Genomic DNA, 72,089 nt, shown 5'->3' with positions numbered 1-72,089 from the left:
TGACATTGAACAATAACTTTGAAGTCATGATGCAGCTTTATAGAACTTTGGTTTGGTTGCATTTGAAGCATTGCGTGCAGTTCTGCGAAGTGGAAGCTTTTGAAAGGCCATTTACCAGAATGATGCATGTATTAGGGGGTAGGAAAATAACTGCAGATGCTGGTACAAATCGAAGGTATCACAAAATGCTGCAGTAACTCAGCAGGTCAGGCAGCATCTCTGGAGAGAAGGAATGGGTGATGTTTCAGGTCGAGACCCTTCTTCAGACTGACAGTCTGAAGAAGGGTCTCGACCCAAAACATCACCCATTCCTTCTCTCCAGAGATGCTGCCTGACCTGCTGAGTTACTCCAGCATCTTGTGATACCATGTATTAGTGGGTTATAGCTACCGGTAAAGGTTGGAAACACTTGGATTATTTTCTCCAGAATGCCATAAATTGAGGGTAGATTTGATGGAAATATATAAACTATGAGAAGCATAGATAGAGTAGGCATTCAGAATTTTTTTCCCTCAATGGAAATATCAAAGACATAGCGTTAAGGTCAGAGGGGCAAAGTTTAAAGGAATGTGCGGAGCAAGTATTTTACATCGAGGGTTGTGAATGCCTAGAAGGTGCAGCTGGGAGTGGTAGTGGAGGAAGATTCAATGGTGCCATTGGATTTTGGGGTCGGCAGGGATATGCAGGAAATGGATATCCACTCCCTGGATATCCAGGGATATCTTATGTGCAGGCAGATAAGAATTGGTCTTGGTATCATGTTCGGCTCAGACATCATGGGCCTGTTCATGTGCTGTACTGTTCCAGGTTCTATGTTTTAAACACTATCTTGCAATCCAGTGGAACATGCAGCTTTTGTAATGTAGATCAGCTGTTTTCTGGCTGAGAAACATAACTGTTTCAGTGTTATATGTTCATCTATCAAATAAATAATTTAAACAATGCTTTGTGGAAGTTAACGAATTTAAAGACACCAGAGTCAGATTGTTCACTGTGGGCTTACAATGGTTTAATTCATGCTCATTTTGCTGATAACTTCAGTTGGTCATGAAGTGCGTGTGAAGGAAATCCGATGCATCCAGGACCAGGGATTTACAGGGAGAGAGGCCCAGGAATGCTCAGGAAGGATTCGGGATCTGCTATGATCAATGTTCAGAGGGTGCTGAGGACAAGAGTTGTAAACTCTGTCAGGAGGAATTACAATGATAGTCTGGGGATATTTAGGAAGGAACTGCAGATGCTGGTTTAAACCGAAGATAGACACAAAAAGCTGGAGCAACTCAGCAGGTCAGGCAGCATCTCTGGAGAAAAGGAATAGGTGATGTTTCGGGTCAAGTCTGAAGAAGGGTCTCGACCCGAAACGTCACCTATGCCTTTTCTCCAGAGATGCTGCTTGACCCGATGAGTTACTCCAGTTTTTTGTGTCTATCTTAGTCAGGGGATAGGTTTGCCTGGGTGATGGAGACGGGGGTGGAGCGCTATGGTGGCTTCATAGTAGGGGATGCAGTCAGCAATGGGAGGTGGTAACCTGTAGATGGTGCTGTTGGGGGTGGAGCGGGTTTGGGGGGCATCAACATTCAGGGGTAGGGGCGGTTATGGATCAGGTTTACAGATTGGTGGGCGGATATTTCTATTGAACTCAATGGTGAGTCAAGAAAACTGTAACGCACCCAGCCCAATGAATAAGTACTATTCTTTGAGAATACATTGTTTATTTAGAACATTAACAATACCTGATTAAAAATACATGAAGTTAGAGTGGGACCCAGGGTGACGAGTGATCGGATTCTGATCCTGTTGTCAATACCTTTGGCACTGCACTATCATCTCTTCAGTGATTCATCATTACTGACTTCCACTCTCTCTCTCATGCTTTTCCTTGTGTTTTTTATTCTTCTTCTTTCTTCTGTATTTCCTTAACTTTTTACACTTCTATTGAAAGATCATTGACCTGGAATGTTAATTGTGTCTTATGACACAATTAACACCAGAGGACATAGGTTTAAGGTGAAGGGGAAAAGATTTAATAGGAATCAGGGGTACCTTTTTCACACAAAGGGTGGTGGGTGTATGGAACAAGCTGCCAGAGGAGGTAGATGAGGCTGGGACTATCCCATCGTTTAAGAGACAGTTAGACAGGTACATGGATCGGACAGGTTTGGAGGGATATGGACCAAACACGGGCAGGTGGGACTAGTGGAGCTGGGACATGTTGGCCGGTGTCCAAGTTGGGCTGAAAGGCCTGTTTCCACACGGTAGCACTCTATGACTCTATGACTCCATGGACACATCAGAGATGGGCATGTGGGATCTTGGCCAAGCTCACAGTAATCAAAATCGTAATACTTAATGCATAGTGCTGAATTATACATCCTTGCTTTAAAGGTGTGGGTAAGTTGGGCTGAAAGGCCTGTTTCCACACGGTAGCATTCTATGACTCCATGACTCTGTGACACAATTAACCTGTCAATGACCTACCGTGCTTTCTGCTTTCCTTTTCGATTTTATGCATCTGCAGCATTTTGCTTCTGAATTATCTTTAAGAACTACTTCCTCCTTTGATATGTTACTGGAAAATGCTAGCCCAGAAAGCTGGCATTGTGCTTACTGTGTTCCATGAAGTTCAACTATTGCCTTTCGCGTCACTGTGATCCCAGACAAAATTCTCTCTCATCTTTGACTAGCATGTAAATAAATACAGTACAATAGAAAACTCAGCTTGATTATGTAACATCCAATGTACAGCTTAATCACATATACATAATTAAAACTTCTAGTTCCTGAGAGATGTGTAGTAGGAACAGATGGGGCTGTGAAGAGATTTTGAAATCCTTCATCTACTGCAATGTGCAACAATTCTATTCCACAATAGAACTCCTTAACTGTTTTCCTTTTAGCACTACTACTGATAAGAAGGAGCTTTGGTTTCACACAATGCGAGTAGTATTTCTCAAAGCAATTTCTTTTTGGTTTATCGTGGCTTGCATTTTTATATCTTCCCTTTCACATTTTATCTCCTGGTGTTCAGGAAGAGACTGCTGCAATGCAGCAAAAGGAACGAGTCATGTATTCCTGGTCATTAAATGAGCAAAGCTTGATTCCCAAGCTGAATGAAATCTTGGTAATAATTGGGAACCTCGGAAACGTCAATACAATATAATACAATACAATACAATACAATACAATACAATACAATATATCTTTATTGTCATTGTACAGGGGTACAATGAGATTGGGAATGCGCCTCCCATACGATGCAATAAATTAATTAGCTAGTCAGTATTAATTTAAACAACCCAATAAAACAAATTGGAACAGTTTTAAAACAGAATAAAGTGCAAGTAGATCTGTGCCGGTTCACTGTGCGATGTGACCATCCGGCTCAGCAGGACCGGTTCATAGCAGCTATGGCCCTGGGGATGAAGCTGTTCCTGAGTCTGGAGGTGCGGGCGTAGAAGGCCTTGTATTGTCTGCCCGATGGTAGAAGTTCGAACAGACTGTTGCAGGGGTGTGAAGAGTCTTTGTGGATGCTGGTGGCTTTTCTGAGGCATCGTGTGTTGTAGATGCCCTCCAAGGCTGGTAGCTGTGTTCCGATGGTCCTCTGAGCTCTATGGACTACCCACTGAAGAGCTTTCCTCTCTGCCTCTGTGCAGCTGAGATACCACACAGGGATGCCATGTGTTAGGATGCTCTCTATGGTGCAGCGGTAGAATGTCATCAGCAGCTGTTGGGGTAGACCAGACTTTTTCAGTGTTCTTAGGTAGAACAGTCGTTGCTGCGCCTTCTTGACCAGCGCAGCAATGTTATTCAGTATGAGTTGAATTGACACAATAGAGGCGATTTTTAACAAATAGCTGACTGAGGTTCCATCCCTTGGTCATAAACACATTCTTTGTCATGTTAGGAAGAGATTTGCTGTGCCCACATATGCAAAATACAATTTCATGATTCGTTAGTAATATAAATATATCGCAAGACGCTCTCCTCCTTTTAGATTTAGATTTAGATTTTTAGATTTAGAGATACAGCGCGGAAACAGGCCCTTCGGCCCACCGAGTCCGCGCCGCCCAGCGATCCCCGCACATTAACACTATCCTACACACACTAGGGACAATTTTTACATTTTACCCAGTCAATTAACCTACATACCTGTACGCCTTTGGAGTGTGGGAGGAAACCGAAGATCTCGGAGAAAACCCACGCAGGTCACGGGGAGAACGTACAAACTCCGTACAGACGGCGCCCGTTGTCAGGATCGAACCTGAGTCTCCGGCGCTGCATTCGCTGCAAGGCAGCAACTCTACCGCTGCGCCACGTATCATAATTAACTTAACCCTAAACCTCTTCCTGCTCCTCTCATCCCATCTGTCCCACCATTTCCAGTTCCCCCACAGACACCCCCTTCCCAATCAAATCTGGAGTGTAAGTGCCAGCTAATTAGCCCCACTCCCCTGCTCATCAGCCTTCCTATCCCCGTGCTGGTCAATGGTCTTTTAATGAGGAAGACAAAATAAAAATTAATAACGGGACAGTTGAAAAGTTTTCTAACTGAAGCATGTAGTTGCTGAAATGAAAGACATAAAGAAATCAAAGTAAAGGAAGGGGTGGCATGGTGGCGCAGCGGTCGGTAGAGTTGGTGCCTCACAGCGCTTGCAGCCCTGGAGATCCGGGTTCAATCCCAACTACTGGTGCTGTCTGTATGTTCTCCATGTGTGGGTTTTCTCTGAGATCTTCGGTTTCCTCCCACACTCCAAAGACATACAGGTATGTAGGTAAATTTGCTTGGAAAATGTAAGAATTGTCCCTAGTGTGTGTAGGATAGTGTTAATATGCAGGGACCGCTGGTCGGCACAGACCTGGTGGGCCGAAGGGCCTGTTTCCGTGCTGTATCTCTAAACTAAACTAAACATAAAGCAATCAAAGTAAAAGAAGGACATGCCAATAAATCAGCAGGTGCCATATCTAGACTGTTCCCAGTTCCCACCTACCAACCACCTACGGCCTCTGGCACATGTCCTTTGTCGTGACTGTGGGTAATTGGCATCAAATTCTCCAAATATGCAGGGGGGAGTCTGTCACACATCTACGCCATCTGCTGCAAGAACACTTCTCTCTAGGTATTCCAGTCAAGGTCAGCCACATACCTATTATAGAAGGTAGACACAAAAAGCTGGAGTAACTCAACGGGTCAGGCAGCATCTCAGGAGAGAAGAAATGGGTGTCGTTTCGGGTCGAGACCCTTCTTCAGTCTGATGAAGGGTCTCGACCCGAAATGTCACCCATTCCTTCTCTCCCGAGATGCTGCCTGACCCGCTGTGTTACTCCAGCTTTTTGTGTCTAACTTCGATTTAAACCAGCATCTGCAGGGTTTTTTTCCTACACATCTTACCTATTATAGAAGATTTGTTGCCAGTAAATTAGCCGTCTGCACACCATGCCTTGTAAAGTTCTCTGCCATCAAGCATGTCTTTATTTTTCACCCCGACCCCTTTTCTGCTTTCCACATGGACCATTCTCTCCACAACTCCCTCGTTCTCTTATCCCAACCCGCTCATCCTTCCCTGTCCAGTGGCCTTCCACACTGTATCTCTAAACTAGTAGAGGGTCAGCGAGACACTGAGCCATGTAAGGAAGCAAAGATGATGAAACTCTTGGTGAAATTTGAGTTTATTCAGCAACTTGAAGGAAAGATAAAGAGGTGGAATGATGCAAAGGTTTTATTCTGTAATAGTTGCTTGGTATAACTAATTGGATTGCCCAGCCATTTGATTGAGCAGTGAAGAGTCAACCAGATGATTGTGGCTCCAGGGACATGTATAGATCAGATGAACAAATTGTTTTCCCTAAATAACATTACTGAGCCAGTTGCTCTTTAATGACAGTCTTGTCATTTAATGGACACCATGTGAGCTTTTTATTCCAGATTTATTTAGCACACAGAATTGAGGTTTTCCTGCAGTGGAGTTAGGATTTCACTCATGCCTGGATCACTTTTCTCAATCATCAGTAAAGTGATGTAAAATGGTGTTGACATTCCTATCAAGGAGCATTTAATCTCCAGTAATCTGTTTCCCAATGCCCAGTTGGGGTGTTTCTTACCTTTTTAACTTCACATCTTATTAGAGACTTGATGCATACTGGAACCAAATCCATTGATGTTGTTTACTTCATCTGTTCCAACAGCACATTCCAAACCCCTATCTCCTCTACCAACAGGAAGTACCAGAGCAGCAGGTTAATGGGAGCACCACCACCTGCAGCTTCCCCTCCATGGGAGCACCATGACGTATAGGTTGCACTCCAAATCAGACACAATCCTGACCTGCAAATACATCACCATTCCTTCGCTGCAACTGGGTCTAAACCTTTAGCGAACACCTTACACAACAGTATTGTGGCAGCACTCAGCAGAAGAATCCAGTAGTTCAAGAAGCTGTCTTATCATTACCTTTTCAAGGGCAATTAAGGATGGGCTATAAATGTCAACACTGACATCCTAAAACATGATTCTTCATACAAAGTAACAACCAGTATGCTTTGATATTTAGAGTTGGCAATACTTCTTGGCTCACTTAGGGATGTCTGGCTCTGATGCATGAATTTAAAAGATTTTGTGGGAAGTTTTTCAATTATTCTGTTGATAATTACTTTGTTTTAAAAAAATTTTTAGCTTGATTTGGTCTTTATTTTGGCCTCCAATTACAAACTTAAAATTTCAATGGAGATTTCTGGGCAGTTCACTCTAATCTTGGCAGGTGTTTACTAGAACTAACAGAGAAATAATGATCAGCCATCTTTCATCGCACATGTAATCACTCCTGTAATAACATCAACACATGGAGCTTCCAACAATGATCATCGGATAGGCATCAAAGGAAGAGCCCTGCAAATTGTCTGCACTTCTTTCTCACTCTCCCAGTTCCACTGAAGGGTCAATGACCTAAACTATTTCTCTCTCCACTGACGCTGCCTCACCTGCAGAGTATTTCCACCAAGACCACATAATGCTGGAGTAACACAGCGGGTCAAGCAGCATCCCTGGAGAACATGGATAGGTGACGTTTTGGGCTATGACTCTCTTTAGTTTAGTTTAGTTCAGAGATATAGTGCAGACCGAGCCCGCTCCAAACAGCATTCCCTGCACATCAACACTATCCACACACACTAAGGACAATTTACAATTTTACTAAGCTAACTAACCTATAAACCTGTATGTCTTTGGAGTGTGAGAGGAAATTGGAGCTCCTGGGAAAACCCCACGCAGGTCACGGGAGGAACATACAAATCCCATACACACATTACCCATAGTCATGATCGAAGCCGGGTCTCTGGTGCTATAAGGCAGTAACTCCACCCCTGCGCCACCAAGTACTTCCTCGAGTATTTCCACCAGTTTCTTTTTTACTACTGATTCCCAGCATCTGAAGTTATTTTGCTTTTTGACTTCTTTTTAATAAAGAGATTGTAATTCTTGATTAAACTCAGAAGACCTGTTAATGAATCTATAAACAACAGATTGTCTGAAGTGAGTTTTTGAAAACACACCAGAGATAGCTCAGCTTGATCAGCATGAGTGGCAATTCATTTTAAAGTGTTTTTATTCAGGTTATTTGCCCTTGAGATCGAAGTAGAATTTATCAAATAATATTCATAGCAGCATTATGTACACACTGGAGTTAGTTACAATTTCCCACCAGGTGGAGCCATCAGCAATGGCAGCCTCGCCAACGGTCTGTCTGTCTTTTCGTCTTTTTGGTTATTTTAGTGTGTTTTAAAAGTATGTTTTAATGTTCTCTGGTTTGTTTTATGTGGGGGGTGGGGGAGGGGGTCGGGAGCAACTTTTTTTTAATCTCTTGCCTTGCCGGAGATGCAATTGCTTTCCGGATCGTATCTCCGGTCGCTCTGCGGCCTAACATCATGGAGCTGGCGGCCTTGCTAGAGACTGACTTTGAGCCCCACCCCGGGCCATGGACTTACCATCAGAGCCTACAATCCCTTGCCTGGGATCGACATTCCAACCGCGGCCTGCGGATTTCACCATTGAGGAGCTCTCATGGTCACCAGTCACGGTGGCACAGCGGTAGAGTTGCTGCCTTACAGCGAATGCAGCGCCGGAGACCTGGGTTCGATCCCGACCACGGGTGCTGTCTGAATGGAGTTGTACGTTCTCCCCGTGACCTGCGTGGGTTTTCTCCAAGATCTTCGGTTTCCTCCCACATTCCAAAGACTTACAGGTATGTAGGTTAATTGGCTTGGTAAATGTAACAATTGTCCCAAGTGTGTGTAGGAGGGTGTTAATGTGTGGGGATCGCTGGTCGGCACATCGGTGGGCCGAACGGCCTGTTTCCGCGCTGTATCTCTAAACTAAACTAAAGTCTCGGATAGAGACTGATGTTGGGAAGCTCCAAAGTCACAGAAGGTTCAACTAGCCCCGACCCAGGGTCCGATCGCCCAGCGCGGGGAGCTGAGATCCCCCCCGATGCGGGAGCTTAATTGTCCCGATGTGAAGGGCCTGACCGCCGGCTGCGGGAGCCAAGATCATCCCGTCAACCGAAGGCTCGAGGCCCCCGACCGTGGGAGAACAATGAAGGGTTGAAATTTTTGTTGCCTTCCATCACAGTGAGGAATGTGGAGGAGTCACTGTGGTGGATGTTCATGCTAAAATGTACTTGGGTGTCTTGTTGCTTTTTAATGGTATGACTGTATGGCAAATCAAATTCCTCGTATGTTGTAAAACATACTTGGCTAATAAAGTACTATTATGATTATGATTATGATTAAGACAATAAGCTTGTTCTCATCTGCCAGAAAATGTCAATATGCAAACGTAGCAGTTCAGGATAACTGATGGATGATTATTATGGGGCCACAGAATGCTCATAATTCATAAGGAAACCATTTTTCCATCATATCTGCATGAGTCAAGAAAGAGCTACCTAGCTTAGTCTCAACTTCCAACCTTTGGGTTAATGTCCTATAGGTTCTATTTCTTCAAATACTTGTAAAAGTGAATATTAAATGAAACAAATATATCTCTATACTAACTGGTGTCTCTCAGTCCCCGTCTCTCAGGGAGATATCTGTACACTTGTGTTTCTTCGACCCTGTCTCTCGGGGAATATATACAGTATATACAGTATAAGAAAATAACTGCAGATGCTGGTACAAATCGAAGGTATTTATTCACAAAATGCTGGAGTAACTCAGCAGGTCAGGCAGCATCTCAGGAGAGAAGGAATGGGTGATGTTTCGGGTCAAGACCCTTCTTCTCGGGGAATATCTGTACGCTGATTGATGGTGAATCTCAGTCCCCCTCTCAAGACGGCTATCTGTACATGGACTGGTGTCTTTCACACTCTTTCTTTAGAACTCTCTGCACACTAGAAACATAGAAACATAGAAAATAGGTGCAGGAGTAGGCCATTCGGCCCTACGTGCAAGCACCACCATTCAATATGATCATGGCTGAGGTATGGGGAGAAGGCAGGAACGGGGTACTGATTGAGAATGACCAGCCATGATCACATTGAATGGTGGGTGCTGGCTCGAAGGGCCGAATGGTCTACTCCTGCACCTATTGTCTATCCACAATCAGTATCCTGTTCCTACTTTTTCCCCATATTCCCTGATTCCATTAGCCCTAAGAGCTAAATCTAACTCTCTCTTGAATACACGAGCTGGTGTTTCTCAAACCCTTGCTCTCAAGGTGATATCTATCAACTGATTGGTGTCTCACAGTTACCACATGATGGGAAGGCTGTGATTGTGCTGAAGAGAGTGCAGAATGAGGCTGCTTGGATTGAAAGATTAGCTATGGGGATTCGGCTGTGCCTGTTTTCTTTTGTGTGCAGGAAGCTTTAGGAGTGTGTTGATAGAGTTATATAAGAATTGTCTGTGGTAGGGGCATTAAACACAAGTGGGTATTGAGCTACACACCACAGAAACAAGCCCTTCAACCCACCTTGTTTTAAAGTGAATGATGGGAAATTTAAAGGGTACTTAGAGGTAACTTTTTACACAGAGACGGTTAGCATCTGAAATGCACTGCCAGAATAGAAAGATGGTGGCATCAGGTACGATTACCACATTTAAAGGGCATTTTGAAATACACTTAAATAAGCAAGGCATTGAAGGGTAATGTGGGGAAACAGGATTAGCGTAGCTGGAGAAAAGATCAGCATGAACATAGTGGGCCGAAGAGCCCATTTCTGTGCTGTACAACTAACTCTATGACTCGACCACACTTTCAGACAGTGAGCTCCAAAATCACCATTGGAGTGAAATGTCTTTTTCTCATTTCCCCTTTAATCCTTCTACAGATGAATCTAAATCTAAGCTTTGTGTTTTGTTCCTTCTGCTAACGGAATAAATCCTTCGCAGTAACTCTATCTGCATTCCTCATAATTTTACACACCTCCGTTATGTCACTCCTCGGCCTCCTCTGCCCCATTAAAACACCCTCAGCCTCTCCATCATTCCTCATAACTAATATTTTTCATTCCTGGCAATGTCCTCATAACTCTCTTCTGCACGCCCTGTATTGCAATGACAGCTTTATTGTAATGTAGTGGGCGTGTGATAGAGGCGGAGATTAGATTTTAAATGAACTCAGGACCACAAATTGTGGAATAACATGTGTTCTCCAATGTTCTTTTGTATTTCTCCTTCAGTTAATAAAAGAGAGTAGTCCATGTAACTCTTTACTTCCATATTTATCCATCCTCTTACCTTTACAGATCCACAAACATCTCCGTATCCCCTCACTTGTCCATTCCCCAGCCTTGCCCCATTTCCCCCAAAGCATTGGCTGATACTTCTCTGGAGTAAACTCCTACCCAGCTGACCAGACCATCTGTATCTTCCTGCAGTCTAATCGCCACTCTCAACCTCACAGATCATTTCCCTTTCCTCTCCAGATATCCTCTCCACACCTCTACACTAATGGCTATCCAATCCTCATGGCCCATCAATCTCGGTTGGATATATCTTTGGTGTGTAAGATGAAGAGGAACAGGCCGAGTATTCAGCCCTGAGGAAGTCCATTAGAAACATCTTTGTAGTCATGGACATGAGCCCACTTTTTAACAATCACAAAGTATCAAAAAAAGACAAAGTGCTGGAGTAACTTTGCTGGTCTGGCCGCATCTCATGGATAGGTGACGTTTCAGACTCAGCCTCACTGCCCAGTCTGAAGAGGAGTCCAGACCAGAAGCGCTACCTATCCATGTTCTCCAGAGTTGATGCCTGACCTGCTGAATTACTCTAGCACTTTGTATCTTTTCTTTGTAAATCATTATTTGCCATTTGTTGTATCTCCCTAGTATCAAGGCAATGTGGGAGAGAGTCTCTCCAGGGATGGAGTAGTCTGCAGTAGTGTAGAGATTATAATACAGAATTAGTAATTACAGGACCTGGATGAATAATCCTAGCAGGATGACGTTGGCAGGATTAAGTGCTCCAGACCCGCTGTAGACCTTGGTAAGTCCTTGCCAAGGCCATTTTATGCAATGTCTGGCTTCTACCCTACATGCAGCAAAACAAACAGAAAATACTGGAAACCAGGAACAAGAACCACCTCATCCCCAGCAGATTTAGATTTTTTAACGTTTTGTTTAGATTTAGAGATACAGTGCAGAAACAGGCCCTTCGGCCCACCGGGTCTGCGCCGCCCAGCGATCCCCGCACATTAACACTATCCTTTACCCACTACGGACAATTTTTACATTTACCAAGCCAATTAACCTACATACCTGTACGTCTTTGGAGTGTGGGAGGAAACCGAAAATCTCGGAGAAAACCCACGCAGGTCACGGGGAGAACGTACAAACTCCATACAGTACAGCACCCGTAGTCAGGATCGAACCTGAGTCTCCGGCGCTGCATTTGCTGTAAGTCAGCAACTCGACCGCTGTGCCACCGCTGATTAAATGGACATGGAAGAAGTGTAGAAACAGGTAGGGGAAGCAAGAGGTGGGGGGGGGGTTGCAACATTCACTATTGGTGCAGGGAGTAACATCAGCAACCAGCTCCTGTCATGAGTTAAAGGTTAAAGGAGAACCCACAGTGTGATGTTCTCAACAGTCAGTACCAGGGGCAGTAGTAGTTACACTGCAGGAAGGGAACACACCACTGCAGGTACTGGGTCTCAAAATAGTTCTGTGTGGAAGTCAAACAGGAGCCCAACAGGTGTTTCATGGCCTGTGGATGTGTCGTCGTCGACGACTTATACCCGACCACCACCAACACACCTCTATATTTAGTTTAAGAGTTGCTGCATGTGTTGGAGGTGTGAACTCTGCCTATTTCAATATTGGCCTATGTTTCCAATGTCCCTGCTCTTCTGTTACCCGAACCCTCATCTATACTCTTGTATTCATTATTCCATAACACTCCTGAGTAGCTGTCATCATGCCTTACAATAAATTGGCACTCGTACAAATCTCTGCTGCTTGTGTCAAATTCAACATCTGTTCGCCCATCAGCCACAGTTGCCTGAATTACATTGGCTCCTAGTTCACACCTCCAATATATCCTACAGCTATTGAATAAGATGTAGGTGCACTTGCGAACACACACACACACACACACACATACACACACACACACACATGCACACGCACACACACGCTCGCACACACACAAACACACACACGCTCGTGCACACACACACACACGCACACACACACATGCGCGCGCCCACACACGCGCGCGCACACACAAACATACCACAATCATTCACATACACACACAGACACATGCACATCCACATACATACACACACACCACAATCATACACACACAGCACAATCATGCACACACACTCACACAAAGAAGGCACCCGGAGAGGTGATGAAAGTGCAGCGCAGCAAACCCATGTTCACTCTGGGAGAATGTGTTATCTCCGCACAGACAACACTCGAGATCAGGATCAAGTCTGGGTCCTAGGGTGTGCGGGGCAGGTTCTGTAGTTGGTTCTCATAATAATTCCGTAAAATAGCGACACAAGGAACTACAGATGTCGAAACATTATGTAAAACACATGGTGCTGGAGTAGCAGCAGGTCAGGCAGCATCTCTGGAGAATGAGGTGATGTTATGGGTCGGGACCCTCCTTCAGAGTCACATTGTTTTGTTCCATCAAAGACAGAGATATGTACAATCAGGGCCGTTTTTACAGCATTATGGGCCCCCGGGCAAAGCAGTGTAATGGGGCCCCTACCGTTACTCTCCCCCACCCCCCTTTCCCTACCAGCCCCCCCCCCCCTGTCGTGCCGGCGAAAAGCACTTACCGAAAAGCACTTAGCGATGGACTTAGGGTGCTACATTGTTGCGAAAAGCACTTACAGATCGCTGTGAGAAGAACTTAGTGACCGAAAATGTTGCGAAAAAAGCACTTATTGAACCTACATTTTTAAAGTAGTATTTATTTATTGCAAGTCACTTAACATACACAGATCAGCATGGGGCCCCTATGCTCGTGGCCCCCCGGGCAAGTGCCCATCAGGCCCATGCGTTAAGACGGCCCTGTGTACAATTATTATTATTCTTTGCCTCTCTGGTTTCCAGGGTCACAGAAACGTCTCCACCATCACCTCCTGTAAAGCTGTTGGTCCCTCGTGTTTTGCAACAGGGCCTGAAGGCCAGCATCCTCCTTGATGCTGGTGTTTGAGAGGACGTTACACTTACCACTCACTTCTCCTGGAAATCAACTCTTAAATTGCAGTCAAGTGTTTCATCCACAAGTTTTCAGTTTAGCACCTTCAGGCATGAACAAACCAAAGTCATTAGCAATTAGTCCCAGGTCTGTGGGCTAAATTCAAACTTTTAAATGCATGTGTCATCACCACAGAGAATATTCAACGCCTGTTTTCACACTTCCCTCAAAATACACCATCGGAAATGTGTCTCTTATCCATTTTCTCACATTGTCATTTAGTACTGACTGCAACTTAAAATAAATACACCTGGTCCTCAAAGGCAACTTTACTATTCCAAGAAGACCACCTCCTTCCTATTTTAGCTACTGAAAGAAAAATACTTTGTTATAGCCAAACAAATAGGTAAAATGGGAGGGTCATTGATGCATGGCATTTCATTTAATACCACTATTTCATGTATACATGATTAATATCTGGTCTGAAGAAGGAACCTGACCTGAAAAGTTGTCTGTCCATTCCGCAGATGCTGGAGTAGTTAATTCTGCTCTGATAACTAATGAACCAACTTATGAATTTATGCTGCCTGACTTGCTGAGTTCCTCCAGCACTTTGTGTTTTGCTCAAGGATCCAGCATCTGCAGTTTCTTGTGTTTACATCAATAATATGTCTCTAAATCACACTTGGCAAAGAAATAACACGGACAATAATAATTTCAGTACAAATACCCAGGCATTCAGCACATCACAGCTTTCAAATATTCTAGATGATCTGAATGTCAACTGTCAGTATCGAAGATACGATCAAGACTGTAACAGTTTATCCTTGTGGTAACCTTTCTCTTATTATTGACCTACATGTTTCTAAAGCACGTTTGGATTTAATACTGATAAGCATGAATAAAACAGAAAACGCTGGAAACTCAACAGGTCGAGCCACACTTGAGGGAAGAGAAACCGGGTTAATCTTGAAGGTTGAAGCCCCTTTATCAGAACTGGGAATAAGATGAAAGAAGCATGTTAATCTGCAGGGAGTGTGTGGAAGGTATGTGCTCCTGATATACGAAAACCTGGGTGTCCATGGGGATAAATTGTAAACAAGGTTACTTGGTCAATGATGGTGATATCGGGGTTTGTTTCTGAGTGAATGAAATGCTGCAAGTTCAGAACAGGTGGGATCAAGTGCTAGAGGAGAGTGGAAAGGTTAAGATAGCCAAGGTTACCTTGGCAGTTAGCAATGAATAGATCTGGAGAGAGCATTGGCCAGAGGTGGGTGTCCAGGGGAACTGAAGATCTATGAAAGTCTCCACTCTCTGGGATGAAGGCACCTTGATAAAGAATTGAGCACAAAGGAGGAGGCTGCAGAAAAAATATTTCAGCATCGTCAAGCTCAGAAATGATTAAGATGGGGACATAGGGGGACAAAGCTGAGACCTCAGCTGACGACTGATCATTTAGGATCAAAGAAGCAAAACTCTTTTTTACATGGTACTTTCCATCAGCATCTGATCATCCAAACTCATCTCCTAATTCAAACCAAGCCCCATTCTCCCTTCATTCTTCTGCTCCCCGACTAAAACTGGCTGTCTTTTGCAAAACTGCCCAAATTCTCAAACTTGTTGGTTAAAACCCTCCATGACCACTACATTTCCTCCCGCAGCAATATCCTCCAGCCCTAGAAAATCCTGAAGTGTCCGTTGTCCACTAACTCGTGACCCCCACCCTTGGCTGATGTGCTTTCTCCTGCCTTGGCCTTCCATAACGTGTATACCTGTGCATATATTCTTTACTTCTAATGAGACACGAAAAAGTACATAGAGAAAAATGAAGAGACACAAGCTGCTGCTGGAAAAGATGTACCTAGTTTATTCAACCCTAACTACAACACATTTCAGTATGTGCCATACATATATGTCATACGATTATCATCATATCATATCATATATATACAGCCGGAAACAGGCCTTTTCGGCCCTCCAAGTCCGTGCCGCCCAGTGATCCCCGCACATTAACACTATCCTACACCCATTAGGGACAATTTTTACATTTTACCCAGCCAATTAACCTACATACCTGTACGTCTTTGGAGTGTGGGAGGAAACCGAAGATCTCGGAGAAAACCCACGCAGGTCACGGGGAGAACGTACAAACTCCTTACAGTGCAGCACCCGTAGTCAGGATCGAACCTGAGTCTCCGGCGCTGCATTCGCTGTAAAGCAGCAACTCTACCGCTGCGCTACCGTGCCGCCCTAACAATCCAGGCTCTAAGCTCATCCACCTTTCTTACAATGCTCCTAGCATTAAAATATACACATTTAAGGGACCCATCATTTCTTATTCTCAGTTTTTATTTCTTTTCCCTTCTTTCTCTCCTACATATTGGGTCTGAGTGTTTCCCTTTTCTGCCTCCTGCCTCACACACTGCCTATTAGCTATCTGTGTTTGAGTCCCTCCCCCCAACCGTACTAGTTTAAAGTCTCCGCAGTTATTTTAGCAAATCTCCCCGCCAGGATATTGGTTCCCCTCGGGTTCAGATGCAACCCATCCTTTTTGTACAGGTCATACTTCCCCCAGAAGAGGTCCCAATGATCCAGAAACTTGAAACCCTGCTCCCTGCACCAGTTCCTCAGCCACGTATTTATCCTCCACCTCACTCCATTCCTATTCTCACTATCGCGTGGCACAGGCAGTAAGCCTGAGATTATTACTTTGGAAGTCCTTTTTTTTAACTCTCTTCCTAGCCCCCTGAATTCTCCTTTCAGGACCTCTTCCCTTATCCTACCTATATTGTTGGTACCTATATGTACCACGACCTCTGGCTCCTCTCCCTCCCCTTTCAGGATATCCTGGACACGCTCAGACACATCCCGGACACCGGCACCAGGGAGGCAAACCACCATCCGGGTCTCCCGACTGCGTCCACAGAAACGCCTATCTGACCCCCTCACTATAGAGTCCCCTATTACTACTGCTCTCCTCTTCCTTTCCCTACCCTTCTGAGCAACAGGGCCGGACTCCTTGCCAGAGGCCCGGGCACCGTCGTTACCCCCAGGTAGGCTGTCCCCCCCAACAGTACTTAAACAGGAGTACTTATTTCCAAGGGGTACAGCCACCGGGGTACTCCCTAGTCCCTGCCTCTGTTCCTTGCCCCCCTAACAGTGACCCACTTGTCTACCTCCCGTGGTCTAGGAGTGACCACCTCCCTGTAACTCCTATCTATAACCTCCTCACCCTCCCTGATCAGACGGAGGTCATCAATCTGCCGCTCCAGGTTCCTAATACGGTCCCTTAGGAGCCCCATCTCGTCACACCTGGCGCAGATGTGGATGTCTGGAAGACTATCAGACTCCCAGATTCCCCACATCTGACACCCAGAACAAAAAACTGCCCTGGTAGTCATACTCTCCAAACAAAGCCCCGCGCTCGGTTACTAAACCTACCGCCCGGCCGCTACTCCAACCGCTCCAACCGCCCACCCAAAAGAACTGAGTGATCTCCTGGGAGAGGCGAAAAACCAGATAAAAAACCCAGGCCAATTTGGGAAAAAATCCGGGAAATTCCTCTCCGACCCCAAGCTAGGCGATCGAAACTAGTCCGGGAGATCACACAGGTCTTACTCCTTACTATCTCCACACAATCCCCACACACTACTTCCCAAGCAACACAGCTTGGTGCTGCTTGGTGCTGCTTGGTGCTGCTTGGTGCTGCTTGGTGCTGCTTGGTGCTGCTTGGTGCTGCTTGGTGCTGCGTGCTGCTTGCTGCTGCTTGCTGCTGCTGCTACTGCTGCTTGCTGCTTGCTGCTGCTGATTGCTGCTGCTGATTGCTGCTGCTGCTGCTGATTGCTGCTGCTGCTACTGCTGATTGCTGATTATGTGTGCTATTCAGTTTTCCCCTTTCCAAGGTAGAGTAATTTGCAAATTTAGGCCATTTATAGATGTAACCCATTCACAAGTTGTCCTGAGCTGATGTATTCTTCTCATAGAAACTAATGCCACTTTATCCACATCTTGGCCTAAGGAAGGCACTTCTACACAACTCAATAGCTTAATTTAATGTAGAACACAAAGTGGCGGAGTAACTTAGTGGGTCAGGAAGCATCTTGGGAGGATATAGGTAGGCAATGTTTTGGGTCGGGACTATTCTTCAGGCTAAAGAAGGGCTCTGACCCAAAACTTTCCTCCAGACTGGCTGCCCGACTCGCTGAGTTACTCCAGCACTTTGTCTTCTATGCAAGATTCCAACCTATGCAGTTCCTTGTGTCTCCAGAGTAGAATCTAATGGTCCCCTCACTCTGGACAAAAGGAATCGTAGACACTGCTTTACAAAAAAATTACACAAAGTGTTAAAGTAACTCAACGGGTCAGGCAGCATCTCTGGAGAACATGAATAGGTGACATTTCAGATCAGTGCCCTTCTTCAGACTCAACCCAAAATGTCACCTATCCATCTTCTCCAGAAACACTGCCTGACCCATTCAATTACTCCAGCACCTTATGGGTTCCTTCACTGTCTCCAATGGATCATCTTTTGAAATAGATTCATGATTGCATAACCCTGCAATATTCCCCTGTACATTTCTACATGGAATTAAATTAATTACCAGTACACTCTTGACTCTATCTGCCGTTTTCATCAGATCTCCCTTTGTAATGTGTATTTCAACAATCTCTCAATACCCAGTTCCAATTGTCAGATTTGATAGATGGTATTAACACACAAATTCTGTCATGCTGCTTGAATTGTTTCTTGCCACAACTCAAGCAATAATTTAGTTTCCGTCTCAACTGCTTCTCTGCCACTCATCGCCCAAGATTTGGCTGAACTAAACTCAACTATTTTCTAGACACAAAAAGCTGGAGTAACTCAGCGGGACAGGCAGCATCTCTGGCAAGAAGGAATGGGTGACGTTTCGGGTCGAGCTGAAACATCAGCCATTCCTTCCATCCAGAGATGCTGCCTGTCCCATTGAGTTACTCCAGCCTTTTGTGGCTATCTTCAGTTTAAACCAGCATTTGCAGTTCTTACCTACTCAATTATTTTCTAAGTCTTCAGTGAACTCCTGTTGTAGAATGTGTCGCAATTCCACAGTCTAACAATGAGATGATGATTTGCTTCATTTTTGTTGAGCCTCTGTGTAATATATGGCTTTTCGGTGCTGTGATGATTCTGACTGATCTCTTGGTCACTCCGTTTGACTTTGGGTGATGTGGTAAACAAAGTAACAAATGCCACTTGGTACTTGGTTTCATAAAGTAGTCAAATAGAGATAAAGGAAACGGTGGAATAATTCCAGCCAAAGCCTCTGTCTATTGCTATGTATGTATTATATTTTTGTGTGTGTATTATTAACATATATTTTATTGAATATTCTGTTGGACACTTTTCTAAAAACTGTCTTCTTAACCACTTCATCTCTCCATTTAACACAACTTTGTTCCATTGTCAACTCATATCATCTCATAAGTTCATAAGTTGTAGGAGGAGAATTAGGTCATTTGGCCTATCAAGTCTACTCCACCATTCAATCATGGCTGATTTATCTTTCCCTCTCAACCCCATTCTCCTGCCTCTCTCATGGTACTGTCTAATCTCTAAACATTTATCTCATTCAGTCCATCCAATTTTCTTCCCATACTCATTTCAGATATATTTTTGATTCTTCTTGACTCTCTCCATTGCAGTAACTGTTTTCGACATGAAGATGTGGAAGTCATTCATTCCCTACACTTGAATTTCCATACGGTAACCTTGATGATGCATCTTCAAAAGAATATTGGTTCAAACATATAATCACACCGAGGCCAACCTTTGCATTGCTGACACAGCCTTGTGGTTAGAGCCAACATTGGACAATGAACAGCTATCTGGAGCTTGTGGTCCATAACCAAGGGGAAATATCTGTCAAATAGCAAATTGTTTAAACTCTTTAACTCCATTCACAATCCTGAAAGCCTATTTCTCACTTTAACCATAATTTATCCCACTCTTCTTCAAACTACACCATGAAGGACATTTTTTGTCCATTTTTTCATGAAACAACTGCTTGAAATTCCTAATCCATAATTTGAAGAATCACATTTCAATGTACATGTTGTATTATAGTGTACTTACATAGATTCAAGTGTCAGTTTCTTCAAATATGCTGGAATCTTGAGTAAAACACATAGTGCTGGAGGAACTCAGTGGGTCAGGCAGCATCTGGGGAGGAATTGGACAGGCAACTTTTTGGATCATTTGCCCCAACTATATTTCTTGCTTTTTTCAACAGTATAATTCTGCACCATGCCTTAAGGGCCTGTGCCACTTTAGGCGATTTTAAGGCGACTGCCGGCGACTGTCAAAGTCGTAGCAGATCGGCGAACTTTTCTTTTACCCGACGACAATGACCACGACAATGCCGAATCAGGTCGAGATTACAGCGTCTTCAGAAATATTGTGAAATTCCCACTCTGTCAATGCTTCTCCGGCGTCCTAATTTTCGCTGAAATCACTGACAAGTCAGTAAGTACTTGAGAGTTTTGAACTATAACATCTTGTATGGGTTACTTAAAAAGCAAGCATCACTGTAACAAGGCATAAACTGGATTTACTTCCAGTTTACTTAAAACTGTATTTTTTTTAAAAAATTAAAGTTGTTAAGTGGATTTTTGTGAAAAGTGTGTGGGCATTGTTTGAAAATGTATGGGAGATGCATGTCTGGTTTCTGGGTTGCATATCTGGGATGGTAGCCCACTTTAAATGTAATGGCTGATGGCCATAAACATCGCAAAATTCCCACGTTTACCTGACCGTCAAACTGTCGCCTCCAATCTACTTGTCAAATGTCCTGATGGTAAATAAATTGGTTAAACACAAGCATTTTATGGTATTTTGAAATGACTTTACTTATTTTAATATTATGTGCTTCTAAATGCATCTAAGAGAACCTAGCAAACCTGGGGACAGCAGGCGACAGCGCCCGCAATAAGCAACGATACCTGGCGACAAGCCAGCTGTTGAAGAGAAATTTCGCTCCGGATGATTTCTCAGCGACGCGCTGAGATCCACTACAATTCTTGGAAGACTCCTCACGATCATGCCCGCGACACCCGGCGAACTGCCGGCGACAGCCTAGTCGCCGGCAGTCGCCTTAAAATCACCTAAAGTGGGACAGGCCCTTTAGAAAGACCAAGGTTCTGCAAGTGTTTTGAGGTTTCTTTGTCACTGCAGTAGTTTCTGCTTTCTCGCTGGGTGTAATCGATTTGCATCTACTTTTAGCAGACAATAAATTGTGCCTATCAATACCAATTTGAGATGACATTATATTCTTGAACACTTCTAATACTTAAAATTTATTTTTCTTCCTTCCTATCATTATTATTTGACTGTGAATTACATCTTGTAAAGACCGTGGATAATGATTTAATGCCACACGGTAGTTTTCTGCAAGTATGAAGGCTCTTATATATATTGACTGCCAAATATTGCTGACAGTTCTCATTCACACACAATTAAACACATGAACATTGCTGAGCTATGTGCAGAAGACCTCAGCTTCTGCTAACTCTGCACATAAACCCTATCAAGTGGACACCTTAACTATTTGGTTGAATGTCACCTTAAATCGTCACTTGGTTGAGCAATCTTGTCCACTGCCCATCATGCTGGCTTTTCTTCACTAGAACTTAATTTCATCCTTATTTATCTAACTCCTCTTAAAGCTGATTCTTTGGCAAATATTAGGAAGGCTGAGGCATTTCACAGATTAGTGTAGTGCCTGACGTGGTACAGATACTGGGGTTCTATAACGTGCGGGTATCCTTTGTAACATTGTAACATTGACTTCACAATTGCATTCATAAATTTGAAGTGGTCATACTGAACTCATTTCCCCAGTCTAGCTTAGTCATGTATCCTTAGTCATGAATGAGAAATCTGTTGCAAAATTAATGTCCACGTCAATGCTCTGACCATTTCATTTTACCCTTGTCTAGAAGTCGCTGCGCATTCTGCCAATATTGTTGGTGCCATTAGTGCCATTCTGCAAATCTTCTTCTTATCGAGTCCACGTCACAAGATTAGAAATTGAGCACACTTCTCAGCATCTGCAAACAATGGCATTTTGTGCTTCTTGTGCTTCTTGTGCGTAGTGGTGGAAAGATTGGTGGGAACAGGGCCGCGACGTGAACGCTCTTTCCTTGACCCCATTCCGCAAATGTTCTGCATTAATGCCACTTGTGGAATGGATGCACTTTAATCTGTGAGGCACATTGCAACATCAGTATTGCCAGCACACACAGCTGTCAGTGCCATTGCTAAGGATTGCTCCTCAGTTGCAAAGCCAATCTTTTCAGTCATACTTCTATTTTTTTAAATTTATTGATCATGCCATGCGAATACATCATCCATATCACATGAATCAATAAATTCAAAACAAAGAGAAATATGGCTCAAAAAGGTTGGCTTTCCAACACGGAAACAATTGTTGGCAATGGTATTGATATCTGTGTGTGTATCTGTATACAGAACACCACAGGAAATCCTTCTTCCCTGTGGCTATCAAACTGTGCAACTCCTCCCCCTTCTGTCATGGGGTAGACTGACTCCCCTCCCCCCCCCCTCAATATTTGCACATCCCCAATCCTTTCCCCTCGTCACTTTAATTTCATGTTTCATGTATTTTGTGTTTTATGACTGTTGGCAGATCAATTTCCCTCCTGGGATCAATAAAGTTCTACTGTATCGGATCGTGTCATATCGTGTGCTGGCAATTTTGATGATGCAAAAAACACAGAGCATTTGCATCCTCAATTTAAAACAAAAAATATTGATATCATATCATATTCGGCACATACATCATGGGCCAAAGGGCCTGTTCCCAAGCAGTTTCTAGTTTCTATATTCTTAAATCCAGATTTTAATTAGTTGAATTTCGATTGCCCAGCTGTCAAGCTAATTTCTCAGAATCAATGGTTCAGACTTTTGATCGTGGGCCCAGTGGTTCAACCTTTCTCCTTAACATTAACAAGCCTATTACATATTCTGTCCTTCAGCAAGTGTAAATTCCAAACAGTATTCAGGATAGTTAGATATAGCACTTAGGGCTAAAGGAATCAAGGGATATGGGGAGAAAGCAGGAATGGGGTACAGATTTTAGATGATCAACCATGATCATATTCGGTTTCTGTTTTCTACTGCATAACCGCCAACAGCTGGGCTACCTCGTGCAGGTTTCGCTCGCATGGGTACTGGTTACAAAAAGGTTATTTAGATTTTTATGTGGGAAAGTTTGGTGAGATGATCCATGTCCAAGTTGTCGAGCTGTGACTTGAAGAGTGACAAGGTTGGCGCACATCTGGAAGTGTCGGAAAAGATGTTCCACTCTGGGATAGTCCATGGATATAGTGACTGTAGGTAGCTATTTTTGTTTGCTCTAATTCTGAATATTGAATGGTGGTGCTGGCTCGAAGGACCGAATGACCTATTCCTGCATCTATGTTTCTAAGTTCCCTTTCTGCACTATGAAAATCTCATAAAAAAGCGATGATGGCAAACCAACACTCTGATTCCAAAAATAGAAGACCCTGGGATTGAGAAACCTTAACAAAAGATTCTGTTAAATGGAAGAGAAACCATAGCAACTGAATAGCAATTTAATTTTTTATGCTCAGAGAGCAGTGTTTCGCATACCAGAGGGTATGCCTCTTATGATTTTCTGCTTATTAAAATCAATTCATTTTACCCCAAACAGACACGTACATCATATTCAAATTAGGCAAGAGAATTACAACTGAGCTGTTACACCTCCCTCCCCTTTCTTGATCTCACAGTCTCCATCACAAGAAATAGACTATTGACTGACATCTATTACAAACCCACTGACTCCCACAACTATCTCGACTACACTTCCTCCCACCCTGCTTCCGGCAAATACTCTATCCCCTATTCCCAATTCCTCCATCAACGCTGCATTTGTGCCCGAGCGGAGGTGTTCCATACTAGAACATCCGAGATGTCCTCATTCTTTAGGGAATGGGGGTTCTCCTCTCCCATCATTGATGAGGCCTTCACTCATGTCTCCTTGGTATCCCGCAGCTTCGCCCTTGCTCCCCATCCCCCTAGTCACAAGAGAGACAGAGTCCCCCTAGTCCTCATCTTCCACCCCATCAGCTGTCGCATACACCACATAATCCTCCGAAATTTCTGCCACCTCCAACGGGATCCCACCACTAGCCACATTTTCCAATCTCCACCCCTCTCCGCCTTCCACAGAGACCGTTCCTTCCGCACCTCCCTGGTTAACTTATCCCTTCCCACCCAAACCACCCCCTCCTCAAGTACCTTCTCCTGCAACTGCAGAAGATGCAACACCTGTCCCTATACCTCTTCCCTCAACTCTGTCCAGGGTCCCCGACAGTCATTGTTCTTTGTTCTTTAACATTCATTGTTCTTTATCTCTCCTCATCACCGACTATATCTCTCGTTTCCCTTATCCCTAACCAGTCTGAAGAAGGGTCTCGATCCGAAACGTCACCCATTCCTTCTCTCCAGAAATGCTGCCTGTCCCGCTGAGTTACTCCAGCTTTTTGTATCTATCTTCAGCTTAAACCAGCATCTGCAGTTCCTTCTTACACACAACAGGCTGGTTTGTTCAATTGAATATTCACCAGTCATTCACCTTCCTGTTTCAACCTGTGGACAATGTCACTGATGCTACTAAACCCCTCAGTTCAGCACGTTCTCTCCGCAGCGCTCTCTGCCCCTCTCATCGATCATTGATGCATGAGGGAAGTCATGTGAACCTCCCACCTTCTCACTGAAGGCATCACTTCTGTTGCTTCACAGACTATTGACATGGGAAGCCTTAAGGGCCTGTCCCACAGGCGATTTTAAGGCGACTGCCGGCGACTAGGCTGTCGCCAAACATTCGCCGGGGTGTTGCGGGCACGATCGTGAGGCATCTTCAATGAATTGTAGCGGATCTCGGCCCGTCGTGGAAAAACTTTCCAGATAGAAATTTCTCGGCGACAGCTGGCTTGTCGCCAGGTATCGTAGCTTATTGCGGGCGCTGTCGCATGCTGTCACCAGGTTTGCTAGGTTGTCGCAGATGCATTTAGAAGCACGTAATATTAAATTAAGGAAAGCCATTTGAAGATACCAGAAGATAGTTTGTTTAACCAATTTATTTACCATCAGGACATTTGACAGGTAGATTGGAGACGACAGTTTGACGGTCAGGTAAGCATGGGAATTTTACGATGTTTCTGAAGACGGTGTAATCTCTTAGCAAGGTGCTAGTGTCACAAAAAAAGTGACTTGTATCGACCTGACTCGGCATTGTCTTGGTCATTGTCATCGGGTAAAAGAAAATGTTGGCGATCTGCTACGACTTTGACAGTCGCCGGCAGTCGCCTAAAAAATCGCCTAAGTGGGACAGGCCCTTTAGTGATGTCTGTTGGTTGAATTTGCTTTTTGGCCTGGCCTCATATCCAGCTCTACACCCCAAAAAGAGAGAGAGAGCAGAGAAATGACCTACAGCATTGATGTACAGAGCAATTTTGGGGTCCTAGTCTAAAGCTCCCCAAAAGTGGCAACACAAGTGGATAGAGTAATAAACGATGCGTACCTGCCTTCATCATTTGGGGCATTGAGAATAAGAGCCAAGAGGTCAGGCTACAACTTTATAGGACTATGGTTAGGCCAACTTTGGAGTATTGTGTGCAGTTCTGGTCACCCCATTACAGAAAAGATGTGGAGGCTTTGGAGAGGGTGGAACAGAGGCTGAGGGAAAATTTAATAGAATTATATAAAATTACGAGAGGAACAGATAGGGTAGAGATTTACAGAGTCGTAGAGTCATAGAGTGATACAGTGTGGAAACAGGCCCTTCAGCCCAATTTGCCAACACCGGCCAACATGTCCCAGCTACACTAGTCCCACCAGCCTATGTTTGGCCCATATCCCTTCCAACCTGCCCTCTCCAAAAGGAACCTTATCCATCCATTTGGAACCTTTTCCCCCAGGATGGGAATATCAAATACGAGAAGGCATAGCTTTAAGGTGATCTTTACTGGGCAAGCCAGTTTTCATTGCCCTTTCCTAATTGCCCTTCAGAAGGTGGTGCTGAGCATGTTTCTTGAAGCACTGTGGTCTTTTTGATGAAGATGTGGGATTGGGTTTGTCCTTCCTTCTGTAAACATGACATATCTGTGCAATTTTCCACATCACCAGGAAGTCGCCAGTGTAGTAATTGCAGTGCCATAACTTCAATATTTGGGCCATTTTTAAAGTTATCCCATTTCAGCTCAAAAATAGCATTACATTTTGACATGTAATAGAGCTTTCCTTATTTAATAGAAACATAATTGAATTGAAAACAGAAAATCAAAATGTCGCAAGTCGGGATGAGATGACGTTCCCTCAACATCACTGGCAATATGATCTCAATCTGATGGTCGTTCTTCCTTTTTCTTATGGAGTGCGACGTTAAAAAAAATGATAATATTGGCTTCACATCATTGGACATCACACTGCTCTCCATGTGACTGATGTCAGGAAAGGACACTAACTCCTTTTCAAATTAGAGTCTTCAGCAGTTGTTATCAGCTGCTCATTGCCACAATGTCAGGCCCTATGTTTAAGCCTTCTATGATTACCTAGCACCTCAAAAGGCACATCATCATTGAATTAGGGCAAGAAAAGACATTGTGTGCTTCATACAATTTTATTCCTTCTGTTTGACTATCATTAATCGGAATTTACTGGCTTTATCTTGCTCCAATCTTGTCCTACTACTTCAACTTCCTGAAGAAGGGGAATGGGAGTGTTCTCCTCAAGAAATCCCCATGCCTTCTCTAATCACACCCTTTCAATCATGAGGGAAGTCCCATTTTACCCACATTATTCACGTTATTCCCTTTATCACTTATCTGTACACTGAATGGCTCGATTGTCATCGTGTATTGTTTTTCCGCCGACTGGTCAGCACACAATAAAAGCTTTTCACTGTACCTCGGTACTCACGACAATAAACTAAACTAAACTAAATCTGAAGATTTTTAGCCATAGATCTACTGTAATCCTGGACAGGAAAGATAATAGCAAACACAACGAGAAGTTTCAGTCATTTGGGAAAGGTTTTAGTGGGGTAGCAAAGTGCAGGATCCTCAGTGTACTGATGCCGTTGGTGTTGCAACATTTTGTTGCAGGGGAAATGGAGACCTGCACTGTTCACTTATGGGCAACAAAGTCGGTGCTGGAGGAACCGACCAACCAGAAAAATGGACAACAGACAATAGACAATAGACAATACACAATAGGTGCAGGAGGAGGCCATTCGGCCCTTCGAGCAAGCACTGCCATTCACCGTGATCATGGCTGATCATCCACAATCAGGACCACGTTCCTGCCTTCTCCCCATATCCCTTGATTCCGCTATCATTAAGAGCTCCATCTAATTCTCTCTTGAAAGCATCCAGGGACTTGGCCTCCACTGCCTTCTGAGGCAGAGAGTTCCGCAGCTTCACAACTCTCGGAGTGAAAAAGTTTTCCTCATCTCCATTCTAAATGGCTTACCCCTTATTCTTAAACTGTGGCCCATGGTTCGGGACTCCCCCAACATCGGGAACATGTTTCCTGCCTCTAGGAATGTCCTACTCCTACTGGGTAGAATTCCCATTTTTACCCAGCATTCTGAACCGTGCCTACTCCCACTACTGATTTTCCCCCAACCTGATATTTTCACTGGGGTACATCTCGAACGTCACAATGAGTTGCTCAGTTTTGAACTAATTTCTTGGAAACTCACTTAGGCACAATATGATAGTTGGCTCCTGAATATACTTAAAAGTTAATATAAAACCAATTTCTTTCGTCTTAGAGAAATCTGAAAAATTCGGTATAATTTCGCAAATGAATTAAGTCCGTAGTAAGATTGTAACACACTCTTACTTTCAACCTATTTCTGGGGTTTTTCTCCTTCCTGCTATCCACCATAATACTTTCTGAAATCTGTTATTGATCAGCTGGGTCAATACAATGGCATTTATGTCCCATTCATTGTAGCAGAGCTGGTTTTACACAAGGTAGTTCTTATTGATTCTGCTGCTTTTGGTGAAATGTTAAGTATTCACTGCTTGCTGCAGAGCTGGTGTTACCTCTTGGTTGTTTGAAATTTGACTCAATTATCTGTTAACCTGATTTCAATCAGGTAACAAGCTGTTTGTGAGTGATCTATGTTCATAGTATTGTAAGAAAATAACTGCAGATGCTGGTACAAATCGAAGGTATTTATTTCACAAAATGCTGGAGTAACTCAGCAGGTCAGGCAACATCTCAGGAGAGAAGGAATGGGTGACGTTTCGGGTCGAGACCCTTCTTCAGACTGATGTTCTTCATACTATATGTTCATAGTATTTGTACTTTTTGTCTGAAATGTAATGGCCATTATTCATGGTTTTCTTCTGTTTGAACCCTGCGTTTGTGAGCTGTAAGCTGATCCCCAGACTGGCCTGCTAAATGATTTTCAGTCAACAGAGATTGTTTCCTTCCTCATGTGTCACTCTATTATACACTGCTCGAACTTCCTTGCTTACCACATGTAATCGGGTGCTGGTCTGCAGTGCATTTTGCATCTAAAATTGTTTGATTTAAACAAGACTAGGCAGTTTTACCATTTGCTCCACAGAAAGTTCCCTTTAATCACAATTGCTCAGAACTACAAAACCTTGAGTTTGAATGTTGGCTCAATAGCCAACTAACCTGATGTCATTGGCAGGAGTTGTGTAGTCACAGGGTGTGGAATTCCATAGGTGAAATCTAGAAGTCAACTCAGAGGGAGGAGCCCAATTGTACCAAGTTATTTTGACTTATTCACCAGAATGGAGATGATGTGTACAACCTCAGCTGTATTTAATGGGGCAGTACTCCATGGAAATGGGAGTAGCTGAGGATGGATGGTGAATACAGAGCAAAGTCAACATGTGGGTTTATTGACATATAACTGGAACTTGTGCTGGGAAAAAAGTGGGGATAGGAAGCAGAAACCTGGGACTTTCACCAGCAATGTGAGTCCGTTGGTAACTAAGGAAATGAAGAACAAGAGCATTGGTGGCACAGCGATAGAGTTGCTGCCTTACAGCGCCTGAAACCCGGGTTCAATCCAATAGCAGAGAAATGGTGCAGTGGTAGAGTTGCTGCCTTACAGCACCAGAGACCTGGGTTGGATCCTGACTAAAGGTGCTGTCTGTACAGAGTTTGTACGGTCTCCCTGTCATCTCATGGGTTTTCTCCACTGTCTGTATGGAGTTTGTACGTTCTCCCTGTGACCACATGGGTTTTCTCCGGGTGCTCTGGTTTCCTCCCACATGTTCCCACATCCTCCCAAATCAAAGATGTGCAGATTTGTATGTTAATTGGCTTGTGTAAAAAGTTGGCTCTAGAATGTAGGAGAGAACTAGTGTACAGGTGATCGTTGTACAGCGTGGATTACGGCAATTATAAGCAGCTGATTTATCATTTTTTCTCTTTTTATGTGTAAGTAGAGCTTGTTCATGTGACCTAATCATGCACACCTCAGATTCCTCCCAGAACTGAAAGCATATTCTCACTAATTACAGAAGGCAAGAATGTATTGTAATAATTAGATATCATTCACAGCTTTAAACAAGCATTTCAAAAACTGGAGTAGAACAAGTTTTTCCATGTAGCTAATTACTCTGTGACTCATTTCAATGCAGTTCCTGTTTAGTTTCGGTGTGAGGATTGAGCAGCATTTTGTTATTTGTGATGATCACTTTGCGTGGTGCGTTTAATGCCACAGTTACTGTTTTATTGACCAAATTAGATGTGCTAACAGCCCGACTTTGTCACAGAATCGAGGCTGCATTTTAGTGCTGTTATGCACTGAAACGACATTTTGTCGCAATGGCCAAATGGATGTCTCAAAATAACAGAATTTCGTTTCTGCCTGTGATGTCTAAAGGCAGTGAAGCAGAGCCTCTACAACTCCACAGGCTGAAACATTTCAAAGTCTATTAAAAATTCACTGTTATCACAGATTTAAGTTTGACTGTTGGAAGCTATGCAAAGTTAACTCAAAATTTTAGAAAAGTATCTGGACTTCTAAGAAATGTTCATATGATCCTAATATATAACTGCTAATCCTTATAAAATATAGGGCGGCACTGTGGCGCAGGGGTAGAGTTGATGCCTTACAGCACCAGAGATCTGTGTTTGATCATGACTACAGATGCTGTCTGTGTGGAGTTTGTATGTTCTCCCTGTGACAGCGTGGGTTTTCTCCGAGTGCATCGGTTTCCTACCACATTCCAAAGATGTGAAGGTTTGTAGGTTAATTGGCTACAGTAAGTTGTTATAAAAATAGCCCGTAATGTGCAGGATAGTGTTAGTGCACAAGGGTCAGTGCGGACTCGGAGGGCCGGAAGGCCTGTTTCCACGCTGTATCTCTAAAGTCTCAAGTCTAATGTTCTCATATGGAGTCACAGCAGAGGTGCAGAGGTGACGATGTGATGTCCTGGATGTCTTTCTGACAACCAATCTATCACTATTCAACACTGTTACTGTTGGGATTGACAATGAAACATCCATGGCTTTGCTGGATTGACAGGAGAAATAATATTTCTATGGCAGTCACACATGCATCAGGTAAGGTGCATGGTGGTGCACTGGCTGTGGTACTGACCTGGCAATACATGCGCATAGGCTAACAGTCCAGAGATGTGAGTTCAAACCACGTCGTAGCAGCTTGTATATTTAAATCAAATAAACAAAATAAATATGTGTAGGAATGAACTGCAGATGCTGGTTTACACTGAAGATAGGCGCAAAATCCTGGAGTAACTCAGCGGGACAGGCAGCATCTCTAGAGAGAAGGAATGGGTGATGTTTTGGGTCGAGACGCTTCTTCAGACTCAAATAAATAAATAAGCAAGGGTGCAGAAAGGGAGATTAAACCTTGTGTTTTGGTGATGGAGTTCTAAAGGACATGGTTGTCATTTTAATCTTGGATAGGCAGTGAGAGAAGTAACATGAGGTAATGAATCTGCTTCATCCTCATCAATCTCCCTGTGGTAAGCAAAGCTGCTGGTAACAATAAGGACGAAAGACCACTAAACTGTCATTATGGAAACCAAACTCTATCATATTGTATGATAAATCGCCATGATAAATGAGGTAGATGTCAGATGTCATTAAAATGGATATGAGTGAACAGAACAATAGCCCTTCATACACTAAGCAATGGTTGTCCATACATTGAGCAATTATTCTTGTGTTCAATAAGTGGCTGTCAGCAAGAGTTACACAAGTTCTATGTCCTCAATGATAACGAGAGGGCTCCATAGATTTACTGAGCGCAATTTGCAATCCTCAGATCAAGCTCGCACAAAATAATTGTGTCCCACTGCAATTTTACCCATTGTGCAACTTTTATAATGATAAAGTAGAGAGGAGGTAGTTGAGGCAGGGACCATCGTAATGTTAATGAAACAGTTGGACAGGTGCATGGACAGGACAGGTTTGGAAGGATATGGGCTTAATGCAGGCGGGTGGGACAAATGTAGCTGGAACATGTTGGCAGATTTGGCAAGTTGGGCCGAAGGGCCTGTTTCCACGCTTTAAGACTCTATGACTTTAAACAAGAATGATGGAAAAAAGGAACGATAGACGCACATAAATTCCAGCTTCCCTGACAGCCATGATCCACTGTGGTTTGCCTACCATTGTAATTTTGTATGGGGAATCAAACTGTGGGCATTCCTGATATGTTGCAACCTCTTACTAAACAATGTACTTACGACGTTAGAAGTCAATGATGATCAAATGTGCACTTCGCCCCAGTCTTCTAGAGAGAGTGAGAAAGTGAAGTTGTTATTTTAGACCATCATCGTCCCAAGTATAATTTGTTGGCAATTTTATATATGATTGAATGTTCAAGCTTGAAGTACTCAACACTCATGCAAACCTATAGCCTAGCTCAGGTAAGAGTGCTCCTTTGTCGCATTGTTAATCAAATCTCAAATCCACATTTCCTTCTCTTTGCTTTTGGCAGTTGAGTTTAAATCACCAGGAACAATTATTGTTATTGGAGCCCAGACATGCATTCCAGTGACAACTTAAGTATAGTTTGAGATGTTTGAAACATTCAAAATACAACACAATTTGAACAACTCTTATTAATCACACCTACTCAGATTCAATGATAAATGAGGTAAGTGGCCCCTAAGCATAAGTTTCATACAGCTCACAAAGGCAAGTTCAATAAATCCTGATTTTTTTCAATCTTGGTTGGAGTGGAGCAGTGAAAATTAATCAAGTTGTAAAAAATTGATTTTAATAAATAAAGGTCCAATAAAATTCTGAGTAATGACACGTTTTCAATGCATATCAGATTTTTATTAAAGCAAAAGCTTAATCTGACTTCAAATTAAACTTCAGCCATCCAAAGTATTACAAATGAAAAGCATTTCCTGACTATCATTTGAATTGACACATTTGGAGCTTTTTATTGTATGACTGTGGCCATTTTATGTAATAAAACTTAACAAGACAGCAAGCGAGTCAGTAGAATGTAATTATCCCAAAGTGCATTTGCATTTTAATATAATGTGGTTTTCCAGCTGAGCAAATCATTTCCTCCCATTCTGGGTCATGATAGGAGTGAATCCTGCTATACTTGCAGGTAAAAATGCCACTGAATCCTGTTTGTTCAATGTATTGCATGTGTCCTCATTGAATTCCCCTCAAGACTGCATACTTGAAACTTCTGATCTTCGAAGGAAGTGAAAATATGGTCCCGGGAAATCAGTATAAAATGGATCATAATATTCCACTCTACCTGTGAATGAATAAAATGGAAAGTAGTTATGTTGTCAGATGTGCGTGTTTGCTGATGACAACTATTTTTTTTTGCGAAAAACAAGCTGTCCAGTTAATATTGTGATTTTGATGTTGAGGAAGGATCTCACCCTGTTTCACAAAATGGGAGAAAAAGAGAAAGGATTCAGCACCATGGAAAGAGAATTCAGCAGACTGGGTGTGTTTGATTGAAAATGTGCTTTTGCAGAAGTATTTAAAGGAAAAGAGGGAATTGGAAGGATTAATAAAGGAAGCTGACGAAGGTTTATTTGGAACAGGTGGCATCGATCGATCGATCGATTGATTGATTGATTGAATGATTGGAAAAATACTGAATGGAAACAGGCCCTTCAGCCCACGAAGTCAACGCCAACCATCGATATCCCATTCATGCTAATTCTATCTGCGCATCGACTCCCCACACATTAGGGTCATTTACAGAGCCTAATTAACATAAACCTGCACGTCTTTGGGATATGCGAGGAAACTGGAGCATTCCGAGGAAACCCATGCGGTCACAGGGAGAATGTGCAACCTTCATACAAGCAGCACAAGCTCCGGATCGAACCTTGGTTTCTGGCACTGTGAGGCAGTAGCTCTACCAGCTGCACCACTGTGCCACTATGGTAGAGGAAGGATAATTGGAGCACAAGTGCCGAGGGCGGCATGGTAGAGCAATGGTAGAGCAATGGTAGACCCTGGTTCAATCCTGACCACGGGTGCTTGTCTGTACAGAGTTACTCCAGCTTTTGGTGTCTATCTTCGACCATTAACGTTTTCTCTGCTTTTCTTTCCAAACCCCTTAAAAGACCGAGTATGCACGTCCTGAATGTTCTATTTTATCTAGGATAAATGCTTCATGGTTTCGTTCTTTAAGGTTTGTATTCACATAATTTCCAAACATTCTCAATCCTTTATCTGATTATCAGGAGGCCCTGAGGAATCCCATTGTGTGCATTGGCAGCTTGACTGGCACATTAAATCACTTCAGTGTGCTAAAAGCAGTGTAAGACTGCGAAGCGATCAGCAAAACAAAAATGCAAAATATCGTTTCTACATCCAATCCTGTTATGTTTTGGATCCCAGGAAAAGTAATATTCAGAAAGTCCCACCCACGTCTCTGCACTAGCATATTAGTTTTGATTTAATACCAAAAACAATTGTAGACATGCAAAGTGGCATTTGAAACTTTACTCGACTAGCTGATACTTCTTCAGGAGGTTCAAGAAAGAATTGTCCTGGACAATCTGGCATCTCATTCCATGACACACACTACCTTTTTCATTCAAAAAGACTATTTACATTCTCCATTTTAAACCACACCAGAAAAATGTCTCTAAATGATTGTCTTTATTTTCTCCTTTTCCTGCTTGATTCTGTGCTTCTTAATCTCCTCTGATATCTTCCCCAGTAGAGCCTTGTTAAAGGTTTTATGGGAATTTGTTTATTACTCAACTTCCTTTTCTTTGACACCATTTTGTTCCCTCCTCAAAGAATTCTCTGACATTCATCAAGAACAAGTGGCCGCTAAAATCCATGCTGACTATTTCCTCCAAATGTCTCCCTGTTTGTTCATAATATAAAGATAGGTGCAATGTAAACTTTGAAAAAAAACTAAAGAATCTATGAGGGATAAAGACAGATCAAGTAAGTCAGTAGAAAGATGACAAAAAGAGAATGAAGTCAAGTTATTATGGGTGGCATGGTGGCGCAGCGGTAGAGCTACTGCCTTACAGCCCCAGAGTCCCGGGTTCGGTCCTGACTATGGGTTCTTTTCTGCACGGTGTTTGTACGTTCTCCCTGTGACCTGCGTGGGTTTTCTCCAAGATCTTTGGGTTCTGAACACGCTTCAAATACATATAGGTTTGTAGGGTAATTGGTTTGGTATAAATGTAAATATTCCCTAGTGTGTGTAGGATAATGTTAGTGTGCGGGGATCGCTGGTCGATGCGAACCTGGTGGGCTGAAGGGCCTGTTTCTGCGCTATATTTCTAAACTAAACTAAACTAAAAACTAAACATGACAGAGGTGAATTAGAAATTAGTATGAGGAAGGGTCCCGACCGAAATGTCACCCATCCTTTTTCTCCAGAGATGCTGTCTGACCCGTTGAGTTACTCCAACACTTTGTGTCTATCTTCTTCCTATTGATGGCTTGACTTCTGACTTCACTGCTTATCCACCATCCCCCACATGCATGCATACCATGCATGTAACATTGGAAAACCAATGGGGAGGTTAAAAAGACACTGAGCACATCCTTCAAACATCATCTCTATTTCCTGTTTGTAATCTTTACCCACGACAGACCTCCAATTAGAGTGTCTAATTGTGGAATTTGATGCTGGATGTGGAAGCAATAGCAAGTCTGAAGTCAGAACAAGGGTTCCGACCCGAAATATCACCCATCCTTTTTCTCCAGAGGTGCTGCCTGACCTGTTGAGTTACTCGAGCACTTTGTGTCTATCTTTGGTATAAACCAGCATCTGCGGTTCCTTTCTACTCATCAATAGGTAGACCTTGATGATCAACAGTAAATAATCGTATGTTGCTGTGACTTGGTGCTCCTCAATGGGCTTGGGCGATAAAGCTTCTCTTTAGGAATCATTCATCTTTTTTCTTCCTTTCTCTTGTAGCAGCTTTTCTTGCTTTACATGCCCTCTGCCCATTCTCCCAGACTGCCATAGTCCACGGTGAATGCTTAACAATGCACTTGTGCCCGAGCACGTGCCAGGGTGATATGGTGGTGCAATGATCTAATTGCTGCCTTACAGCGTCAGTAACCCAGGTTCGATCCCGACCACGGATACTTGTCTGTATGGATTTTGTACGTTCTCCCTGTGACCTGCATGGGTTGTCTCCAGGATCTCCGGTTTCCTCCCACACTCCAAAGGCATACAGGTTTGTAGGTTAATTGGCTAGGTACAATTGTAAATCGTCCCTAGTGTGTATAAGATAGTGTATGTGCGCAGGGATCACTGGTCGGCGCAGACTCGGTGGGCCAAAGGGCATATTTCCACACTAAACAAAACCAAAGAAACTGGACTGTATAAAAGTTTGAAGCCAGACATGTGAGGACATTTCAGTCCCTGTAGACTTTAGCGGACTCAAGAAATCAATACAGCCTGCAGAATCATAGCTGCAGAGAACAGAAATCAATCAGGAACTAACCTGCAAATAGCTGATGATCCTTTGAATAACACTGGTCGTGAATGCTGCTGCTGCTGCTGCTCTTGGCATGTTCAGATGTATAAGAGGGTGAGTGAGCTGAAGAGATGCCTTCTCCAAGTGCGGCAGTCCACGGGAAAACAATTTCACAGAGTAGAGAAGTCTTGAATCTAGCAATGATGAGGAACAGCAATACATCGCCTAGTCAGAACAGTACATGATTTAGAGAGGAACTTCAGGTACTAGTGGCTCTGTGAATATGTGGAACTAGTCCTTTTTCATGGCAGGGATTTTTAGTTTTTGAAAGTTACTGTCAGAGTAACCCGGGGGGGGATAACTGCTGTGCACTTTGTGAATAATTGCACTCTGGAGCAATCACACACTATGGCGGAGGAGGGAATGATCGTTCATGGTGTCAGATGGGGTTCCAAAATAAGTGGCTGCTTTGGCTTAATGAGGTTGAACTTGTTAAGAGTTGTTGGAGCTGCAGATGGAGAGTATTCCTTGGCATGTGCCTTGTAGATAGTAGAATGTTTGCGAGTCACTCCCCACACTCTCCCCAGTCTCTGGCCTGTTCTAGTGGCCATGGTATTTATGTGGCTGGTCCAGCTGCCTTTTTGATTGATGATAAGCCTTGGATATTATTGGTGACTCTGCATCAATAATGCCGTTGAATAACAAGAGCAGGTCACTTTGGATTTTGGTCTTCAATTTATCATTCAATCCCTACAATCTCTAAATATCCACCACGAAGGTGAACCAGAAACAAGAACTGCAGATGCTGGTTTACAAAAAAATGACACAAAGTGCTGGAGTAACTCAGCAAAGTTGGGCAGCATCTCTGGATGGTTAGGTGACGTTTCAGGTCGGGACTCTTCTTCAGAGTCCGAAGAAGGGTCCCTACCCAAAACATCGCGTATCCATGTTCTCCAGAGATGCTGCCTGACTTTCTGAGTTACTCTAGCACCATGTCTTGTGAAGATTTACTAATTTATGTAAAACAGGCTAATCAACTTTGCCACAGGGTATGCCTTTTTTTGTTACCTGGCCGCTTCCCAGCTGCTGGAGTAAATACAAACAACATTAATCTGTCAAAGAATTCGGCTTTTAAAGAATTCGGCTTTTAAAACTGACACATCTCAATGCTAAATGTTTTACCATATTTACTGATGCTGATCTTTGATCTAGATCTACCTTCCAGAAGAAGCATCCTCCCTGTAACCTTCCAACCCCAGCCAGAATTTTCCTATGTCTTCTTAACTCTGCAGGTTAGGTCAATCCTCCTCCCTCTATAGCAAGTATATTCTTCCTATGAGTAATAGGCCAAAATTGCACACAATACTCCAGATGTGATTCTCACGATGACCTTGTACATTTGTAGGAGGATATCCGAGCTCCTGTACTTAAAACCTCCCCCAATGAAGACCATGTTGACCAATGGTCAATGGTCAATGCCTATTGTCACGTGTACCAGGTGCAGTGAAATATATTTTTTGCAGATAGACCGGCAAGACTATCCCTGTACATAAGCACAATTATCCCGGTCAGTACCGGATGCACAGAACTGTCCACCAAGTCCATATGCAAGAGGCACCATTTTGGCACCATTTTACAACGCTATTGACCATTGATCTCCTGTACTTAAAACCTCCTCCAATGAAGACCAGGTACAATTTGTCTTCTTCACTGCTGACTGTGCTTGCATGTCTGCTGTCAGTCCTGGTATATAGGGACACACAGGGCCCTTTCAACATCAACACATCCCAATCTATCACTCTACAGATAGTAATATTCTGCCTTTTCGTTTTTCCTACCAAATAGGATGAACATAAAATTATCTACATTAAACTGCATTTGCCATGTATTACCCATTTACTAAATGTGTATAACCTTTGTATTGTACCAAGCTTAGTGTTATTAGGAAACTTCAAAATATTACTTATGCCCACTCAGCCAAACATTGATATGTGAATAGCTGGGGCCCAATCACTGATTCTGCTGTGTGACATTAGTCACTACCAGGCATCCCAAAAACGATTCATTTATTTCCCCTCTGTGTTTCCAGTTTGTCAACTCAGATTGAAAGCATGCCATTGTAATCCATCAATCCTCTGTACTTAAAATCCTGCTACACATTCAGCGCTTATGTGGGGCATTATCATCGGCAGATAAAATATGCAGGAAGGAACTGCTGATGCTGGTTTAAACCGAAGATAGACACAAAACGCTGGAGTAACTCAACGGGACAGGCAGAATCTCTGGAGAGAAAGAATGGATGACGTTTCGGGTCGAGACCCTTCTTTTGACTGATCATCATTCTTCAGTCTGAAGAAGGATCTCGACCTGAAACGTCACCCATTCCTTCTCTCCAGATATGCTGCCTGTCCTGCTAAGTTACTCCAGCATTTTGTGTCTATCTTTATCAGAAGTAGTGCGGTTTTGCAGACAAAAAGATGCCAGAATGCATATTGGTCCTTACTGTATCACAAAATGCTGGAGTAACTCATTGGGTCAGGCAGCATCTCAGGAGAGAAGGAATGGGTGACGTTTCGGGTCGAGACCCTTGTTCAGACTGATTACTGATTACCTTACTGTGGTGACAATGGTTGATTGTCATCTTACAAGCTGCTTAAGGCCCTGACTGCATAATTTAATTAAGAAATTTTATTATATAAGATTTTAATAATCTTATACATAGTACAAATTCTAAAATATTTGAAACCCTAGTTTTAAACTTTTTAGAAGTGCCAGTGTGCCATGTTGGCACGTACAGTCACAAAAAATATTTGATCACAGGGCTTCTGCAGCCCAAATACACCACATACACCGAACATAGAAAAGTACAGCATAACAACCAACACTTTGGTGCATATTGTATATTCTTCCTTAAATATTCCAATATCCTCAAAAACCTGAGTAGAGCAGTCAAAAATTTCCAGTCAAATACACACAAAATGCTAAAGGAATAGGTGAAGTTTCAGGTCGAAACCTTCATCAGACCCTTTGCAGTCTGAAGAAGGGTCTCGACTCAAATCGTCACCTATTCCTTTTCTCCAGAGATGCTGCCTGACCCGTTGGGTTACTCCAGCATTTTGTGTCTATCTTTGGTTTATACCAGCATCGGCAGTTCCTTCTTACACAATTTTCCTTCCGTGCTTTGTTTAATCTTGTTGATATTTTCTAATTCACCGATTATTATATTCTTTAAAACAAACTTAATGTTTTCCCTGTCAGCTATATTAGGTTAACCAGTCCATAGTTACCCGTTCTCTCTCCACTCTTTGTAAAAAATCTGCAGGAACCATTTCATAATCTGAAGCATGTTGGAAGATGACAACCACTGTTACCATGGTTACATCCTTCAGAATTCAAGGATGCTGATTATCAGCCCCGAGGGATTCATTGGATTTTCAGTGCTGTTAATTTCTCCAGCACTCATTTTTTTTTAATCAAGGCTAATTTTCTTTTATTTCTAATTTTCATTTGATTCTTAGTTCCCAAGCATTTATGAGAGCTTTTTTTGTGTCCTCTTGCATAGAAATGCATTAGAGCGAGTATCACTGTGGCCATTACTCCAGGCTCTAATCAGTTGTCCTCCTTCTCTATTAGATTCATGCACATGCCTTGCAATGCATGTAGGAGATGGCACTAAACTAGGGTGCTGTCGCGGCAAGGGAGTATGTCTGGTGACCCGTGCATGCATTTGCAGCACTGTCTGTGGATGTCTATGGCATTGGTCAGAAAGCTGACGAATGAAGGTATTTCATTGATCTTGTGGTCTGCCGAGGAATGGCATGAAAGGTTTACTGCTCTTGACGGAGAAACAAACGAATTCCCCTTTCCTTTGGGAAAGAATGTCTGGGATCTGCAGAGTCGGGCAGTGAGCAACAAGTTGTAAGTTGTGGTGGATGAAGACTGCCATCACCTGGAATATTCAAGGCCACGACCCTCTTTACCCTCACAACCAGGGTTCAATGACACTTTATTGTTGCATGTACCTAGGTACCGTGAAATGCTTTGTTTGACATATAGCCCGGAAAAAGGCATACAGCGGACCTCACCTACACAGTACACAAGAGTCGCCATGTTTCTGGTGCCGACAAAGTTACAGAAAGTTTAATCGAGCAGTTTTATCTTCTGCTCACAAACCAGGTCTGCCATCGCACCAGGTAGCAGGTGGCCACCTCACTGGGTTCCCCCTGCATTCTTGGCGGCTCCCCACCAGGTAGCTCTCAGCAGCACGGGACCCCTTGTCCAGCCATAGGTGTGCAACAGTATTCTATCCTCAGTAGGCGACAACCCACGTTGACCACCCGCAAGAAAAAATCTTCATTGCCGAATAAATTAACGCTGGGATGTGCGGAGATTGGAGATTTGCTCCTGGAAAACTGTAACAAGCCCACCCAGTCAGTGCCATTCGGTCTCCTTCTCCTTCAGCTGGCAAAGACCAACCACACTTATTCAAAATGCTGCAGCATTCATCTCAGTGAGTGGAAATAATGATGCAGTACCCTGACTCCAGAGAGTATAACAAGGTCTGCTCAAAGTCAATCACCACCACGCCGGCAAATCATTACAGATCCCATTGAATCGTGCAGCTGCAGGGGTTCTTCCTGCTGTTCAGACCTGATTTCTCATGCACGATTCTTACACATACACGGACCAGTCTGACAGATATTAAATGAACGCTACACGATGATTGATGCCCCTGGCAGCTCCCTGCTCCGGTTACAATGCACACGAACCAGCTCGATTTAACCTTACGAGTTGTGTGAGCTGGACTTTGATGACTACATCTGAAATTGTGCAAAAATAAAGCCATCAACTCTGAAATAACGACTCATTTCTAACCTTACGTTTCTACTTGTGAGGAAATGGTATTGGAGGTAGGGTACTGACATGGATAGAAAATTGGTTGACAGACAGAAAGCAAAGAGTGGGGATAAATGGGTCCCTTTCAGAATGGCAGGCAGTAACTAGTGGGGTACCGCAAGGCTCGGTGCTGGGACCGCAGCTATTTACAATATACATTAATGACTTGGATGAAGGGATTAAAAGTACCATTAGCAAATTTGCAGATGACACAAAACTGGGTGGTAGTGTGAACTGTGAGGAAGATGCTATGAGGTTGCAGGGTGACTTGGACAGGTTGTGTGAGTGGGCGGATGCATGGCAGATGCAGTTTAATGTGGATAAGTGTGAGGTTATCCACTTTGGTGGTAAGAATAGGAAGGCAGAGTATTATCTGAATGGTGTCAAGTTAGGAAAAGGGGACGTACAACGAGATCTGGGTGTCCTAGTGCATCAGTCACTGAAAGGAAGCATGCAGGTACAGCAGGCAGTGAAGAAAGCCAATGGAAGAGGAGTTGAGTATAGGAGCAAAGAGGTCCTTCTGCAGTTGTACAGGGCCCTCGTGAGACCGCTCCTGGAGTACTGTGTGCAATTTTGGTCTCCAAATTTGAGGAAGGATATTCTTGCTATTGAGGGCGTGCAGTGTAGGTTTACTAGGTTAATTCCGGAATGGCGGGACTGTCATATGTTGAAAGACTGGAGCGACTAGGCTTGTATACACTGGAATTTAGAAGAGTGAGAGGAGATCTTATCGAAACGTATAAGATTATTAAGGGGTTGGACACGTTAGAGGCAGGAAACATGTTCCCAATGTTGGGGAAGTCCAGAACAAGGGGCCACAGTTTAAGAATAAGGGGTAGGCCATTTAGAACTGAGATGAGGAAAAACTTTTTCAGTCAGAGAGTTGTGAATCTGTGGAATTCTCTGCCTCAGAAGGCAGTGGAGGCCAATTCTCTGAATGCATTCAAGAGAGAGCTAGATAGAGCTCTTAAGGATAGCGGAGTCAGGGGGTATGGGGAGAAGGCAGGAACGGGGTACTGATTGAGAATGATCAGCCATGATCACATTGAATGGCGGTGCTGGCTCAAAGGGCCGAATGGCCTCCTCCTGCACCTATTGTCTATTATACAGAGAATACAGAATACAGAGCTTTATTTGTAATTCGGTACCGAGGTACCGAACAAAATTACATTTCCAGCAGTCACACAAAAAAAAAGAACACAAGACACATGACCCTAACAAAAACATCCATCACAGTGACTCCAAACACCCCCTCACTGTGATGGAGGCAATAAAACTTCCACCCTCTTCCCCACGCCCACGGACAGACAGCTCGTCCCCGACCAACCCGCACAGTCCCCGTAAGGGGATGGAAGTCCCCGCGGCCGAGCCGCACCGTGCGCTGCTAAGTCCCGCGGCCAAGCCGCGCCGGGCGATGTTAGGTCCCGCGGCCGAGCCGCACCAGCGATGTAAAGTCCCGTGGCCGCGCCGCACCAGCGATGTAAAGACCCGCGGCCGAGCCGCGCCGGGCGATGGAAGGCCCAGCGGCCGAGCCGCACCTGACGCTGAACCGTCCCGCGGCCGTGCCGGGCGACGTTAGATCCCGCGGTCGAGCCGCACCAGCGATGTAAAGTCCAGCGGCCGAGCCGCACCAGGCGATGGAAGACCCCGCGGGTGATGGAAGGCCCGCGGCCGAGCCGCGCCCCGCGCCGTGAGGAAGAGACTTAAAAAGGAAAGGTTTCCCCCACTCCACCCCACCACCCCCCACCCCACACCCCCACACATACACAGCCAAAAAACAAAAACAAAAACCATCCCAACACCGACACACAACAAAAAAAAAGGAAAAAAGACGAACAGACTGCCAGCGAGCCGCAGCCGTTAGGCGCCGCCACACGTGACACGTGTCTATTGTCTATTGAGTTCAATAATAGGGGTTGTGCAAACAATGCAACTACTGAATCCAGTTGGGAATTCAGGAGAGCTTTCTGTTATGTCAAACAGAGGTTAGGATGTGGAACTTACTGCAATTGAGGAGAAAGCCCTGAGGTAATGGTTAGTGACAGGGCAGGAGAATGGTATCACACTCCTGGATTCTGTATGGGAGGCAGTTTGTTGATCTAACTGTGTTAGAAAAGGCCCCCAAGGTGAAACCCAAGAGCACACCAATACCTGATGCGAACATCACTCCTAGCTCTCTCTCTGCACTGTTAAGCCAACTACTGTACACCAGCCTTCACATTCACTCACTTTGCAGATGCACCCATCATTCTGCCACAGATCTGTCTATTCATATAATCGTGTGCATCCTTATGCTAACTGAAGTCAAAGTCCCAAGTAAAATGATCCCACTCAATGATCATTTGAAATATTCTATCTATGATACCACTCAATGATATCTTCTATCTTCCAAAGCGCCTGATTACTTCTGAGGAGTACTAGGAGTTGTTCACATTCACAAGTTCACAAGTTATAGGAGTAGAATTAGGCCATTTGGCTCATCGAGTCTATTCCGCCATTCAATCATGGCTGATCTCTGCCTCCAAAACCCATTTTCCTACCTTCTCCCCATAATCCTCGACATCCTTTCCAATCAAGAATTTGTTTATTTCTGCCTTAAAAACATCCACTGACTTTGTCTCAATAGCCCCCTGTGGCAATGAGTTCCACAGATTAACTACCGTCTGACTAAAGAAGTTCCTCCTCACCTCCTTTCTAAAAGAGCTCCCTTTAATTATGAGGCTATAACCTATGGTCCTTGACTCTCCCACCAGTGGAAGCATCCTTTCCACATCCACAGCCTTTCATTATTCTGTAAGTTTCAATGAGGTCCCCCCTCAACCTTCTCCACTCCAGCGAGCAGAGGCCCAGTGCTGTTAAACGCTCATCATATGCTAACCCACTCATTCCTGGAATCATACTTGTAAAAGTTATTAATAATATTTCTTCCGAGAATATCAATCCTTACTTTGCAGATGCAATCATCATTCTGCCACATATCTATTTATTCATATAATCACACTTACTTGTATCCCTATGCAATTACGCACCCCTCCCTCAGTGTCCTTCACCCATGTTTCAATGGTTAGGCACACATTATTCTACTCAGTCGTTGATGTGACCTTTCGCTCCTTGCAGGATAGTGTTCCGATAATCATAGAGAGAACCAGGGTGGCAGTCGACGAATCTTACAGCTCCCGAAGGCAGAGAGTGTGGAGCTGGAGATGAGCAGAATTTGACATGCCTGGTGCTTGGAGCTTTGGTCAACAGAACTTCTGAGTTCATGACAAAAAAATTAAACATCAGAACATTACATGGCATTCAACGATCAGCCATGGTAACTGAAGTCAAAGTCAGAATTTAAATGATCACATTCAAAGTGATAATTTCAAATATTCCATCTATGATTCTACTCTACGATATCTTCTACCTTCCAAAGGGCCCATGCACCTCTGAGAAGTGCTAGGAGTTGTTCAAAGTTACCAATAATATTTCTTCATAGAATATCAATCCCCTTCAGGCAATGCTGCACTATGATTCCTTCAGACCATGCACCTTACTTTGCAGATGCATTCATCATTCATCATTCTTGCAGTGCAAGTACTTACTTTTTATTGAAGAAACTATTTTGATTTGACCTGGTGGCTCAGACTTCACAAGAACACATGATGGAGTCACGGACGGAAATAGGTCTTCATCAAAGGGCATGAGATGCTCTTTGCTCTGCTCAGCTGAACAGAGTTTTTGTTTTCCTGAGGGACATTAATGAAATGGTATTTTGTGAACAGCAGCATAAACTGTGTAGTGTATTAGAAAATGCCCCAGCACATAGTTGAAGACTGCAGAAAGATGGAAAAGATTTGCCTCAAGTATGAACATGTTCCTGGTTCTACAGAATAAAATTTTCTTCCAAGTTCAATTCCACAGAGCATCACAGGCAGCAATCCAGCGAACATGCTCGATTGTGTTAATAAAACTTTGAAAGTGCACAATTAAAGGCAGGACCCTTAACTGGAATTGGGAGAAACTTTTTTACAATCACTTACCTCGATGGAGATGCGATTTTCCTCCATATCGTATCTGCGTCCCCGTTGTGGTCTAACATCTTGGAGTGGTGCGGCCTTTCCTGGAGACCGGACCGGCGCTTCAAGCCGCGGGCGCTGCGCGGACTTTAACATCGTGGAACTGCGATCCTTTGCCGAGGATCGACTGTGGAGAGCTCCAACCACAGGGCCTGTGGACTTTAACGCCGTGAAGCTCACGGTCTCTGGTAAGAAGAGGCCAACTCGGGAGCTGCGAAAAGTGTTTCAATCCGTCCCGATGCCGGAGTTTAGATCATCCCGACACGAGGGCCTCAGACAGTCGGCAGCGGCGACTGCGGATGGTTCAACAGCCCTGACCGTGGGTGAACAAAGAGGAAGTTGATTGAACTTTATTACATCACAGTGAGGAATGTGGAATCTGCTGTGGTGGGTGTTTATGTTAAATTTTATTTTATGTGGCTGTGAGTCTTGTTGCTTTTTACTTAGAATGGCTGTATGGTAACTCAAATTTCACTGTACCTTAATTGGTACATGTGACAATAAATTGAATCTTGAATCTTGAATCTGGAACTGCATAGTATGGTTGCCCTCTCCGGGATACAGTGTAAACGGCCTGTCCCACTTAGGCGATTTTAAGGCGACTGCCGGCGACTAGGCTGATGCCGACAGTTCACCAGGGTGTCGTGGGCATGATCATGAGGAGTCTTCCAAGAATTGTAGTGGATCTCAGCGCATCGCTGAGAAATCATCCGGAGTGAAATTTCTCGGCGACAGCTAGCTTGTCGCCAGGTATCGTTGCTTATTGCGGGCGCTGTCGCCTGCTGTCCCCAGGTTTGCTAGGTTCTCTGAGATGCATTTAGAAGCACATTATATTAAAATAAGTAAAGTCATTTCAAGATACCATAAAATACTTGTGTTTATCCAATTTATTTACCGTCAGGACATTTGACAGGTAGATTGGAGGCAACAATTTGATGGTCAGGTAAGCGTGGGAATTTTTGCGATGTTTATGGCCATCAGCGATCACACGTAAAGTAGGCTCCCAACCCAGATATGCAACCCAGAAACCAGATATGCATCCCCCGTACATTTTCAAAGAATGCCTACACACTTTTCACAAAAATGCATTTAACCACTCTTAAAATTAAATTTCTTAATACTGGCATTAGTAAACTGGAAGTCAACCCAGTTTATGGCTTGTTACAGTGAAACTTGGTTTTTAAGTAACCCATACAAGATGTTATAGTTCAAAACTCTCAAGTACTTACCGACTTGTCAGTAATTTCAGTGAAAATTAGGACGCCGTAGAAGCATTGACAGCGTGGGAATTTTGCGATGTTTCTGAAGACGGTGTAATCTCGACCTCACTCGGCATTGTTGTGATCATTGACCTCGGGTAAAAGAAAATTTCAGCGATCTGCTACGACTTTGACAGTCGCCTAAAAAATCGCCTAAGTGGGACAGGCCCTTAAAGCTCCAGAAGTGATCTCCATTCTGATCAGATTGATCAAACTTCCAAAGTGCATAAAGCATGGGCGTAACCTTCCTGGGTAGCAAAGCAACTGTGAATAGGGAGTGCATATTAGTATATTGCCCTCAGGATGTTTCTGGCCTTCTTTTGACACTATGTATTCATCTTGGTCTTGCTGGCATAGTCAAACAATCCCAAGGATCACTATTTAACACAAAAATAAAGATTGGTTACATTCTGATTGAATGATTTCTTTTAAATTGATCGATTACGCTTCTTCTCATTTTCTGATGAGTTGCAGACAGCATTCACGCTTACAGCCCAATGCCAAGGTTGACAGGATAACCCTGCACTCCATTGTTTTTCCCTCCTGTACTCTTCAATGTTTAAATCCTCCCACTCTCCCACATAACTATATAATTATGTTATAGTTTATTGGGTGACAAACAAAGCATGGTGGAATAAAGTTAATACATAAATTGGATCCGATAACCGATTCAATGCGATAAAGCTGGTGTTAATTGTTACATTAGATATGATAGCAAATACACCAAGGAATGGTTGTCAAATCATCGATTTTTAAAGGGGATGTGGTTTTAGAGCCAAGAGTTTATATTCAGACCACTTTTAAGGTGTCAAAACAAACTGATTGCTCTGTTCAAAAGTGCACCGTGGTGTTTTGCATAAAAACAGAGACAGGCAAATAAAAGCAAGGAAATTGTTCTGAATCTTTGCAAACATACTGATTAGTTTCAGCTGGAGCACCTTATTCAATTTTGTGCCATGTACTTTACGAAGGATAGCAAAAATCTGGAAAAGGTGCAGTAAATATTTACCAATGTACCAGGGACGATTGGCTTCAGCTATGCGGTGAAACTAAGAGAGGCTGTGATTGTCAGTCTTAAAGTGAAGAAGATAATGATGTTTCCAAAATATTTAAGAAGTTACACTGGTATTTAGGAGACACCAGAAACTGCAGATGCTGGAATCTTGAGCAAACTACAAAGTGCTGGAGGAATTCAGCAGGTCAGGCAGCATTCCATCTGTGGAGGAAATGAACAGGTGATGTTTCGGGTCAGGACCCTTCTTCAGACAAGGGTATTTAGATAGGACGGAACTTTTGCCTGAGGCAGTAACATTGGTATCAAAAGATACACCTTTTAAGCAATTCGAAAAAAAGAGGGAAAGTGAAATGTTTCTCCCAATAGTGAATCGTTATGATTTGGAATACTGTGCTTGAAAGAAAAGATGGAAGAAGACTTAAAACACAATTTTTTCAAAAGGGGATTTTATGAACATGTGAGAGGGAAAAAATGGCAGGGCGATGGGAAAAGGGCGGTAAAGTGAGTGACATGAGTAAAAAACTGTGCAGTTCTTCGACAAATCTGCCAGATGTATTCTAGAATCATGGGGAAAAAAGCCCTGGTGCCATTGTCCACACCATTCAAACTGACATTCTGGGATAGTCTAATTTGTCTGCATTTGGACAATATCCCTCTAAAGTGTCGCTATCCATATATCTATCGAAGGATCTCAACCCAAAACATCACCTATTCTTTTTCTCCAGAGATGCTGTCCAGCTTTTTGTGTGGAAATGTCAGTGGAAATGTCTTTTGAATGCCATAATTATATCCACTTCTAACGATTCCTTTGGCAGCTCAGTCTCTGGGTGAAAAAGTTTCCATTGAGTTCCCTCTTAAAATTTCTCCCTGCTCACCTGAAATTTATGCTCCCTTGATTTATAACCCTATACTCTGAGGAAAATATGGTGGCCGTTCACTTCATCCACGTCTCTTGTTCATTTTCAATAAGATCACTCCTCGGTCGCCTTCGCTCCAAAGACAAAAGTCCCAACCTCCCCACCCTCTCTCCATCACTCAATCCCGCAAGACCAGGTAACATCTTGAGAAATCTATTCTGCATCGTTTCCATCTTAAAGACATCCTTCCTATAACTGGACAACCAGAACTGCATGCAGTACTCCAAGTGTGGTCCCACCAAGGGCTTCTTCAAAGGAAGGAGTCTGAAAAAGGGTCCCAACCTGAAACATCACGTATCCTTTTTCTCCAGAGATGCTGACTGGCCCATTGAGTTACTCCAGCACTTTGTGTCTACACTCCAAGGACATGTATCACGATTTCACAACTTTTGTACTCAGCACCCTTCCTAATGAAGGCAAGTGTGTTAAATTGCTTTTTCACCACCCTGTCCGCCTGAACCGCCACTTTCAACAACACATGCCCTTGTCTTCCATGATCTGTCTGTTCCATCTGCCTTGTAAGCTCTGCACTGGTTTGACACAACACAGTGCAGCACTTCACTCGTGACAAAGTTCAATTCCATTTGCTAATCTCCCTAACCACTCTTTTACTTTTAATATACTTGTAGAATCTCTTAGGATTTCCTGTTCTTCGAAGGTTTCAAACATCTTTTTATTGTCACACGTACCAATTAAGGAATAGTGATACGTGAATTACCATACAGCCATACGAAAAAAAAGCAACAAGGCACACAACTACATAAAAGTTGACATAAACATCCACCACAGCGGATTCCCCACATTCCTCTGTGATGGAAGGCAAAAAAGTCCAATCTTCGTCCTCTTTATTCTCCCGCGGTCGAACCATCTGCAGTCGGGGTGATCGAAGCTCCCGCGTCGGGACGAACGATGCAGTCGGGGTGGTCGAAGCCGCTGTGGCTTGGAGTTCCCCAAAATAGGTCTCTAACCAAAGACCGCGAGCTCCACGATGTTAAAGTCCGCCGGCACCCACGGCTGGAGCTGCGAGGTCGATCACTGGCAAAGGGATCGCGAGCTCCGTGATGGTAAGTCCGCAGGCTCCCCGTGATGGAGCTCCCAATCCATCTCCAGCAAAGGCCGCCAACTCCTTGATGTAAGGCCGCAGTGCAGATGGAGATACGATACGGGAAAAAAATCACATCTCCGTCGAGGTAAGAGATTCAAAAAAGTTTCTCCCAATTACCCCCCCATCCCCACGCGAACCCAAGCGAAATATGAGGTGCTGTTCCTCCAATTTGCGCTGGGCCTCACTCTGACAATGGAGGAGGCCCAGGACAGAAAGGTCAGTTTGGGAATGGGAGGGGGAGTTAAACAGCTGAGCAACCGGGAGATCAGGTATGTTAAGACGGACTGAGCGGAGGTGTTCTGTGAAGCGATCGCCAAGTCTGCACTTGGTCTCGCCGACGTACAGGAGTTGACACCTGGAACAGTGGATACAATAGATGAGGTTGGTGGAGGTGCAAGTGAACCACTGCCTCACCTGGAAAGACAGTCGGGGTCCTTGGATGGAGTTGAGGGGGGAGATAAAGGGACAGGTGTTGCATCTCCTGCGGTTGCAGAGGAATGCACCTGGGGAGGATGTGGTTTGGGTGGGAAGGGACGAGTTGACCAGGGAGTTGCGGAGGAACGGTCTCTGCAGAATGCAGAAAGGGGTGGAGATGGGAAGATGTGGCCAGTAGTGGGATCCCGTTGGAGATGGCCAGTAGTGGGATCCCATTGGAAGTGGCGAAATGTTGGAAGATTATATGCTGTATGCGACAGCTGATGGAGTGGAAGGTGAGGACAAGGGGGACTCTGTCCTTGTTATAAATGGGGGCAGAGGGAGCAAGAGTGGAGCTGTGGTATATCGAGGAGACCCTAGTGAGAGCCTCATCTATATATATATATACTTTTTTTTTAGCAGCTTTGTTTAAATGTGATTTAATCTTTACAAATCCATGCCCTTTGATATTTGCTCATGCTAATGTGGTTAGTAAGCCTGTCTTCAATGAAAGTTTCCCTGATCAGATATTAAGCTGTTTTATCTGCTTATATATATAGAATAATGTAATATATAGTATAATATTCTGTATATTGTATAATATATATAGTATAATATGCTGATATTATGGTTTAATAAGCAGATAATACAGCTTAATATCTGATCAGGGAAACTTTCATTGAAGACAGGCTTACCGACCACATTAGCATGAGCAAATATCAAAGGACCGGAAAGGGCATGGATTTGTAAAGATTAAATCACATTTAAACAAAGCTGCATATCTGTTTTGAGGATGTTGCTTTAAGGTAATGTCTTTGGATGACTTTTATGTGCATTTCCAGAAAGACCCCATGAAGATAGAGCTAAACCATTCAGAGTAGATGACGGGACATATTTCTTCACACACAGAGCCGTAAGCAATTAAAATCACTGTCGGAACCTACAGCCTCCCTGGAAATCAAAATCCTCCGTAAAATCTATGCTGTTAGTGGCTCCATTGTCAGCCACTAATACTGTAGCTACCCCAAGGTGGAGTAGTCTGCAGTGTTTTATTGCATTGGAGCATTAAAGGTTGAGTTTTTTCAAGTACCTAAAACAGAAAACAAATAAATAGAAAAAAAATATTCAAAGCATATTTTGGATGGCACGAATGAGTAATGAAATAGTTAGAAAAAGAGTACAGATATCTATAAATCAGATATATTATTAAAACGTGTTCAGTTTTAAAAGATGTCCTTGAGTCGATTTTGTTCATAAGCCAGCAAATGTGCAAAAATCACTCAATGTGCTAACCATTTGTGAACTACTTTACCTGAGGTATTTACTCCGATCAGCTTTTCCGAGGAGTATATCCCTCTCTTTACAGATAGCAGGCCCAGAACTAGTGTGCGAGTGATTGTTGGTTGGCCTGGTCTCGGCGGACAGAAGGGCCTGTTCCACCCTGTATCTCTAAACTAAACCAAACTAAAAAAAAAGACCTTTAGTGTTAGAAAAGAAAGTTAGAAATCACCTTCACCCTTAACTTTCTAGCCCTCAGGGCATAGCTGGAGGCATTTATATGATCCTGCAGTCAACAGTGCACAGGTGCAGATGACATTAGGGGGCTGGAGGCCAATGTGTCAATGAACACATTCAAAAGGAAAAGTGGAATCAGAGCTTTTATGTAAACACTGATCCACGGAATATTTAAATACCGCAGGATTGCTAATGTGCGCCACAGAATTATTTTATATCACTGTTTTAATGGATGTCAGCAAAAATCAATATCTGCACACTTGGCAGCCTTCTTAGCATGCAAGCAGATTTATCAAAACTTTAGGTACTGTGATATGTGTCTGAAAGAGACAGAAAACTTCTTGTTGGGTAGAACTGAACAAGTAAATTCCAACAAAGACTTTTCCCCAGTTTAACAGTTCATCCTTTCTGCATCTGTAAACTGGATTTAAAACTGCAGTCTAACATATGAGTCAACCAGAAATACAGGAAAACCTGACCCAAATATTTCTCAAAAGGAGAACTGATAACTGGTGGAAACTGAAATAAAAACAGAAAATGCTGGCAACATTCAGCTGGCCAGGCATCATCTGTGGAAAGGGAAACATCAAATGAAGTGTGTCAAACCTTTACTGTTTCTCTTACCGCAGGAGCTGATTGACTTGCTTCCACTTCTTCTTCTTCTTCTTGCGTTTGAGGCAGCAGGAGTTATGTAATGCCCTCCAGGCGCTGTAGACAAAGGTGGCAATCCTGTGGGTGTGGCTCTCGGTGTGGGCGGCCAGGGTATAACCAGGGATCTTCAGGTGGGAGCTGTCACTTTTGTGAGTCTCTTGGAGCAGGATTGCAGTGACTTTGTGGGTCTGTAGTAGATGTTCAATGATGGTGGCCTTTGCCTTGGTGAGGCCTTCCGCATTCAGCTGCAGCAGGGTGATGCCATTCAGTTCGACATCCGTAGGTGCCCGCCCTAAGAAGGGAGCATGCTCCGTCCGGGTTGGCGCCAAGCTGCAGTGACTGAGGTTGCATTTGGGCTGCAAGCTGTTGTTGCATGTTCGTTGTTATTTCTGCTATTTCTGCTTCTGCTTCTGCTATCTCTGTTTGTTGTCGTTCGCCTGACCGAGGCCAGTTGACAGGGCTCACCATGAAGAGGTCGACAACATGAGCCCCTATTGACTTGCTGAGGTTTTGCAGTTTTTTTAAATTGTTTCTCAAATGGGAAAATTCAAATATTACTATAAATACACTCCTTTCCCAAGATAACAAATAGCATGTAGAAATTGCCAAGGGTACACACCTAGAATACCTTTAATGATATAAGAGGATAAAACATTAAACATTGTGTTGATGTGGTGGAATCAGAAGAAGGTTTGTGCAGAGTTTACATTAGAGGAACTTCAGATGCTGGTATCTTGAGCAAAACACTAACTGCGGGAGCAATTCAGTGGGACAGTGTGGAAGTCCCAAAAGCCATTGGAGGTGTACAGTTCATCAATACTTTAAAACAAGCTGCCAGTTAGTAGCTGTTATTTAACATATTAATTTTCCCTACCTGTGAACTCCCTTCCATGCGGAGTTCAAAAGACGATAGTAGTAGTGTCAACCATTTAACATTCTCACTGTTATTTCCATTATACCTCCATTACACACAGACGTGCCATTAACACATTTGTTGTCACTATCTTTGAACTCCACTGCGTGCGAAGTTCAGAGGACGCCAACTAGTATCATTGTCAATATATTCATTGTCCTTACCTTGACACATGCGGCACTCAGAAGCCACCAGCCGGTGGACACATTCACTGTCATTACCTTTGTATCCTGTTTCATGCAGAACCGAGAAGTTGCAATCCACTGTCAGGTATAAACATATTAATCATCCTTACCTTTGTACTCTGATGCGTGCGGAACCAAGAAGTCACGACTTGTGTGTAATGTAAGAGTAAAGTATAGATCCTATAATTAACACATCAATCTACCTCGCCTTTGTGCCTCTTCCTTCCAACGTTCTGCTGTACTGACTTAACTTTGGAGTTGTATAAGAAAATAACTGCAGATGCTGGTACATATCGAAGGTATTTATTCACAAAATGCTGGAGTAACTCAGCAGGTCAGGCAGCATCTCAGGAGAGAAGGAATGGGTGACGTTTCGGGACGAGACCCAGAAGGGTCTCGACCCGAAACGTCACCCATTCCTTCTCTCCTGAGATGCTGCCTGACCTGCTGAGTTACTCCAGCATTTTGTGAATAAATAACTTTGGAGTTGTGATCACAGCCTTTGACTGAGACACTTGACCCCTTGTGCAAGTCAAGTCAAGTCAAGTTTATTTGTCACATACACACACACACGATGTGCAGTGAAATGAAAGTGGCAATGCCTGCGGATTGTGCACAAAAAAGAATTACAGTTACAGCATATAAATAAAGTTAATAAGTTAATATAGAGAAGACAAAATTTAGTCCCTGGAGTTATAAAAGTTGACAGTCCTGATGGCCTGTGGGAAGAAACTCCGTCTCATCCTCTCCGTTTTCACAGCGTGACAGCGGAGGCGTTTGCCTGACCGTAGCATCTGGAACAGTCTGTTGCTGGGGTGGTAGGGGTCCCTCATAATCTTGCTTGCTCTGGATCTGCACCTCCTGATGTGTAGGTCCTGCAGGGGGACAAGTGTAGTTCCCATGGTGCATTCTGCCGAACGCACTACTCTATGCAGGGCCATCCTGTCCTGGGCAGAGCTGTTCCCAAACCAGACTGTAATGTTGCCGGACAGGATGCTCTCTACAGCCCCAGAGTAGAAGCAATGAAGGATCCTCAGAGACACTCTGAATTTCCTCAGCTGTCTAAGGTGGTAAAGACGCTGCTTTGCCTTACCCACCAGTGCGGAAATGTGCGTTGCCCATGTCAGATCCTCTGTGATGTGGACTCCCAAGTATTTAAAACTGCTCACCCTATCCACAGTAGACCCATTTATCTCCAGTGGCGTGTACGTCCTTGGATGTTTAGCCCTTTTAAAGTCCACAATCAGCTCCTTAGTTTTAGTGACATTCAAGAGGAGGCTATTGTCCTAACACCAGAGTGCCAGATCAGCCACCTCCTCCCGGTAGGCCTTCTCATCGTTGTTGGAGATCCGGCCCACCACCACAGTGTCATCAGCAAACTTGATGATGGAGTTTGAGCTGAACCTGGCCACACAGTCATGTGTGTACAGGGAGTACAGTAGGGGGCTAAGGACGCAACCCTGGGGGGATCCTGTGTTCAGGGTGAGGGAGCTAGATGTGTGTTCCCCCATCCTAACCACTTGGGGCCTGGCAGTGAGAAAGTCCAGGACCCAGGCACACAGAGGGGTGCTAAGCCCCAGTTCCAGCAGCTTCTCAACCAGTCTGCTGGGGACTATTGTGTTAAAAGCTGAACTAAAGTCAATGAACAGCATCCTCACATAGCCCCCCTGGCTGTCCAGATGAGAGAGAGCGGTGTGCAGAACCTGGGAGACCGCATCATCCGTGGACCTGTTCGGACGGTATGCGAACTGTAGTGGGTCCATGTTGCGAGGAAGGAGGGCACAGATGTGCTTTTTGATTAGTCTCTCGAAGCATTTCATGACAACCGAGGTGAGGGCCACCGGTCGGTAGTCATTTAAACACGCTGGAGAGGCATTCTTTGGCACCGGTACAATGATGGATCTTTTGAAGTAAGTACAACTAACTGCTGATGATTAATCTTATAGTTCTTTGAGTCTTATTGAAGGATCGACTTCGTCAACAGGCAACATTTCTTGCTATGGAGGGCGTGCAGCGTAGGTTCACTAGATTAATTCCCGGAATGGCGGGACTGTCGTATGTTGAAAGGCTGGAGCGATTGGGCTTGTATACACTGGAATTTAGAAGGATGAGGGGGGATCTTATTGAAACATATAAGATAATTAGGGGATTGGACACATTAGAGGCAGATAACATGTTCCCAATGTTGGGGGAGTCCAGAACAAGGGGCCACAGTTTGAGAATAAGGGGTAGGCCATTTAGAACGGAGATGAGGAAGAACTTTTTCAGTCAGAGGGTGGTGAAGGTGTGGAATTCTCTGCCTCAGAAGGCAGTGGAGGCCAGTTCGTTGGATGCTTTCAAGAGAGAGCTGGATAGAGCTCTTAAGGATAGCGGAGTGAGGGGGTATGGGGAGAAGGCAGGAACGGGGTACTGATTGATAGTGATCAGCCATGATCGCATTGAATGGCGGTGCTGGCTCGAAGGGCTGAATGGCCTACTCCTGCACCTATTGTCTATTGTCTATTGTCTATTTGTGGTGGGAATGGATAGGTGACCTGATGATATTCTTTTTCTTTCTTAATATCAAAGCTAATTAACAAATTAACAAATTTAATGCAAGCATATCTTGGGCTAATAATGATATTATTTTACTGCAGACATGGTTTTAAATGCCATTGACAGGTTTGAAATGGACAATTTTATGGCCTGGGCAACATGTCTCTGAATAGGATTCATAAAATTGACATCAACGTGTTAACTAGAATGTATTCTTCCTGGGTCTGATGTGTCAATAGTCCAGCTGAGGACAAGAACATTCCCCTGCAGCCCTGCAGCATCCAGAAAATCCATCCTGCCGGGCTCTGAAATGCTCGCTCGGATGTACGGACCGCCCGCCCCTTGGTTGAATTTTCATTAACTGAGAATGATAATAAACTTTTAAACTTCTAGGTAAAAAAAACTTTCCCTTGTCTTCCCTCTCATCCGTTTAACTATTACTTTAAACATATGCCTCTTGGTTTTGACCCACTCTGTAAGGAGTTGGATCCTTCCTATTCATGCTATCTAGGAACCTTCCTCACCCACCCTCCCAATAATTTTACATGTGTTAAATAACCCTTTGCGCAGCCTTCTTTGTTCTAAGGATAGCGGAGTGAGGGGGTATGGGGAGAAGGCAGGAACGGGGTACTGATTGAGAGTGATCAGCCATGATCGCATTGAATGGCGGTGCTGGCTCGAAGGGCTGAATGGCCTACTCCTGCACCTATTGTCTATTGTCTATTGTCTAAAGAAAACAACCTGACCGTATCCAATCAACGATTGAATGGATTCAACGATGCTTTATTTTCACATGTAACTGGGTGCAGTGAAATGTTTTGTTTTACGTACAACCCGGTAAAATCATACAGCAGACCTCACCTAGGCAGCACACAAGGTCACCACATTTCTGATACGAACAATCATTCTTCAGAGATAAAATTTTCCGTTTGCTGCAACAAATCATATTGTTGTAGCGACCATAGGGATTGGTCCTGAGAGTTGAACCCTCGGATTGGCCAGCTAGGTCAGGTGGTGGTTTTGGCGCCCAAAACCAGTGATTGGGAAGAGAACTTCGAAACGAACAGTTTGATTTAATGGTTGTCTGTAAATTCGTTTGTTATACTTTGTAATCTAATATTGCTGCCGCAATAAACTTCTTTAACAAAGAACAAGCCTCCAGACTCGCCATATTGTTTAGAAAGGAACTACAGATGCTGGTTTATATCGAAGATAGACACAAAGTGCTGGAGTAACTCAACGGGTCAGGCAGCATCTCTGGAGAAAAAGGATGGGTGATGTTTCGGGTCGGTGCCCTTCTTCAGACAAATCAATTTGTTACTGTGGTGGTGAGAACCACACAAAGCATTTCAGTTATGCTGATCAGTATTCTATCATAACTTACCATACTTTATATTCAATGCTTTGGCTAATAAATGAAAGCATCTCACAGGCCTTTGTAACCAGTTGATTGTTATCTCCTAATATTTCTGAGAATCTGTGAACAGAAACTACAAGGATCCTTTATTCTTTTATACACTGGAGCATGCACCCATTTATTCTATATTCCTTATATTCCTCGAGGCTCCTTCCAAGTGACACTTCAGTAAATTATTCAATTTTTTCCAGCTCACCAAAACATCTTCCAGCAGTCTAAAATGTATCTTCTAATGCCAAACAAAGTACAACTTTTGTGTCACCTGCAAATTCGCTGATCATGACTCCCACATTAGCTCAAAATCAGCAAGGGATTGATTTCTGCGGCTTGAAGACTGCATGGAATGCACAACGATCTCCCCCTCCCACTCCCAGTCTGACCTTTCTGTCATGGGCCTCCTCCAGTGGCATAGTGAGGCCCACCGGAAATTGGAGGAACAGCACCTCATATTTTGCTTGGGCAGCTTGCAGCCCAGCGGTATGAACATTGACTTCTCCAACTTTAGATAGTTCCTCTGTCCCTCTCTTCCCCTCCCCCTTCCCAGTTCTCCCTCTATCTTCCTGTCTCCACCTATATCCTTCCTTTGTCCCGCCCCCCCAACATCAGTTTGAAGAAGGGTTTCGACCCGAAACGTCACCCATTCCTTCTCTCCTGAGATGCTGCCTGACCTGCTGAGTTACTCCAGCATTTTGTGAATAAATACCTATGAAATACCTTGGTGATTTAAAGGAGGATCAATCTAATTGATCAGGTGCTCACTGTCCCTAATTCATCTGTGTCTTTCTCATTTTACAATGCCTCAGAATGGATTCCAATAATTTATTAAATTCGAGTGGGATTTTAATTATATGTACGGACAGATCTTGTGTCCATGTCCATAGCTCTCTGAAAGTGGCAACACAGGCAGAGAGTGTGGTGCAGAAGACATATTGTATGCACATATTGCATGCTTGCTTTCATTGATCAGGCCATTGAGAATATGAGTCATGTTGCAGCTTTATGAAACTTTGGTTAGGCTGCTTTTGGAGAATTATGCGCAGCTTTGCTCACCTCATTACAGGAAGGATGTGGAAGCTATGGTGATGATGCAGAAGAGGTTACCTGAATGCTGTCAAGATTAGTGAGTATTTGCCTCAAGAAGAGGTTGGACAAACTTGGATAGTTTTCTCAGGAGCCAAGGAAGCTGAGTGGAGACCTGGTAGAAGATTATAAAATTATGAGAGACATAGTTGAGGGTAACAGTCAGTACCATTTTCTCAGGGTGGAAATGTCCAATTTTAGAGGCCTTATGTTTAAGAGGGACAAAGATCAAAGAGGACATTCAGAGCAATTTTTTTTTACACAGACTGTGGGTGCCTGGAAAGTATTGCCAGGCCGGGTGGTAGAAGCAGATATAATAGTGGAGTTTACAATGTGGATAATGTGCAGGCAGAAAGAAGTATTTAATTTGGCATCATGTTCAGTACATACATTGTTGGTTGAAGAGCCTGCTCCTGTGCTGTACTGTTCTATGTTATCTTCTCTGTTTTTTAAATTATTATTTTCTAAACATCATAAAATGTTTGCAGTCCTCCAATCCCCTGGAAACACTCAGTAGCCTGCGAGGTTTAAAAAAGTTCAGTCAAAGTGCTTGCAATTTCCTACACTCTTCGTTTAGCAGCGTGAAATATGTTTCATCCAAGCCCTGGCTGATCATCCATTAACAAAGAATGGAGAAAAAACCTTAGTTCTTCCTCATTTACAAAGTTTATCCCCACCAATATACCACACTTATTTGGTTTAGCTATACTATTGACTGTCTTTAATAAAGGAAATAAGAGATTCAAATGGGGAGCAATTGTAGTTTGGAATAAATAGGGCAAATGGTACAGACTAGGGGTATTAAGGAAACAGATTGCAAATTCTTGGCTTCAATCCGAGGCAGTGACAGGGAAGAGGGTGAATTTAATAGTAAGGCTATACTGTTTGAGGTCACGATAAGGTGAGATCACTGATGAAAATGCTGATTTTATTGGTGGAAATTGCAGCATGCACACAACTGGATATCAGTAAGGTAGGCTGGTGGCCTAATACAGTAAGGAGCACCTGAGGAAAGAAAACTATTACTTGAGGACCGGATAGAGAAGTTCATTTAATGGGAATGAGTTCAAGAGATCAGCAGCTGGTTTTCCAATTCACATAGGGATAATGAAAACTGCAAAAACTTAACATTGATTCTGTTGATGGCTGTGAGAGGTTTATGGCTAGTTGGATGCCTATGGTGTGTGATTTTTTTTCTGCCCATTTAAACTAATGGCTGGAAAAGAGAGCACTGCCATCCTTTGATTACCCAGCAGTGCGGCATTCCCTGTGAAGATTGCTTCATGAAAGTCGTAGACAAACACAGATTCACACCAACATATTTCACAATAATTCTGTTTCAATTTGCTCAGATTAAACTGAAAAAGGCAGATAATATTCTGAACATGCTGTCATTCGTGCTGCAATAATCTTATGAAGCATACTCTCATCCTGGAGTTCCACCAAATAAAAAAAGAATAAAGCTACAGGATAATTGCCTGAATCCTAAACTCCCAACATGGCTCCAGTTCAAGAGCCAATATCAAAAACTCCCTGGAATAAATGAAAGGCTGTGAAAAACAAGGTATATATTAGTATAAGAAAATAACTGCAGATGCTGGTACAAATCGATTTATTCACAAAATGCTGGAGAAACTCAGCAGGTCGGGCAGCATCTCGGGAGAGAAGGAATGGGTGATGTTTCGGGTCGAGACCCTTCTTCAAGGTATATATTAGTCTTTTGAAGTCAAATTTCTGCTGCAAGTATTCCACCATTTGATTTCCTTCTGTGCAAACTGTGGATGTGCGATTTCTTGTGCTCCAATAATGAATACATCCACATGAAAGGTAGCCTTTGCATCATTCATCCAGTTGTTAGCTGAGAGGAGAATTCTATGAATGTTCCAGTTGCATTCCTGCATGTTAACAGCCTCTTGATGTTAAAAAAATAACTGTGCTGACATCTAGTTATGAGGATTTTATGAGTCACAGTCAGAGAGATGTGTCAGTCCATGCAGCAAATTAATCTGCAAAAGTTCACACTAATGTGGTTTGAGTGCTTCAGGGAACAAAGAATACTGAGCAATAAATGGGGTAGGAAATTATGATATTCTGAAAAAATCTTTATTCTTGAATAAAATGCTTCAATTAAATGTTATTTAAGGATCCCTAAGTGTCAATGGGCTCCTTTGCTTCATGTTCCTCTCCTTTTAGAAAACTGTTCAGTCCTATTTTTGTTGACCAGACATTTGATGACCTCACATTGGATGACCTCACAGTTGATGACGCCATTGTTGATGATCTCACATTTGATGACATCACAGTTGATGACCTCGCAGTTGATGACCTCACACCCGATGACCTCACATCTGATGACCTCATATTTGTTTACACTGATAAGTCCCTTGCACAATTTTATCAATGAAGCCTCTCCAAGCTAGAACCAATGGAGGCCAATGAGAACAGCAATAATTTGTTTGAAAAAACCAAGGAATTGACGGCTAGGGGTCACTGATGCAGAAGGAGAGATGTAACCTGGGGTAGATCAACCACAAACAAATTGAATGTCAAGATGTGCTTGAGGGGCTAAGTGCATCAGAATGGGAAGTTTCAATGAAAGCAAGCCACAAAGACCTCTGCAGAATGAGGCATACTCAAGGGATGTTGTGAACATGAAAGAAGGCAGGAGTTGTGTTGGTGTGGATCTGGAGGTTTTTTTTGATACAGAGCGGAAACATGCCCTTTAGCCCACCGAGTCTACGCCGACCATTGATCCCCACACACTAACACTATCCTACACACACGAACGACAATTTACATTTATACCAGACCAATTAGTCTCCAAATCTGTACGTCTTTGGTGTGTGGGAGGAAAGCGGAGCTTCCCGGAGAAAACCCACGCAGGTCATGGGAAGAACGTACAAATTCCATACAGACAAGCACCCATAGTCAGGATCGAAACCAGGTCACTAGCACAGTAAGGCAGCTACTCTACCACTGTGTCACTATGTTGCCCTGTTGGAAGGTCATCTCCAGGTCAAATGTAATTCAAGAACGCAGCATTGGGTGTGTTTTGGAGATAATGCTGGTGCCAATAGATAGGACATCTTGTTTGCAGTGGTGATGAAAGATGATTCCTTGAGTATTTCCAAATTTGTGTTGACTCAGTGCTAAATGAATTAGTCTCCAGAAGAAAGGCAATGAAAATCTTATAATTGAGCTTAATTTGATTTAGGATCGCCTAGCATAAAAACTCGACCCCAACCAAGCAGAGCCTCAGATTGGATTGATCGTTGCAGAATTGATAGGGCAGTTTTGAAGAAGGGAACATTTTACCAATGGCATTCTCATGGATCAATACTACAGGCTTTTAGTATTTTGGTAGTTTGTACTGTTTGGAATGTCCAAGCTAAGGTGGCCATCACAAATACCATACACGATATGATATTGTACGATAAAACTTTATTCATCCGCGGAGGGAAATTGGTCTGCACAACACACAAGGTACACGAAAAAGTTGAAATTAAAACTACATTGAACGTGAAAAAAAAGAGAAGGACAAGCAACTGTTTGCTGGCTGCCGAGTGCACAGCACCTTCACCGGAACAAATGAACAAACAAATAAACAAACACAGACTTATCCCGGGGCAGAGGATTCTAAACTAGAAAGCTCCCCACCTCTCCCACACCGGGTCCCCTTTGTTCTCCCACCGTCCCTCACAGTGGTCCCCCCACATGGGGTCGCTATTGTCTTCCCCTCCCCCCTCATGGTCATTGACCATCTATTGTGGGTCAATCGCGAAGGCCCCACTTCCACCGAGGCTCCCGCTGCACCCGGGGCTCCCGTTACCGCCGAGGCCCCACCGCCGCCTACGTCTAGGCTCACGCTGCTGCCTTCACTGAGGCTCCTTTGGCCCCGACAGGCCTCGCTGCCCGGCTTCTCCGCAGTTCCCTAGGAGGCCTGTGGGGCGAGTTGGGCCTACCAGGGCACATTCCGGTCGGCAGCGCGGTTGTTCGGCGAGTGGATCGGGCCCGTGCGGCTCATTGGGACATATTTGGGGGTGTGGGTTGAATCATATTAAGAGGAGATAGGACAAATGGTAGTGATTGAAATTACCAAGGAATTTTAAAAAATGGATGCAGAAATAAAATAGGTAAAGTATGTCAGATTTTACAAAGATGTTTCCAGGACTAGATAGGGAGAGGTTGAGTAGGCTGGGTCTCTATTCCATGGAGAGCAGAAGGATGTGGGGAGATCTTATAGAGGTGTACAAAATCATGAGAGGAATAGATCGGGTAGATGCACACAGTCTTTTGCCCAAAGTAGGGGAATCAAAGATCCGAGGACATAGATTCAAGGTGAAGGGGAAAGGATTTAATAGGAATCCGATGGGTAACATTTTCACATAAAGGTGGTGGGTGTTTGGAACAAGCTGCCAGAAGAGGTAGTTGAGGCTGGGATTATCCCATCGTTTAAGAAATAGTTAGACAGGTACATGGATAGGATAGGTTTGGAGGAATATGGACCAAGCACAGGCAAGTAGGACAAGGGTAGCTGGGGCATTGTTGGCCGTGTGGGCGAGTTGGGCCGAAAGGCCTATTTCAACACTGTATCACTCTGAGACTCTGTGACACTATAAACTTAAAAATGCAGTTAACAACAACATTGAAATGCTTAAAGGTCAAGAATGTTCAGAGGAAACAATGGAAAAAGACAACATGTTATGACTTAATGGTGAGGACCACACTACCAATACTGGCTGTCAAGGTAGCTGAGGAAGAGCATTTGACAGCAGTTTTCCTGGTGCTCAGTGGATACATTTGTAAAATGAAGCAGAACAAGGTTCCTGCAAAAAGAGATAATACATCTGGATCTAGAGAAGAGTGGGAGTGGGTTGCGACCTGTCAGAAGAGGTTCACAGCAATACCAGCCATCTAGAGATTGGTAAACATCACAGGTTCAGATCCTTCTTTGGCATGCTACAATATTATTTTGAGTTGCTGCAGGTTCTTGCCACTGGTCGTGGACAGATGTACACTGGTATTAGGATGAGGAGCAACAAAGATTACAGTATGTGCAGGAAGGAACTGCAATTGCTGGTTCACACTGAGTTTAGACACAAAATGCTGGAGTAATTCAGCGGGACAAACAGCATCTCTGGAGAGAAGGTATTACAGGTATTCTGATAGCTTTTCCGTTCATATGTCAATGAATAAAAGTTAAATGGCACCATTATAGAGGGAAATATTTCTCCTTTTCTCACTTGATCACCCTGATGCAGAGGGCTCGACTGCAGGCTGCGGGAGCCTAGATCACCCAGGCAATGGAAGGTTCGAGTGCCCCGACCGTGGGAGAACAAAGAAGGGAAGAAGTTGAACTTTTTTTGCCTTCCATCACAGTGAGGAATGTGGGGGAGTCACTATGGTGGATGTTCATGTTAAAAAATTATTTGGGTGTCTTGTTGCTCTTGTTGCCATGACTGTATGGCAAATCAAATTCCTCATATGTTGCAAAACATACTTGGTAATAAAGTACAATTATGATTATGATTATGATGATGATTATGATTATGATTATGAATATGATTATGAATTGGATGTGCAGCGAATGTTTCCCTTGCCTGCCACACTAAAATGGGTGTCTTAATTTCAACATTAAACCAACATTGAAGCAATGCCAAGACATAAAATGTTCTGACAACCGTCCTTATGGTCTTTCAATGAGATTGGCAGAATCCATTGATTTATAAGTAAGAGAGACCCGTCAGTTTGTCAACAGCTCGTCTGAAAGACAGTGGTTGATATTTGCTACCCAGATATATTGGAACCATTAATAGGTTTTGGGCAGGCTAGATGCTAGGAAATTAAACAGAGAATGTTTCTAACTAACCTCCCCCACATCTCCCTCTGCCCAAACTAGGAAATGCAGTGAGAATTTAGGAAGACAAAAGAAAATCAAGGTCCTGTTGTTTTGAAAACTGGAGATACAATGCTAACTATTGATTAATCAAAGTCTATACCTATTATCATGGTATTAGAGACTTGTTATGGCCTCTCCACGTAAAAAAGTGTCATGTCCACCCATCAAGACTGAGCCAGCTTCCAAACAAAGGAATGAGACCTGGAGAAGACACAGTGAAACAACAATGGCGGAGAAACAAAGAATTGCATATGCTGGTTATTACACTAAAGGAGGCAAAGTCCTGGAGTATCTCAGCAGGTCAGGCAGCATATCTGAAGAACATGGGCAGGTGATGTTTCAGGTCGGGACCTTTTTTCAGAATCAGTCCCACTGCCCAGTCTAAAGAAGGGTCTCGACCCAAAACGTCATCTAACCATGTTCTCTCTCCAGGGATGATTCCTGACCCACTGAGTTACTCGAGAACTTTGTGTCTTTTTTTGTAAATCAGCATCTGCAATTCCATAAAACCCAATGGTATGAACATTGAATTCTCCAATTTTAGGTAACGTCTAATTAACCCCCACCCCTCCGTTTCCTCCCCTGTGCTCCACCTGGACTCCTACCTATTTGTCCACTCCCTCCCCCCTACCCCCCTCAGCTACGTTACTCCCTCTGGCTTCACAATACACAACTCTTCAAACTTGTCTCACATCTTCTCTCGTTATCTCAGACCTCTTTTCAAACCATTTGCTTATCAAACAGAAACCCTTACCCATGCCGACCTATTACCGACCACGATTTGTCCTGCCTCTCCACTTGTTCTGCTTTCTTCTCCCCTCCTACAATTAGTCTCAAGAAGGGTCTTGACCCGAAACCACCTATCCGTGTTGTCCAGAGACGCTGCCTGACCTGCTAAGTTACTCCAGCACATTGTCTCTTGCAATGGTGGAGGGCCTTGGGAAACATGGTTCAAAAGGCTAATCCTGCATTTTATGTCACACTTCTCAATGGAAATTAGCACCCATATAGCTCATTAGCAGTCTTGTTCACCATTCTAATAATCTTGTGCACAGCTGAATATCCATCCTTACTAAATATGCATAAAAGGAAGCCAGTTAAACAATTTAAATAGACTGAAGAAAAATATTTTCTTCAGCAAGATTTTGTAAAATGGGCATTCCAAGTATGGTCTGTCAAAATCAGAAATATCAGGTAAACATATTGACACTATCCAATTAATTGTAATGAATCCAAAGTCACACTTTTTTCCAGGATTGATATGTTTCTGCCATATTTTCCATATTGAGCAATGGAGGGAAAGGTTGTGAAATGAGAGAACCAGTAGGGCAATGAGATTAGTTCCTACATTTCCGCTCCTATACTGAGGTATTGCACATCGGGATTACATATTCAAATGCTGGTCACTGAGGTCAGTGTTCTCTTTACTGAGCTCATTTGATATCCTGTTAAAGGGAGTCGACAAGTTCAAGTTTCTGGGTATGCGTCTCTGATGATCTGACCTGGGCCAAGCACATTGATGCAATCACAAAGAAAGCTCATCAACACCTTCCTCAGAAGATTGAAGAGATTTGGTATGCCAACAAATACTCTGTTAAACTTTTATGTATATATATATGGCAGAGGCCATATTGACTGGTTGCATCAAGGCCTGGTTCAGAAACTCGAATACCCAAGAACAAATGAGATTACAGAGATTACATAGAGTGGTAGGCATTGCATCAGGATGATTTCCTACCTTCATAGGTACTGACCTCGCCAACATCATAGGGCCATGTTCTCATTTCACTCCTATCATGGGGAAGAAGGCACAGGAGTCTGAAAACTGTGATGGCTGGGTTCAAGAAAAGTAGGAAAATAACTGCAGATGCTGGTTCAAATCGAAGGTAGATACAAAATGCTGGAGTAACTCAGCAGGTCAGGCAGCATCTCAGGAGAGAAAGAATGGGTGACATTTCGGGTCGAGACCCTTCTGCAGACTGAAGAAGGGTCTCGACCTGAAACGTCACCCATTCCTTCTCTCCTGAGATGCTGCCTGACTCGCTGAATTACTCCAGCATTTTGTGTCTACCTTCGGGTTCAAGAAAAGCACCTTCCCAATAATCATCAGGCTCTTGAATACTGTGCAACACTAACATCAACAGTGAACTATGTACTGTCTTTGAAAACACCAAGGACTTTGTTTTTTTAAATTTTGCATTAGTATTGGAGTTATTCATTCATTGACATTTTGTTTATTATATATTATCTACGTGCATTGTGTTTACAATGCTGCTGCTACTGCTGCTGCAAGTATGAATTTCATTGGTCTATTGCCAGTATACATGACAATTAAACCCTCTTGACTCGACTTTTGGAATGGGATAAATTAGTGCACTATCCTCCGAACCCTTAATTCCAACATGTTTTTTTGGCGTTGCACACTTAGTGACAGGAAGAGAAAGAAAAAAAGACTTCTATTATTAGAATATAGGAATAAAGGTGTGGACTATTTTCTTAATGGATAGAGAATTCAGAAATTCAGAATTGGAGGTTCAAAGGGACTTGGGAGTTCTGGTGCAGGATTCCCAAAAAGTTCATTTGCAAGTCGAATGAGTAGTAAGGAAGGTAAATAGAAACATAGAAAATAGGTGCAGGAGTAGGCCATTCGGCCCTTCGAGCCTGCACCGCCATTCAATATGATCATGGCTGATCATCCAGCTCAGTAACCTGTACCTGCCTTCTCTCCATACCCCCTGATCACTTTAGCCACAAGGGCCACATTGACATTGTGCAATGCAATGCAGTTTATTTTGAGAGGGCTAAAATACAAAAACAGGGATGTAATGCTGAAGCTTTATAAGGCACAGGTCAGACTGCATTTGGAGTATTATGAGCAGTTGGAGAGGATTCAGAGGAGGTTACGAGAATGATCCTAGGAATGACTGGGTTACCATATGATAAGCATTTGAAGGCACTGGGTCTCTACCTGCTGGAGTTTAGAAGGATGAGGGGGAACCTCATTGAATCTTACCAAATAGTGAAAGGCTAGGATAGAGTGAATGTGCAGAGGATGTTTCCACTAGTCCAAGTCTAGGACCAGAGGGCATAACCTCAAAATAACCTCTAAATCTCCTTTAGAAAGGAAATGAGGAGGAATTTATTTAGTCAGAGGATGGTGAATCTATGGAATGCATTGCCACAGAAGGCTGTGGAGGCCAAGTCAATGGATATTTTTAAGGCAGAGATTGACAGGTTCTTGATTAGAACGGGTGTCAGGGGTTATGCGGCGAAGGCAGGAGAATAGGTTGAGAGGGAAAGATAGATCAGCCATAATTGAATGGTGGAGTTGTCTAATTATGCTCCTAGAACGTCTGAACTTATTACTAATATCGGAGTGAAACTTCCCTGCTGAAGTTGCGGCAGGATTTCAAGGAAGCCCTGGCAAAATTCCAGGGCGCTCGTACGGAAAAGGCAAGAATAACCCAAGCAAAAGAATAATGAGAAAACTGAAGTCAGGGTTGAGCTGCACGCATACAAGTGCAGAACAAAATCAAACTTTGAAGTGGAATATTTAATAACCGTGGAAGGATACGATTGAAAAGTAATAAGAATTTTTTTTTTATTAAGCATTGGCATTTTAATAACATGGACTTCAAGAGAAGTGATGGGTGTTTGGCTGAGGAACGTAAAATGTGATTTTAACAGAGTTCTTAACGGATGGCGATGAACCAAATGGGAAATCAGTCTGCCACAACCATTTTACATCCTTGTTAAAGACCCCACAAAATAAAAAGAATATAGTTATTTTGGCACAGGCACCATGGGCCGAAGGGCCTGTTCCTATGCTGTACTGTTATATGTTCTGTGTTATTAAAGGACCTCATCAGGTTTGCTGGGAATTGTCTTCGGTTATCTTCAGTCTTCAGGGTTGTAGCTTGTCGTAGCTTGTCGCGGGTGGACGTAGGTTGACTTCGGTTGTCATAGGTTGTCGCCTGTGTGGTCATAGGTTGTCGTAGGTGTCGTCATAGGTTGTCATAGGTGCGGTCGTAGGTGAACGTCCTAGTCGCGACGATTGGGTTGCCGGTTGTCGGTAGCTTGCCGTAGCTTGACGTCGACTAGGTGGTAGATTGTTGCAGCTTGTCGCAGACATTGTCGTAGCGGGGTCCAGTCACCGTTTTATTGGCGACCTGCTACGACTATTACAGTTGTCGGCAGTCGCCTAAAAATCGCCTAAGTGGGACACGCCCTTAACAGTAGCCAAGAATAGGCTCTCAGATGATAAGTCATGGTCCATAAGTCACAGTGCACTGGTAGCAAACTCATTAAGATGTTAGCAAAAGTCATGGAAGAGATTGTAAAGGCTTGGTAAGTATGTCGATTCCAAAATGAGACTGGAAAGTAGCTATTGCCACATAGACAATAGACAATAGACAATAGGTGCAGGAGTAGGCCATTCAGCCCTTCGAGCCAGCACCGCCATTCAATGCGATCATGGCTGACCACATTTTCTTTTCAATAGAAATGAGATTTCTGCACTCAGATGAGGACTCAGAATATGGTAAATCCGTTGAATTTTCTACTCCGTAGGGATATGGAGACTCAGTCATAAAAAGAGAAATTGATAAATTTCTGCACAGGGGAGAGTCAATGGATGAGGGGATGGTGCAGGAAAATGGGTCAGAGTAAGATCAGTCATGACCTGAATCAACAGTGGGGGAAGCCTCAAAGCCCCATATTCCCTACTCCTTCTCTCAGTTCTTCAGTGGTTAGGATCTGCAAATAAATGTGGAGAAGGGCTTCTTCAAGAATTGGATCCATGGGACAGATTAGGACGGCTTGGTGGCTCAGCAGCATAGAGATGCTGCCCTATAGCACCAGAGACCCAGGTTCAATCCTGGCTACAGGGTGCTGAATGTACAGAATTTGTACGTTCGCCTTGTGGCTGTGTGGGTTTTCTCCAGGAGCTCCGGTTTCAACCCACATTCCAAAGATGTGCAGGTTTGTTGATTAACTGGCTTCTGTAAATTGTCACTGGTGTGGGATAGAACTAGAGTATGGGTGATTTCTGGTCAACAAGGACTCGGTGGGTTGAAAGGCCTGTTTCCATGCTGTAACTCTAAACTAAACTGAACTAAACTATACTAAAACCTCAATCATAACTTTAGATCCACCTCGGGAGTTATGAACCAGGTGTTTGGTGAGTAGGGAGAACCAGCCCCCTTGCTCTGTTTGCATGCAGTACCTCTAAACTAAAGTAAAAAACTGAAGATTCTTACTGCCTGCTTTGAGGCAAACTTCTGGGGGACAATTTCAACCACCTCAGCCTGACAGAAATTAGGCAAGTGAGCAATTAATGTGCAGAGCAAAGTCTGGCATAGAGTGGTAGCTTCTGTTGTGCCTAAACAGCCACATGAAAGCAGCAGAGGAGATCCTGGGCCTATTGTTCCTCTGGAACCAGGAGATGAACATGTGTTCCTCCCAATTCCAGAAAGCTTCCCTTGTTGCTAAACAATATCTCTCAAGCTTATCCTAGTGATGGCAGATATCCCTTGGGTGCTAACCTATTCCATTCTGCCACCCAATGGTAGAACATGGCTATCCCTCTCGTGGATTTCTGTAATCACCTCCCCAACATCCACAGTTCCCTTGGAGTTCTCCTTTCATCCCACTGGCACCCGCGCTCAGTACATCATCATTCCCATCAGCTGCAATGGGATCCCACTACCTGAGACCTATCCCCTCCCCACCCATCTCTGCTTTCTGCAGGAACAGCTCTCTTCATGACTCCCTAGTCCACTCATGCCTTCCCTCCCGCCCACCCCCTCACCCCACCCATCCCAGGCACAATCCCTTACAACCGTAGAAGTAACACTTGCCCTTACACCTCCTTCTTCACCACCTTCTATGGATCCAAATGCCCTTCCATTTCAGATGGAGATTCACATGGCAGAAGGCCACAGCTTAGCACCAAAGGGATTTCTGCAAACACCAAGGTAAACAGTGCTTGCACCAATGGAAACTATCTCGAAATGTAAGGAACGCATCCATTGGCTAAATTAAAGTACTCAATTGAATTTGCGCATCATCAAGGGAAAATTATTACAGATTATCATCATTACAGGTGCAGATAATCTGTGATATCACAAAATGCTGGAGTAACACAGCAGGTCAGGCAGCAGCATCTCAGGAGAGAAGGAATGGGTGACGTTTCGGGTCGAGACCCTTCTTCAGGCTGATGTTAGGGGGGCGGGACAAAGAAAGGATATAGGTGGAGACAGGAAGATAGAGGGAGAACTGGGAAGGGGGAGGAGAAGAGAGGGATAGAGGAACTATCTAAAGTTGGAGATGTCAATGTTCATACCGCTGGGCTGCAAGCTGCCCAAGTGAAATATGAGGTGCTGTTCCTCCAATTTCCGGTGGGCCTCACTATGGCACTGGAGGAGGCCCATGATAGAAAGGTCAGAGTGGGAGTGGGAGGGGGAGTTGGTGCTCAGCCACCGGGAGATCAGGTTGGTTAAGGCGGACTGAGCAAAGGTGTTGAGCGAAACGATCGCCGAGCCTGCTTTTGGTCTGGCCGATGTAGAGACGTTGACATCTAGACCAGTGGATGCAATAGATGAGGTTGGAGATGGGGCAGGTGAACCTCTGCCTCACCTGGAAAAACAGTTTAGGTCCTTGGATGAAGTTGAGGGGGGAGGTAAAGGAACAGGTGTTGCATCTCCTGCGGTTGCAGGGGAAAGTGCCCGGGGAGGGGGTGGTTTGGATAGGAAGGGACAAGTGGACCAGGGAGTTACGGAGGGAACGGTCTCTGCGGAACGCAGAAAGGGGAGGAGATGGGAAGATGTGGCCAGTAGTGGGATCCCGTTGGAGGTGATGGAAATGTTGGAGGATGATTTGTTGGATCCGCTGGCTAATGGGGTGGAAGGTGAGGACAAGGGGGATTCTGTCCTTGTTGCGAGTGGGAGGAGGGGGAGCAAGAGCGGAGCTGCGGGATGTAGAAGAGACCCTAGTGAGGGCCTCATCTATAATGGAAGAGGAGAAGCCCCGTTTCCTGAAGAATAAGGACATCTCTAATGCCCTAGTGTGAAACACCTCATCCCGGGCGCAGATGTGGCGTAGACGGAGGAATTGGTAGTAGGGGATAGACTTTTTGCAGGAGACAGGGTGGGATGAAGTGTAGTCCAGATAGCTGTGGGTTTCCACCCCATCAGCCAGCGAAACAAGGACAGAATCCCCCTCGTTCTCACCTTCCACCCCATCAGCCAGTGTAACCACAGCTACCTGGACTACACTTCTTCCCACCCTGTCTGCTGAGTTACGCCAGCATTTTGTGATACCTTCGATCTGTGCCAGCATCTGCAGTTATTTTCCTACACCAGAAAATCTGTGAAATAGATTCAAACAAATGATGCCAAACATGAGAAAAACATAGCCGGGAACATTCCGATTGTACATTAATAACGATTTGAAGTAGACAAAACTAGTTATAAAGTGACTAATCTCAAATGCTTCTCACAAAGAGCCAGCACAGATGTGATGAATTGAAACCGTCCTTTCTCAGCCCCCTCCCCTCTCAACCAATACTCCTGCCCCCCATTTCCTCCACCTCCGCTGTAATTTTCTTGGTTGCGCAAGCAATTGCCTTACTGCTTAATTCAAATCCTTTGTCTTCAATTGATTACCATTACTATGATTAAAGTCATGGGAGGAAAGGTTTGTGCCATCATTCATAATGGAGTGGTGGGGGGAGGGGGGTGGGAGGGCAAACAATTGCGTTGAAATTTACTGAGTTATCTTTGCCTCCCCTTAGATGAAAATCCTTTCCATGGTAACCATGGTGATGGACTTTAGAATAGCTAAAAGTAGAGTGAGAGGCTGATTTTTTTTTTCCACCGGGCCCAGCAATTTCTGATTTGCAGACAAGACAGAGGTTGTATGAATTTTCTTTGCCCCTAAGGGCGGTAGAGGCCAGCTTGTTCGATATACTGAAGGTAGGGATGAAACAATATTCAAAAGATCGAGTAACTATTGGTTATGGGGAACTGACACAGAAGGGGAGTTGAGGCCAACATAGATCAGCCATGACAATATTGAATGGTGGGGCAGACTTGAGAGGCTTGGTAGCCTACTCCTGCTACTATTTTCTTGTGTACATTTGTAGTCTTTGGTCTGGAATGAACTGGGAAAGTGAACTTGTAATCGCCCCTGGAGCATGCATTTTAGAATGTCATTTTATTTCTTCCACTAAGTGGTTTTCTCTGGCTCCCAAGGCCTCTGGTATTTATCTCTGGAGTTCTAGATAATGACTAACTTTAGCAATTGTCGTTCTGTATGTCAGGATAACATGAAACAGAATTACTTTACATGACACATAATATAACAACAGAGCAGTAATTATAGTACTTGTAATGTATTATAAGTGGCACAGAATGCAAAGAGAATGCTTTCATTACTTGTTAAATATTAAGGTCAACCAATGATGTGTCTACTTTTGATATCTGAGTGATCCACATAAAATAAAGGTTATTTTTCCTGTCTTGGGAAAGGTTAATGTATTAATGATATGATACGACCATCTGTGAATGGAGAAAAC

The 72,089-nt window shown here is 43.7% G+C and overlaps 1 long non-coding RNA gene across 1 annotated transcript; it reads right to left on the bottom strand.

Moving 5' to 3' along the window:
• Nucleotides 1-13,524: 13,524 nt before the first annotated feature.
• LOC144593968 (uncharacterized) lies at nt 13,525-52,593 on the bottom strand. The gene is made up of 4 exons (XR_013547308.1): nt 52,563-52,593; nt 31,450-31,496; nt 19,766-19,852; nt 13,525-13,757 (listed from the first exon to the last, which is right to left on the bottom strand). It is a non-coding gene; the product is annotated as an uncharacterized LOC144593968 (long non-coding RNA).
• Between the last annotated feature and the right edge of the window lie 19,496 nt (nt 52,594-72,089).

This window comes from Rhinoraja longicauda, chromosome 5, assembly GCF_053455715.1.
Source record: "Rhinoraja longicauda isolate Sanriku21f chromosome 5, sRhiLon1.1, whole genome shotgun sequence".
Classification (NCBI taxonomy): Eukaryota; Metazoa; Chordata; class Chondrichthyes; order Rajiformes; family Arhynchobatidae; genus Rhinoraja; species Rhinoraja longicauda.
Note: the sequence above shows the minus strand (reverse complement) of the source record. Positions and strands in the feature narration are given on the sequence as shown.